We start from the raw sequence: 72,089 nt of genomic DNA, 5'->3' as shown, positions 1-72,089 counted from the left end.
TTATTTCAATTTTTCAATTTTGTATATATTTTTTTTCGACGCTACTTTGTATAAATTAAAATAATATTTCCAGTTTAATGGCTCTATGTAAAATTATATCAATTGTATGTATATGCTATATACTCTTCGAGTACTTGCAGACTACTTTTTATATTAGATATACAATACTCTTAATGTTCTAGATTTTTTAATAATTTTAATTTTTGTGACTGTATTACTGATGTATTTTTTTTTCGCCATAAACATGAAATTTCCCGGAAGGCTCGCGTGTCCCGGATTTCGATGGGCTGAGCCGCACCTCAGGCGTTTGCAGTTTTCTCTTTTTTTTTTTTTTATTTTTTATTTATTTTACATCCATCAATGCTTTTTTTCTCTTTCTTTATAACTTGTATATTTTTAACATAGTCGGTCTTTGTTGTTACGACTAGAGTTCTGTCTATACTGAAACTTTATATATAATAGCATATTTATTATTTACAGCATATAAAAAACATAGGGTGAGATTTGTCTGCACGAGAGTTCCTTGAATCTTGCGCCATGTCTCGATTAAAAAATGAATTCTATTCGAATAATAAAAAAAAAAAAACATCTCAAAAGTTTTTCTATATTTTAAATAATAATCAATAATAACTCTTTCATTAGTGATAAAAATAATCCGAATAACAAAAAAGAAATAAGATCTTTAATTAATTATATTGATGAACAAAAATACATTTTACACAACCCAATTTACAATATGTTTAACCATATTTTCTTCTCCACAATTCTCAAATTTTTTTTACATATACTATAATTCAAAGACTATATTTTATTATTTTTTTACCGTTCACACAAGTACTATCAACTTAAAATTACTTCGTGCATATACAGGGTCTGAGTATTGTTATATTGCCGAGCTGGCGAAGCCATAAACTTTGCTTTTTTTTTTTTTTTATTTTTCGTGCTACACAAATATCCAAATTACTAAATACTTAATTATTTCGAACATGGACTCTATTTGGTCGCATCTCAATCATAATTTCTTCTGATCTGTAAAGCCCTATCAAAAAAATCTCAACAATCAACAAATAAATAAATAAATAAATAAACTGTCCAGATTAATTAATGGGGATTAATTTTATCGTAAATAAAAACCGTTGTCAAAATCAAAGACAATTATCTTAAACCAACTTACACACATGCATTTGAATTGAAAAAATTTATTGTTCAAGTTAATGTTGTAACTAATTATTATTTATAACAAGCAGCTCAGTATTCCTTATAAAAAATATATATACTGTTGTAAACGTGTGTTTAATCAACAAAGCCATATCAGTTTGAAAATAAAAAAAAAAAAAAAAGTAACGCTTAAGGAGCGTGAAGGGTTTGACAATGGACTATAACGAAACTCTCGGTGTGGTCGCTGCAAAAGTTGAACTAACGAGCAAGTGTATACATATACATATCGTCGACAGTATTAAACAGAGATCACAAAGATAGGATGGCGCTATAAATGGTTTTAGCACCCAATAAAAATGTGTAAATATTTGATGCAAAAAAATAAAGTACCTGCGTCCATTTGTCCTATAGAAAAAATAAAGAAACAAGAATAGAATCGACGAGTGGTAATGATGAGGAACAAAAAATAAAAAAACAAACTTAACGAGTAAAAATGAGAAACCAAGAGTTGAATGGTGAGAAATAAAAAGAGACCAAACGATAAGGCGGCAAAGTTGTAGAGTGGCTTTGTAGTTTGCCCCGCTCGTCTAACCTCGTTTGTAAAACAAGCCGACAGGTACAAGAACGAGACAGAAACCCGCGTCGTTGCTTGGTTATAATTGCTTCCGAGGCAACGGGAATGACTTCAATGATACAAGAGAGAACATCTCCAATAGATCCTCCCGCTCCACCCTTCGCTGTACCAAAGACCATACGTCCCACTGCCTAAATCATTTTTTTTTTATTAAGTTTCATTTCCAATATTTTTTATAATATTCTTTTTCCGGTCATCATTCAAATCTGTCGTTTCTCACCTTCAGTCTACTCATTCCAATAAAAACTTAATATTATTCATTTCCATTTCCTTTAATTTCAACCTCATTCATAAAGTAGAAAAAAAAAATTAATTTTGTATATTATATATAAATTTTTTTTTACATATATTTATATATGAACTTATTTTGATTAATGTTGATGATATAACCTGTAGATGAAAAAATTATTAGCTGTATTAAAAAAAAAAAAAAAAAAATTATCTGAAATAGTATTATAATAATAAAATGACAAATAAATAAAAAATTAATTTATTTTAGTGGAAAAAAAAATATATTGATCAATAAAATTACAACAATAATCCAAATACTTTTGATTTTATTTATCAATATTTTGTTTTTTTTGTTCTCAATTGAATTTTGATAAAATATCCGTCAACTGTATATGGCATCATTATAGTATTTTTATACCCTCTCATATAGTTCATTAATTTATTATGTTATTTGTTATTAAACTGTTATGACAAAGAAAGGAAATTTTTGTGAAAAACAAAACAAACGTCAAGCACATACATAGTATTTTTGTTTTCAGGACAATTTATTTATTTATTGTTTTTTTTTTCCTGTTCAAACAATATGAAAAAAATTAAGAAAAATACTATGTAGATGATAATTTTAATAATCAAAATATATAATCTCAATCAAAACATGAGCTTGTCATTTGTCAAAGAAAATTATCCATGGATGTCAGAAAATAGGTAGCTTGAAAAGAAAAAAAAAATCAGAAAAATTGAGTTTGATCTCATGTGTATATAGGTATATGATGAGAAAAGAATGAGAAATTTTTCGGTATCTATGCATATATATATATTTTCATAAATATACCTAAGTCAATTTCGAAAACAAAACCAAAAAAAAAAAAAAAAAATCTTAAAGAACTATAGATTTTTTATTTTTACGGTCATATACCCATTACCTTTGTGCTCTTTTTTCTAACATCATTGACGGTATACCTTTTTTTTTTTCGTAGATCTATACACGCGTAAGGCGCCAGGCGCCACGTCTTCACGCCTATTCGGCTGGTTTCTTTTTAAGTTATCCCTTTACTTTAGCTTACATGTATCTTTTTCAAATATACCCTCAATACGCCCAGTTCCATAAAAAATTCAAATAAAAATCATTCACGGATTTCAAAACTCAATTCAAATTATCATTTGGTATTTTACATTTAATTATATCACGTTAAATTTTATTTATTTATTTTTATTAGTTTTTATGCATCGGGAGGACAATGCTTTTTTTATTTTTATATACCAATTTAACCCAACAATGCTAATAATTTAATACCATTTTGTTTTGTAAAAATAAAATTAATGAAAAGATGTGGATAATAAATTTTTTTTATGTGGTGTTTTTGAATTTTATATGTATACAAAATGTTGTATGGAAAAAATGGTGTTTTTGTATGGGTATATTGATACCTAATAACTTGAAATAATGTTGTCGAGTCATTCACAAACAATTTGTTCATACCTTGACAGAAATCCCTTGAGACGATTGAGATATTGACTAAATACCGTGATAATTTCAATCAACACCCTGGTGTCTTGTTTGTAGACAAACTATTGAACGAAAAATCATTGACATTGTCATTTGAAAAAGAGTTGTAGATTCATGGAATTTTAAGAAAAAGTAATAATTATTTTGTAATTGTATAGGGGTGTTCTACTCGAGTTTAGGATGAAAAAAAAAATAAAAAAGTCAATCTGTGAACGTAAGAAAATTATTAGTTTGTAATTATAATATAAAAAAATAAAAATTTTATAATTAAAAAAGAGATGAGTCCAAATTGTTTGTATATTAATATATTTTATAACGAAATTTCAACAATAAAAATTTATAATTTGTCTATGAAAAATATTGAAATTTATTTATATAACAAATTTATTATTTTCTTTTGTATAATATAAAGCTAGAAATAAATATTCACCGTTATTTAAAAGTAATAAAGTCATCTTCAGTATATAGAATGTTAAAAAAAATTTATAAAAACACACAGTAGTCGATAGTTGTGATTCGACGCCCAAACTATATACTCTTAGTTGGATGAAAGAGCAATTCTTTTCTTTCGTTTGATATCTATGAGAATGAAGAAATGCTGCATATATGTGAAAAAAAAAAAGAAATAAATAAGAGGGCGTCTTATCGAATGAGTCATTACTTCGAATGACTCCGCTATATGACTGCTACTCACTGAATTCTCAATGCAACATCTTTCTTTCTGTATTCACATTCAATTTTTTCATAATTTTCATTTCTTTTTCTCAAGTTTTTTTCTTTTATTCTTACCCTGTCTATCAATCCATTTACCACGCCGACCATTCAGCATTCTGTCGATCTGTCGAGTCAAGTGAATACAAATTTTATGCTCTAATCTCGCTTCGTCTTTCAATCATACATTTCATTAAATCATGCATTCAATGATTGCAGTTCATTTAAAATGAAATCAGTTGTAAATTATTAATATAAATGATAAAGAGAATTTTGTTTTTATGATAAATGAAAAAATTTAAAGTTATATTAAAAACAAAATAACAAAGCTCTTTATTGATTTCCTTGGTAGAAATTAATTTTGACTTTTGTCCTTCAATCTTAATCCAATTTTGGTCTCGAATTGAAAAGTCAATTTTCTATTATAAAAAGAAGAACTGTAATGCCGGTTCTTCGTTGTGTGATTGGTTGTCTCTCGGGTCCCTATAGATTATATTCTTTCTATCTCTTTTTATTTTAATTGAAAAAATGAATTTATTCATTTGTCTCTTCGTCTGTTTTTTTCTCATATATTTTTTTTTTTGTCGATTTTATAAATTTTGCGGTTAGCAACGGTTGCTGTAGGGTCAAACATTCTCTCTCTCTTTTTTTTAACAAGCCGACAACGGCGCAAGACGTGTGGGGCTTGGAAAATTTGAAGCAATACGTATGGGGTTTAAAAAATTAAAGAAATACGTATGAGGCTTAGAAAATTCAAAGCAATACGTATGGGGCTTGGAAAATTTAAAGCAATACGTATGGGGTTTAAAAAATTAAAGAAATACGTATAGTGCTTAGAAAATTTGAAGCAATACGTACGGGGTTTAAAAAATTAAAGCAATACGTATGAGGCTTACAAAATCCAAAACAATACGTATGGAGCTTAGAACATTTAGAGCAATAAAAAAGAACAATGTTCTAATAGCTAACTTCATGTGACGCCGCTTTATTCGTGAATCTATTGGCTGATGCTGTCGACACATTTATTTTCATTCGCTCACACGCACATACACGTTATACGTTCGATACATTCAATAAATCGATATATTTAAAAAAGTGGCTAGTGGCTACGTTAATTTAATATGCAATTCAATGGTTATAAATACTATTGAGTAAACTGTGAAAAAAATAATAGGCAAATACCTTGCCTCATTGTCATAGATGCAATAATGTCAAAAATATTTAATTTATTTATGAAATATTTTCAATAAAAGTAACATTGGAGCATATTATGAAAACATTAACCGGATGCAACAATTAAATCAATGTCAAGTGTTATTGTTATTGTGTTGTTGCATTCGGTGTTAACTTGTTGTTCCAACTATATTAATACATCAATAACAGCATATACAACATTAAAATGGTCAAAACTTAATTGAAAATATTATTAAATCAAACACATTGCCATCAGTTGATAAAAAATTAAGATAGGTTATAATTTGTCGAAAAACATGAATGAGATAGTAATAAATATTTACAGATCCCATCTAATTAGCCCAAGTTTGATGGAATTAGAATAAGCTGTTATACTTATTCTATTGGAGTTTTTTTGGAGAATATTAGAGTGAAGTTAATTTTCTTTGGGAGTTAATGGTTTAATTATAATATTAATTAATTAAGATTTAGGGGTGCAGGCAGCCTGAACTTTTTTATTTTTCATTTTATTTAGTCTTTTTTTTTGCAATCGATAGATAATTTTTTGGAGAATCATCATATGCAAAAAAATCCCATTGATATAGTTCTTCAATTTATTATTAAAAAATATTATAACTTTTAAATTATTGCTATGAGCTGATTAATCATTTTGGTCCATTGCGCATCTCTACCCACAAATCCCATACATTGATAAAGTGACAGCATTATTTTTATGATTACTCCAAGTTACTCCGAAATATTTATTTATGATAAAAAAGTTCTTGAACATAAATTTATTGTTTTCTAATTTAACCTTTAAAAACCAGGAGTATGATAGAGATTAGAGTGCATGGAGGAAAAATTTGGAGTAGGGATGCTCAATGGACCAAAATGATTAATCAGCACATCGCAACAATTTAAAAGTTATAATATTTTTTAATAATAAATTGAAGAACTATCAATGGGATTTTTTTGCATATGATGATTCTCCAAAAAATTATCTATCGATTGCAAAAAAAAAGCCTAAATAAAATGAAATATAAAAAAGTTCAGGCTGCCTGCACCGCTAAATCTTAATTAATTAATATTAATTAAACTATTAATTCCCAAAGAAAATTAACTTCATTCCAATATTCTCCAAAAAAACTCCAATAGAATGAGTATAACAGATTATTCTAATTCCATCAAACTTAGGCTAATTAGATGGGATCATATTTACACACATAAATTGAGTAAAATCGAGCCAAAATAATGGTCGAATTGCATTGACTAATTTGATAATCGCATTGAATAACACCATCAGCACTGATAATACAATTTGGAACAAAAAAAGCTTGGCATTCACATAATAGTTTTTTTTTAAAAACGATTAATAGAAAGTCAAAGGTTGAGTGCCCGAAGGGCGCGATCTACACGTCATTTTCTGATTTTCCTTTAACATCACATGTTAATCAACATTACAATAATTAAAATTATCTATTGAAATAGAACTTTATCGATATTAATGATTTAAGTAAAAGATAAAAAACTGTTACTCATTAAGAATTAATATTAACGAAATTGATATAAAATATTTGCACTGAATACCGGTAATATCCATTATATTTTTTTTTTGTTTATTTATTTTTATATATATGTACAGATAAATAAAAAAAGCCATAAGCCATAACGGACTTAAAGTATATATAAATACATACCCAGGTAGAAATTTGACTTCGAGTTGCGACATTCAATGTGCATGTGCACTAAACTAAATCTGATGCAGTCTTGTGGTTCTCTCATAACAGGGAGAATGAAAAATAACATTGTTGACGTTATAAAATATATAAATTTATTGTAATCAAATTTAAGGACTGTTTATACAAGTAAGTACTGATTTTTATTCTTATATTACTTTTGAGTATATTCTCGTGATGATGGTTTAGTTATTGTTTTATTTTGATAGTATAAATGAATAGATTGATATTTTATAATACACTGAGAGAAATTTTAACTAAAAATTAAAATCATGGTTGGATAGAAATTACTATAGTACTTTGTAAATTTTGTTTTAATTCTGGGACTGGCCGCGAGAGTCGGAATTCTACAATAAAATTATGTAAAATGTGTAAAATGTCAAAAAATTGTTGGGTTACTTCAAGCCTCTATACATCGTTATCTATTGCAGATGGACATAGGGTTGAGTGAAGTTTATTATTGAAAATTCAATTCTAAACAATTTATAAAGAATTACTTTTTTTGATTAATCTCTTAGATAATGAGTTATGAGTTAATTAAAATAAAGACATACATGTTTTGTGAAAACAATAAAAATTATTATATGGTTGAATAAAAAATACTGCACAATTTAATAAATAGTCTTATATATATAATCAAAATTATCATGTAGACATATAAAAGTTAGCATAGACTTAAATATTTTTTACTATATAGCTTTGTAAAAATTCTGTTTGTGGGACGAAATAACACAAAAATGGCCGACCGATTGAACAAATGATTGAAGTGTCATGTAATTTCAAGCATTTCTACAGCCTTATCTGTTGAAGCTAGGTATGGGGTTAAGCGAGGTTTATTGTTGGTTATTTATTTCTAAACAATTTATCAAGAATAACTTTTTTCTATTTAACAATTAGTTTTCGAGTTTTGAGCGTGTAAACAGAAAAGAAAAAATGTTGCCGGGAATTGATTGCTATTCTCCGTGAATCTAGCTCAAACTGCCCAACTTAACACAAAAAATGCCCAACTTTTAAATAAAATTTGTAATAAAATTTAGTGAATTCTAAAACCGGTAGTGGGTAAATTCTCAGTCTGCTAGATTTTACTTGTGAGTGTCGTGAATTTAGTCATTTTTTTAAACAGAAATTACAACCCTAGCGAAAATGCCGACAGTCGGTTTGTGCACTGATCTCATACAAAACCGACACAAAACCGACACACGACTATAAGAATTTCTGAGTCACAAAAATAAATAATAAGAAGCATTTAAATAAAATGCCAAAAATTTCTAAATAATATTCTTATAATTTAAGACACATTGTATTTTTTAAATAATTTTTATTGAAAATCAATTTGTTTATGTATTAAAAATGGGTTAACTGTCCAATATACACGACTGTGAGATTTACAATTTCATATTCGACACAATTCCGACACACGACTGTGAGTTAAATCCGACACAATTCCGACAAAATCCGACAGAGTATAATTTTATTTTGTTATTTTTCAATAGATAAAATCATTTTATTGATAAAAATTTTTGTTCAATAATGAATTTATAATATTTTAATAATTATAGACATATTAGATTTTTTTAAAATTGATCATTTTATTAGAAAATTATTATTTTTTAGTTTTTTTATGAGGTTGAGGAAGGTTTTTATCAAATACTTTTTTTTTGAAAATAATACATTTAATCAGGTTCCCATGTGTTTCCCACTCGAATTTTTTATCTAATATGACTAAAGTTATTAAAATATTATAACTTTATTATTGAACATAAATTTTTATCAATAAAATGGTTTTTTATATTGAAAAATACAAAATAAAAATATACTGTCATACGTCTGTCGGATTTGTGTCGGAATTGTGTCGGATTTACAATTCTCACAGTCGTGTGTCGGAATTGTGTCGGAATTGTGTGAGAATTGTAAAATCTCACAGTCGTGTATAGATGATTCTGACAGCTAACCTCACTTTTAATACATAAACATGAATTGAGTTTTTTCAATAAAAAATTATTTAAAAAAAATTTTAATGTGTCTTTAATTATAAGAATATTATTTAGAAATTTTTGGACATAATATTTTATTTTTTAAATGCTTCTTATTATTTATTTTTGTGACTCAGAAATTCTTATAGTCGTGTGTCGGTTTTGTGTCGGTTTTGTATGAGATCAGTGCACAAACCGACTGTCGGATTGGTGTCGGATCGGTGTCGCCATTTTCGCTAGGGAATAAAATTGTGTAAATTTTATGGCTTAGTAGTGTATATAGTCAATGGCCAGATTTTTTACATAATTTTATTGTAAAAATTATCTATCAATATACGAATAATTCTTATAAATGACGGGGGAACGCAGTTTTTACTATTTATTTTGTATTTTTTTCTTTTACGTTTGTAATTCTTAGTTAATATTTCTCTCAGTGTAATTATAACCTCAATCTTATTAAAGGAAAATGAACAATTTAATTAATGGAGTCAATAATCATCAGGAATTGATATTTCAAGCCGAAGAAAATATGAACAACTTTTAAAAAGTATATAAACTTATTTGTTGAAGTTTAAACAACATGCAAATGGCATATAAGGGAATTATCACTAGCTATCAAAGTAAGACAATATAAAATTAATTGTGAGATTGTAATAAAAATTTTTAGTTTTTCTTTTTATCAACTTCTATTTGTTTTTGTTTTTTAGCCTTGGGAGAAGCCTACTGGCAGCTGTTTTCCAAATCGAATAGCACTGAGTGTTCAACAAAAGTTCGTGATACTGTTGATAACGATGATAAAATAGTAGCTTGAAGTCCCATCAAGAAGAAAATAAAAGTACCACAAAAATATATTATAGCAGCAAAAAAAGAAACCTAACGACTATGATAGGTTAGTAATGGCATTATTATAATTCATATTTATTTTTTTGAACAAAATATATAAATATTTATATTTGTTTTTAGTAGTCCAAAAAAAAACCCAACCAGGCTTTTGGAATCCAACATTCTCACAATCATTATCATCATCTAATGAAAATTAATGTGTTTAATGTATTTTTAAATTGAATAAAAAAAATGTTTTGTTATTAATTTTATTATTATCATTATTATTATTATTATTATTATGAAATTTACCCCCTAATCTCACCTAACCAAACCTGACTTGTCTATATCGCATGCGACTCAAAACATCATTACACTGCGGGCTCGCCACGAGCTTTTTGCGTTCTTTTTTGCGATACTGCTGCGACATTGTATATCGCGCACAAACATTGCAGCTATATCGTTGCGAGGTCAAATTTCTACCTGGGTATCCAATTATTATATTAAAAAACATATACGACAAAACGTAACTATGTATTCCCAAACATAAGACATCGACATTCAGGTTAAATAAAAGCGACCGCGCAAGCGGGTGCTCAGTCTCGTTATGGAAAATTCTACGAGGTCTATGACTTTACACGGAGAGAAATCCGCAGCAAATAATGCTGTAGAGTATCGAACAAATTTTTGGAAGTCTTGAGTTAATGGTATACTTTACGCCAGAAATTACTGTAGTGTACAGCAGGTTTTCCCGCCAAATGACACGAATATTTATTGGAATTCAAGTGTGTTCCTAACCTCTTCTAAAAAAGTTTATTTTTTTTATTTTATTCATGAATCTAAATAAAAATGCGTTGAAACACATGAAAATTGTAAAATGGTTTATTTTTTAAAAATTAATAAACACGTTATATTTTTATTTTGATGTTTAAACAATAAGGTTTTATTTAATTTTTTGTGTTGTTTTTTTGTTTTGTTTTGATTAAAATTACTGTAGTGTAGTAGGAAATTCTAGTCGATCCTGGTGGCCTCCCCACTCAACTTCTCAATTTCCAGTAGACTACAGTAAAATTTGTTTGATACTCTACAGCATTGTTTGCTACGAATTTCGCTCCGTGTACTTGAGACCAAGATTATACCAGAGAAGATTTCTATACTCATTTCAATACTTAAAACTTCATACCATATACTTTTGTCCATCGACATTGCGAGTGGATAACCCCTCGGTTTGAATTTCTATATATCTAATAAGATTTCTACCTCTACTAAATTTTCATACGCACACAAATAAAAAATAATTGAACCACAAATAAAAAAAAATTATTATTATCAACAAATGGATACAAATGATGATGTTATTGTCATCATCAAAGAGTTCAACTGTCCATCACAAAAACATGGTTCATGAAACAAAACATTAAGTAAAGTGATGAGTAAATAATTTACATATTTACTATACAGTGTATAAATTCACGAAATGCCGATTGAAATAAATCTATAGAAGATTTAATGTTTGACAGTAAATTGAAAGATTGGCGTGGTAATATAAATGTGAAGTAGGGTGTTAACGACACGAGGCAAATATATATATATATATATTATATATATAACCATAACAACAAGTTGACTGGTCGAATAATGCCCAACCGATCAAAATATAATGAGAATATACTCAGGCAGCCGCGATTCACTCATCGACAAGACCATATACATATACCACGAATTGATGTAGCATCCGACTTCATTGCATGCTACAAATTGCCTCAAATATTTTACGCAATTGGCATGATAACCACTTTACGTGATTATGTACGCTCGTTGCTCGTGCGATCTACCGTTGTACCACTTTTTTTATCTATACATGTTATATATAATATACAAAAAATTGTACTTTATTGTCTCTTTTGTCCCTTATATATCTTCACTTGTTTATTTCATATTTAAATTATGATTTTATTATAGTTGAATTAGATGTTGAACGCATCATATTTATTTTTTATGTAAAGTACGTCATTAAATGACAATTTCCCAGTCATATGAGCATTTAATTTCTCCCCATCAAAATTATTATGATAGTTTTTTTTTGATTTGTCTATAAAATATTAGAAAAGGTATAGTCTATAGTTTATGGAGCTGCTAGAGATTTTTTTGATAAAAATTTCTATCAATATAAAACATTCCAAAAGAGAGAATTAATCAAATTTTTTTTTGAGTCACCAGAACAAATGGTTTTGTTGTTGCATTTATCAGCAGAATGGATATACTGCACAATTGAAATTATTAAGCGAGGCAAGGGGTTATTCATGGCTAGATTGAGTGACACCATGACTACGAAATGTATAGTCAAAAAACACAAGTACTACACTTACTAAACCTAATACCTTATACATATATGTCGTTATAACGACAATGACTATACACTATTTACTACATTTTAGCTACAAAGTTTGTTAATATTATCAATTGTAATATATTGATAATAATAACTGTACTATAAGAGATTGACCTTTTGTATTTATTTACTTAACAACTAACGTTTAGGTTGAAAATTTAAAATGTGGATAATATTGAGGGGGTTTTGTTTATATATTCACAAATTTTTAGAATTTTCTAGCTTTGCGTTTGTTGTTAAATAAATAAATAACAAAAAAAATATGCGTCTGCGGACGTTCTATCGGCTTTTTATTTAATGACTCGTTTTGCATGTGGCCTAGATTGTGACCTCATAATTTTCTTCAGTGTAACACACACACTACAAATGACTACACCTAACACCTTCACTATACATGCTACTACACCATGACTTCACTAAGAGTGACACCATGACTATACACTAATGTATACACTAATGAATATAGCCTCTCAAAGCATAATATAATGAGACAACCAGATAAGTATAAAGTATCGTATTGAGTACTTGAATTATTTTATAATTACAACAATTTAATGTTACTAGCTGTATCAAGAGAAAAACATGATGTTGTGAATTGTGATGTGTATCCTTCTGGGTGCATTTACGATGCACATACACATGAACATTCAATCAATATTTTGACGTTATGTTGTGTGGCTCTTAGCTGGAGCACATTCATTTTTAATCTAGTGATGTCATAACAATCAAAAGAAAATTGAACGTTTATTAACGTTCTTTATTTTTATGCGAGTGTTGATTTTTTCACTAGTCAGCTAGATCTGGAATCAAAGACTAGATTTAAGTTATTCATTGACAGATTAGAATATTTTTCTGATCATTAATCTGTCATCTGATGTAGCCCCAACCTGATCACCCAACGTAGGCTTACATAGATGTGCACATGTATACATGTATCAACAATCAAAAAAACGTGTTAACATCTCGATAATTTTCAGAACATACAATTTGTTTTCGCTGTTGTTGATAGTCAGCAATAAACAATAACAGAATTAAAGGATCTGTTTGTACAATTTTCATCGTGATTAGTACACAGTAAAAAAAAAAAATGTAAAATTTAACATTTTTTGGATGTCAAAATCGGTCGACACTTTTTTAAATGTTAAATTCAACATTTTTTTAAGTGTTAAATTTTAACACTTAAAAAATGTTAAAAAATTAACATTTAAAAAAGTGTTAAAAATTAACATTCGAAAAAATGTTAAAATTTAACATTTAAAAAAGTGTAGACCGATTTTGACATCCCAAAAAATGTTAAAAATTTTACATTTAAAAAAATGTAAATTGTCTTGAAGAAAAAAAGCATATGAATATGATTATGTTTCAAATTATTTATTTCAATCTTTTCTTAATTATAAAATTACAAACAATCACACAAAATATTAATAATAATATTTATATTCACAAAATAAATTTATTTGTAGTAAAATGGATATATAATATAAAAAAAAAATTGACACAAACGAGCAAAATCATAGGTTAGGTATGACACATTGGTAATAAAAAGTAAATAATTATTTATTTCGAATGGATATGATCTCGATAAAACAAAAAAAAGATGAACTGAAGAATAACTTATGTTTTGTAACTTCTTTAATTATATTATTTATTTTTATAATATGTATTAAACTTATTTCTGTAACACTAAGTTTTATTTGGCGTCGTTCACTGGTAGAAGCGAGGGAAAATAATTAACGCAACTCGCAAGACCTAGCGGTCATCTCTCAACTAATTTTTAACATTCGAAAAATGTCAAATCCAAAATTTAACATTTTTTTAAGTGTTAATTGTATGTGTAAAATAAATTGACATTTTTTTAAATGTCAAATTTACATTTTTTCTAATTTTTACATTTTTTTAGATGTTAAAGATGAAAAAATGTTAAATTTCCATTTAACACTTAAAAAAATGTTAAAAATTTGACATTTTTATTTTAACATTTACATTTTTTTTACATTTTACATTTTTTTTTTTACTGTGTAAGTTAATGGAAATCTGATTGAAATTGTGTTGATACATAAAAATATCAAGTATCTTGGTTCAAATTTAAAGCAAAATATTTATGAATGAGGAGTTAATACGCCACCCACTGAGCAAGCTGGAGTTGCCTACCAAATGTAGTTGGTGGTGCCCTCTTGTCTTCAAGCATCAAACATATTTGCTTCTTTCATTGATAACAAAGAGAACTATAGCATATAAGGTACGCATTAGACCTCAATGATAACTTATCGTCTGATTTTTAAAATATATCGAATAAGAAGATTCTCCAAGCTGCAAAAATTAATGACAATTTTCGACAATAGAGCATTGTAAGTATATAGAAAAAATGACATCAAATTATCGTTAGATTTGTACCTGGAAAATATATTTTATTTATTATGTTTCAATCGAAATTTTAACTTTTTGTTTTTATATTCTGAAAATTGTTTATTTATTTATTTTGTTTTGTAAAGAAATAACTAGTCACATTGTGGGTATACTTTAAGTTCATGAGGCCCTTTGGCATTGTTCCCCATTATTATCATAACGACTTCCACGTTCGTATAATATTTTACCTCTGTCTTTATTTCGTTTGCGCGCGAACGAATTGGCGCCAAGGAAAAGCTCAATTCTCTCCACCCATACACTTTGGCTACATGATGCTTGTATAATTTTGCGCCGTGACAACCCGAGGGTGCAACCTTCTCCCATTCTGGCAAAGCCTTGTGTAAACCGACCACGATGTTTAACACCTAGAAACACGTTAGATTATCAATTCGCTCACGCGCAGTTCTTTAGATAAATATAAAGAGCCTCAAGAGCCGCTTAAAAAGCAATTGTTTCTATTTTTTTTAACCTTCTTTTCTTAAACTTATTTCATCGCATTATACGAATAATCAAATTTTATTTGAAAACAATAATACATTTCAATAATAACAGATTTCAAAGATAAAAATAAAATATTAAGTATCCTGATCTCTTTCAACACTTTTATAAATCTGAATAATCAAAATTTTTTTTATTATTTTATTTTGCGAATTATTTATTATATAATTTTACTAATATCGACAAAACTGTCAATATATTTTATCAATTTTTATTTTTAATAACAATACATATTTCCCGACACCTTAATACTATTTATTTTTAATTTAAATTTTGATAAAGTTGCTTTTAATCCTCCATTCAAGGCTCTGCCATCTGGTTTGAATTCATACTCATTCTTTTGTCTCTTCGCCAGATTTCATTATCAATACTGAAATATATAAAGAAAAATATTTAAAATAAAAATATGATTAATTGAGCGATTATATTACTTACTCATCTGGTAAGCTGCCATATCTATCGTTTGTATAAGATGCAAGAGTACGCCACAGCTCTGGTGGCCCTTCAATAGCAAGTGGAAAATTTCCCCAAGCACTTGTCTCTGAACCTGAAATAAAGTTGAAGCTTACATTAAATATATATATATAAAAAAATCAAACTCTGCAGTTAGAAAAAGAATAAAATGTCAAAAAAATTAAATAGTAAAATTTTAATGTCCATGAATGTTAAATTAATATTTGTTAAAGATTTTAAGTTTATATTTTTATATTTATTTTGTTTAAATAGAAAAATAAATTTTAAAATAAGAATACAGATGGAAAAAAAAAAAATGTTAATTTAGTATATTATTTAATTTAATTTTGGAATTAACAACTAAAAAAACTTTGTTTAAACTTTAATAGAAAATTAACATGTTAAAAATTTTTTGAGCATCGATTTTTTAACACTTTTAAATTGATAAATTTTAATATTATATGCTAGCTGTTGGGTCGATGATTAAACTAATTATTGAAGCATATAAACAGGTATCTCACTTTCTGGAGATTTGTAGTTAATCATCCGTTTGTGAATTTCATTATAATTTTCTCTGCTCCCGTTGGGTCCTGCTTCTTTGTTAGTCTAAAGAATAAAAAATAAAATATTTGAATAAAAGCATGTATATAAAAGTAATTTTGATTGATTCAATAAAGCTAAAATTATTATACTGGAGAATATGTGTCACGTCTACTAACTCTCGTAGGATACTTAGCAGTTTTCAAGAAATATTCATTCAATTTATCATCACTTCTTCCAACACGTGGCATATTTTTTGCAATTTTAAGAAAAAATGCTGGCACTTCATCAGCGGCCACATAACTTCCAGCAATTATTAAAATTAAAACAGCCATGCAAGTAGCTAAAATAAAAAAACAAAACATATGAGATTCAAGATTAATTTTTAAATAACGTCGATGTTGAAAAATACATAAATTTATATCCAAAATAATATTAACTTACCAATCGAAACATGATAAGAAAAAAAATTCAAACACTTGAATTTTGACATTTCACTGAGACTGACTTGATCTCACAAATAAAAAACAAATTAATATTGTTTCAAAAAAATATTAAAGAAATTTAAACAATTCTGAAATAAAAAATAAGTTAAAATGAAAAAAAAAAAATATTAAATTATTATTGTTAATCTTAAAAATATTACAATGACATAAATTTTTTCTTTATATTTTTGAATAAATGAGCTTTAGATGTTTCAATCATCGATACTAATATTTTACTGAGCTTGGTAAAAGATTTATCTGGACTTTTATTTCACGTAAGTATTAAAAAAACAAATATAATATTTGAGTGTTTATTTTTCGCCCCCGTGATACAAATATCTATTTTGCGTGGACTTGACGCATCTAACATCACGAACAATCGATAAAGAATAAAAATAAGTGATAAATAATAATAACAGCTTTTAATAGAATTCGGAATAATATGAATTTAAATAAAACCAAAATACTTTTTTTCTATGTACTGAAAAATACTTTCTTTTTTTTTAGAAGAAAAACAAAAATAGATAAATTACCTCTTCAATGTACGATAGCTGAATTAAAATTGTAGTTAGTTGACAAAGTTTTTTGTGTATTTATACACGGTTTAAGTCAATTAAGGATTCCAATCAAGTTTGATTACTTAATTAGAACAAGAAGAAATTTTTTGCGTGTTAACACAATATTGTCTGCAGGTTTGATAGCCATCTACTCATCACCGATATCATCGATACAAATTACCACCCTGATGCAGGTAGCAGAAACAAGCTGTACGTGTTTTTCATATTGACTTATTTATTTTTTTCACTCTATTTTTATTTTTTTCATTATAATATTACTTGAATAATTTATAATGTTTTTTTAATCAAATATTAACGAAAATAAAAAACAAATAAACAAATTATTTTCGAGATGAAAAACTTCAATCTGTTTGATTACTGGTGGGTGTTTGGAAATCAGTGTCATCATTATCAAAACAAATAATGATAATGAAAAAAAAATTGATTGATTTTTTACAAGAAAATATGATAAATTAATTTACCAGAATTATTCTCGAGCAATTCAGTTCAAGATCCACTTGTTAAAATTGTCAGTACTTCTCATCATTATATCTCATTTTTTAAATTTACCAATTCATTTATTATTGCAGCTAGTTCTACTCTAACTATTAAGTTTTTATTTCAAAATTTATTGAGCTTCAATTAACCTACTACACGTGGCTTGCAATTATAATCTCTTTTCTTTGTTTAATTCCAAATATTTCAATTAAATTAACTGTAATAAATACATTAATTAATTAATCAATAATAAATCATTAAAAAAAAAAAATAACAACAATACCAAAAAAATAAAACAAAATTTAATAGATTATTATTATATTTAAATATTATTAATTTTTTTATTTCGAGTATTGTTACATATTATTTGAGTTACATAGTTTTATTGAAAATTTTCATAGAATAAAAGTTTAGTTATCAAGAATGTGGTATATTGTTTATAATGATGTTTTTATTTGTAGTCTAGAATCACAGCTGTCGATAAGTAATCTCTAGTTGGAGTCTTGATGTAAAAGCCAGGCATTGCAGGTCTCGCTTGCCATTTCACACATTGAACTCATGGCTCGGTTCATAACTTCTGAATCTACAATATCGATGGCAAGATTTGTTAAATCTTGTTCTTTAATAAATGAAAATATAATATAAAACTATTAATAAAAAAAAAACGGTTATTATTATTATCATACCAGTCATGGTGCCTGAACGTTTTCCAAAAATACTTCCATTGAAAGGTGGTTTACGATAGCCTCCTTCAACACTCAAACATGCCACTAAGGCAATGATGAAAATTGCAAGTCCAACACGTACGAAAGACATTCTGAATTTGGAGTATTCTTTCGTTTTTTTAACTGCAACAAAATTAATAATAACAAGACGATGGAAAAAACACTTTTAATACATTTAATCGAAAATTTAAATTTGTAAAATTTTACCGAAACTAAAAATGACTAAGCTTGTATGATTGTTGAGGAAATAATGCAAAGCTCAACTGAAAATTTCGAGCTTTTATAGTAAACAAGAATATAATTTGATTGATTGAAATGCCAAATGCAAATCTTGTGAACATTATGTACACTCATGATATTTTAAATTAAAGCAATAAAATTCTCGTCAAAAAATTATTTGTGGAAATGAAAAAAATATAAATTGTTATTCAATAATTTTATTTTTTTAATGTTTTACCTTTAATGAGATGTCTTATTCTAGACTTCACGAAAGTTGACTGTGATGTTCTTTAGAAAAATCAAGCTTTTATAGGATATTTTTTTCCTATGCCATGCGCTGAAAATCTATCTAATAAACTGAATGACACCGAGGTGAAAAAAGCAATTTGGCCATCGTAATTAAATTATGATTTATTTTATATGGTCACTTGGGAAATTTCACTTTAATTAATTTAGCTAAGGATGAATCAAGGCTTGTATTATTAAAGAAAAAAATATTCGTAGCCTCTCAAGAATTGTTCAGCTTATAATTTCGTTAAAAATAAATTAGAAAAAAATATTCATCATTGAACTAATGAAGGAAAAAAATATACTGATTCAATCTAAAGAATATATTGTTCACATTATTTTGTTGATCAGAACATCTAAAAAATGATAATCAAGAGCGCTGAAATTTATGATTTAAAATGAAAGGCGTCATGCCACTCTGGTATAGTAATTAATCTATAGGATAGCTTCATTCAGAGAAAAAAAAGCATGGAAAGGATAAGTTTCAGCTTCATGTCAATCCGTAATCCTAATAATGGAAAAAATAATGACGTAACTATTGCGACAGTCACATGATTTAAGAGTGTATGTACCTCTAAAAATGGAAATAAACGACAAACAATGCACATGTATAATGGAATTAGATTTATTAAAAACTATTGGAAATCCAAAAAACAATATAATTCATGAACAATAAACAGACTTGAAAACAAAAAAAAAAATTATGTTCATCGCTGTGGACTGATATACGTATAAAATAATTACAATCCTGATGTGGGATGTTTGAAAAAATGTTCTTGATGTTTTTCATCATCGACTGTGGAATGGACGTCAGTGTACTCAGGTAGACTCCAAGCTTTCTTATTGACAGAAACATTGGATGATATATTAAAGAGATACAGATTTTTAATATCAGAATTTTTGAATGCATTATATTCGATTCTTCTAATTTTGTTGTGTGACAAATGAAAGAAATCGCATTTAAGACCATCAAAGGTATCTTTTGGGATCATTGTTATTTGATTAAATTCCAAGTTTACAAATTTAAGATTATCCATTGATTTGAATGCCCCGGCTTGAATAGTACTTAGCTGTGTATTTTTTATCGTAAATTTTTCAAGTTGTGAAATGCAAGTCATTGAATTTTCTTGTAGCTCTTTAAGCGGACCCTTTGTATAACGAATGTCAGTCAACGAATATGGTATTTTGGATGAAAATTTATTTTGACAAATACCCACAGAACGATTCCCGACGATTTCAATAGTTTTTAAATTTGAAAGAGGTACTAATACTTGACTCAGGTATTGGATACTTTCTTCTACTTCGATTTTAAGAAATTTGAGAGATGATAAACTCTCAAATAATTGAGCTTGAAGTATAATTGGTCCAACGTCTAATTCCAAATTTTCTAATTCTGTCAAGCCTACAAATGATTCAGGATAAATCATAAATGCATTGTCTGTTTTATGAACTATTAACGTTTTCAGATATGTTCTGACATTTGAATCTTTGAATGCATTTCTACCAATTGATGATATTCTATATAGTCTAGTTATTTCAAGTTTCTTTATATCCGTTGAAATCAACGGCCACACGCCATAATAAAAAGCAGTAAAGTCATAACGATTTGTCATTAAATTCACCGATGTCAAAGTGTTGATTTTTTGGCAAATTGTAAATGGTACATCATTAAAACAATCTGTTTGGATAGTAGATACATCAACGTTCCATGCCACAGTATTTTTGACAATTGAGGGTCTGGATGCAATAACACGTCGAGCGCTCGAAAGTCAAGAAAATGCTATGTTGCTGTGGGTGGAAATTAAGAAAAATTAAAATTGAAAAATTAAAAAAAAAAAAATACAGTCGTCGATAAAATTAAAAAATACATGTTTTTCTCCAAATAAACTTTATGATAGTTTGTTTACGAGATAAAACGAAATTTTTTTGAAAAATACTTTTTAATCATATAACTCGAGACAACTTCTTTAAAAGTAATAAATCGACCTGAAATTTTCATTATATTGCTACCGATTGCAACAGTATAATAAAAAAATCATTTATTCATATTGTTTAATTTTTATATGATTATTCAATGTCGAGGAAAAATTCATTTGTCTAACTTTGAATGAAAAAGAGTCGGAGAAATTTAAAATTGAGTAACTTGTCAGTGGCAATATTGTTGAGCAGGTATAGAAGTTACAAATTTTCAGATATTTTAATAATTATTTACTAGTTATTAATTTAACAACAAATTGCGAGCTGCCGTTAGGCTATGTATGCGTGATCGTCAGCCCCTCTCTCGCGGAACGCGTATGTTGGCGCGTTTGTATATCCATATAAATACAAACAGTATACGCGCAATTTGTTGTTAAATTAATAACTCAGTAAATAATTAAAAAAAATATCTGAAAATTTGTAAAAAACTTCTTGATATACTGCTCAACAATATTGCCACTGACAAGTTACTCAATTTTTAAATTTCTCCGACTCTTTTTTCATTCAAAGTTAGACACATTGAATTCTTCCTTGACATGAAATAATCATATATTAAACAATATGAATAAATGAGTTTTTTTATTATACTGTTGCAATCGGTAGCTTATAATGAAGCTACAGTCAAAATTTCAGGTCGATTTATTACTTTTTAAAGAAGTTGTCTCGAGTTATATGATTAAAAAAAAGTATTTTTTTCAAAAAAAAAAATTTCGTTTTATTTTTACGTAAACTACATCATATAAAAAGTTTATTTGGAGAAAAACATGTATTTTTTAATTTTATCGACGACTGTATTTTTTTTTTTTTAATTTTTCAATTTTAATTTTTCTTAATTTCCACCCACAGCAACATAGCATTTTCTTGACTTTCGAGCGCTCGACGTGTTATTGCATCCAGACCCTCAATTTGATTGTTATTATATACATATAGTATTTGGGGTTCAACGTTAGCGAATGCAGAATTTTCAATGAATGATATTTTATTATTTGATAAATCCAAGTGTTTACATTTAACACCATAGAATGTATACTCGTTGATAAATATCAACTCATTGTAGCTCAAATCAAGAACAGATAATGTCTTATTTTCTAAAGCTTTGTTCTCAATCATATTGATTTTATTGTGACTTAGTATGAGTGAATTCAAATTTATCAATATCTTAAAAACATTTCTATCAATACGGATTATTTGATTCGATGATAAGTTCAACGATTTGATATTTCCAAGTCCGTTGAATGAGTTCGAGAACAATATTTTAAGTTTGCCATTGGTTTGGCCGAAATGTTCGAGTTTTTTCAAGCAAGATAATGCCATTGCTGGTAGATCCGTAAATGTGCTCTTTTCGTATTGAAGATTTCTCAATCCAAAATTGACAGAACTACATATCCCATCACAAATATCAATCGTATCATAATTGACAAGCAACAGATTTTTCAAGTTGACAAGATTTGAGAATGATTCACATAAGTATTTATGGGGATTAATCAATGGAATCTCGAGAGATGTCAATGATTCAAGATGATGAAAAACAGGCGAATTTAAATGAATTGGTTTGGTTTTAATTTTCAGAACTTCAAGGTTACGCAATCCTGCAAAAGACGACTTGCTCATACTTAATTCCTTTACTGTAGAATTGATTATCAAAGTTGAAATTGAGAGATTATTAAATACATTCTCTTCGATCAAGCGTATCTCGTTGTCTCTGATTTCAAGTGTTGGCGGTTGCCAATATCCAATAAAACTCGTGACTGAATTGAGGGTTTTATTCTGTGTTTTGCAAAGTTCAAAATAACCACTTTCACTTAAATAACATGAGTATGATTTTTTCAAGTGAAAGGATTCATCCCATTTTGTCAAATGTCGGCTATTATTATAGCTCTCAAAAATATCAAAATTTGTAAAATCGATATAGACCATTGTCGCAGTATAATGAATTCCCCATTTTAAATAATTTAAGTTGAATATTTGGTTTTTCATGAGAAAAATTTTATCAACACGTGAGTTATTAAATGCTCCATCGACAATAGCAACAATTCCACTTTGTGTCAAATCAATAACTTCACATCGAAAGTTTTGAAAAACTCCTCCCTCAATGATTTCTATTAAATTGTAACTCAAGTTTAGTAACATTAAATTATTGTTTGAAGATTTAAATGCACCATCATCGACTCTACTAATTGAATTATTACTCAAATCAATAATTTTCAAACTTTTAACATTGAACACATTTGAAGGTATGTGAGTTAATTTATCATTTGATCTTATTGAAACTGTTTCTAATTTTTCCAAGCCATTTAGTGAACCAGGTTCAAGAAACGTCAGATCACTATTAGTGATTGTAAGATTTCGAAGATTTCTCAAACATTCAAATGATTTATGAGTCAATGTTTTGAAAGAACCACCCGTATATTGAAGTTGAGATATGTTAACAGAAATATTTTTCCTCGTTGAATAACAAATATCTGTATTTTGATTATTCATAAGTTCCAATTTATCCAAATTTGAATGTTGATACAATACTTTATTAAGATGTCGTGCTGTGTCATTGGCTAATTGTATTTTCAGATATGTCAAATTGTTTAGTCCATAAAAACTATAAGGATCCAGCAGGACTGAGGCTGAATTAATCTCAAGTCTTTCAATATGTTGTAACCTTGAAAAGAAACTTGGTTCAATGTACAATAATTTATCAGCCAAATCAAGTTGGATCGTTTCAATTGATGAAAATGATATATTTTTGAATGCATCATTTATAAACGCGTTAGCTTTTTTATTTGTTATGTGGAGTTCACTTGGATACTTTTTAATGATTGAATCTTTATCATTGAAATTTGTCCAATTATTTGACTTACAAAAAATATCGCTTGCCGTACCAGGTTTTGTATGACACCGAGTTGTTTTTGAATTTACAAATGATAAATAAATCATTATCAACTTGGATATTATCAATAAACTTCTAATAGTATACATTGTAGATGAATACTCAAGAAACTGTAATTTAAATTTGTTATGCGCTTGTTTTTATATGAAGATGCAAGTAATCACATTCGGCAATAATTTATTATTTTTCTATATCTCGTGTCAGTCACTCTTGGCGTGATACCAATACTAATATTAAAAGTAAAACTTCCACCTGTCTTCTAATTACGTAATGAAATTATTTGAATAATTGCTGTTGAAATTTTCTTATCATTATTCTTAATTAACCCAATTTTTTTCATATCACTGATACAGTTTATAAAACCTTAAAAAATAATTCATGACACAGTTAATAAAATTATTTCGTTTTTTTACACAAAAATGTTAGCCTTCACAATTGTTCTCAATTTTGTGAGTCTGTAAAAAGCTAACAATTTACCTCATAAATAATTTCATGTTGTCTTTGTATTAACTGATAGGTATGCCAACGGCCAATGAAAATACTGTCACACATCGTATGAAAAAAAATAAAATAAAAAATATAAGCCATAGTAGAATAATTTTAATTTTTATCAACCGTTAATAAATGATATATTTGACTTGTTCTCGATAGGTTTAAAAACTTATGTATTTCAGTAATAGCCAAATAATTTGAAGTACTGGACCCCTGAAAAATACATGAAGGCAAATACGCAGCAAATAATGATGTAGATGTTTTCAGTATACCAGAGAAAAAATGACTGTAGTGTATAAGTTGTGTAGCCCCGACTGGAGTGAACGTTCACAATTTGGACTATGCCACAGCATCACTACCAAAATTTTAACTTTTCTTTCATTAAAAAGTATACTAAAAGTTCGTATAAGAAAAATTACTGTAGTAAAAGCTTACTGGGGTAAGGTTCTTCAATGACTTTAGCCATGATTTTTATTACAGCATTCCGGTGCCCCTCAAAGGGATATTATAGTTCCAAACCCTACATGGGAATGTAATCAACATGAGTAGGTTTGAGCCATGTCTTTTGGCAATGACTACGATACAGCATTCAATGTTTAAAAAAGCGAAATAAATTTAATAAGTCTCCCAGATACCCCTTATCATATTGTGTCAATATGAACATAATGGAATCACTGTTAATTTGCAAAAAAAATTTACGTAATTGAGATATAAAAATTTGTCATGCGATACATACGCAGAAGAATATATAAAAAATCTATGTCAATTCTCTTTAAGAACAAAGACCTTCAAATTTGTGTACACAGTAGTAGTTCAATTGTAAATATATTTACTATCGAAAATAATTTGCCAATAAATATTTGCCTACGTAAATATTAAAATATGACGAAATATATATGTTTAGACTGTATCCACAGTGTTTAATAAGGGTAGATCCGAGGGACCACTCATGCCCTGATTTAGTGACACCACGACAGCAAGGGTAGTCGAAATGTCGTTGAAATGGCTGTAACTATAGGGATGTGCGATACTTTTAAAAATATTCGGTATCGATAAATCGGATATTTTTTTTTTCAGATATCGCTTATCCGATATATCGGGTTGAAAAGTACTCGGTATATCGAATATCGAGTACTTTTAAAATAAAAAAAAAAAAAAGACCAATGTTTAATGTGTCTTTATTGTAGTGCTTTATCAAATGTTAATTTTTCATCAATATACAACATAATATGTATCAGGGGACTCGGCAGAGTCTCGTCTCAATTTTACCCCAGCGCGAGAGTTGTTCGTATATAATAGTTTTAAGTCAGCGGTCTGTGAAGTCACTATTTTTAATTTCTGTTTTATCTCCTTAATTAATGTTAGAAAAAAAAAAACTAAAAACTCTTGAATCATGACGAAGTGTTCTAATTTTTAGAAGTGAGGTTCTTGGTTTATAACCAAATAGGTCTTGGATTATAACAAAATGTTCTTGACTTTAGAAGTGAGCTTCTTGGTTTAAGACGTATTTGTTATAATCCAAAAAAAATATTGAACAAATAAAAAAAAAAAATTCTTGTACATAAATAAATTAAAGAGAAAAAAAAAATTATGTTAACAATCATTTGTTTGATTGTTTTGTGTTACTATTCAATCTTTATTGATCCAATTTTTTTGGTTTTTGTATCACAAAATTTTATCTGAGAATAGACTTGAATCCCTGACACTAAACGCTACCTAAATCTAACTATTCTAATTCCGACGCTTTACCGACTGCTGAATAAAAAAGAAAAAAAAAATTAGGCACTTTTTAATTTTTCTATATTTTTCCATTTTTTTATATGGCATTACTACGATATCCGTAGCGATAAAATGTTACAACTGAAATTAGAACGTCTTTTCGAAAGAAAAATAATGGCCGCGACAGAATTCCGATATCCCGAATACTTTTCGAAATATCGAGGGTCCAAGATATCGAATTTTTTTTTTTTGTTATTTTTTTTATAAATAAATGGTATATAAAAAAATTATCTTTAAGGACGATTTTTATAGTATTTTTTACGAGGAATAATATGGTCTAAACAGCGATATCGTATCTTTAATATTTTTCGAGATATTGAACTTTAAGGCAGTATGTAAATCCCAAAGTAGGATAATTCTTTGGGTTCAAAGAGGCACCCTTGTAACCATAGCCTAAAAAAATAATAAGTGCCCTCAATGTCTAAAATTTGTATACTTTACTGACGCGTCTTTAGAAGTATGAGTGAGGGCGCCTCGTATTTACACACACTAATACTACTTCATCAGATTTTCAATGGTTCGCCTGGTACTTTTTGACTGTTTTTGACCCTAAATTTTCGTCTTAAATAATTAATAACTTTTAAAATTCGTGGTAGAAATCGATGACTTTTTTTTATTATTTTTTGTAATTAAAAGAAGTATAAGCTGTAATAAAATAAAGGTTTTCTGTGAGAGCGTTTTTTCAATAGAAGTGAAAACGTGCGGATGCTTCCTATGCTTGTGTGTTAAAGTGTTAAATTGTTGTCAACTTTGACCCTAATTATCCCGGTCAAATCGTGGTAGAAAATTACAAAAAAAATTTGTTAAAATAGATCTTTATTTCATTAAAAAAATGGGCCTACTTTGATCAAAATCTGTGAGAGGGATTTTTTTTTCAATATTTTGACATACCGCCCTAAAGGTAAAAAATATCGAAATTTTTTACTAATTTTTTATTATTTTGCGATTTTTTACTATAAATAAATTTAAAAAAAAATAAATTTATTAATGATTTTAGTAGTATTTTTTACGAGGAAAACAATGGTGGAAATAGAAACTCAATATCTCTGATCGTTTTTGAAATATTTATTATTGAAAATTCAAAATATCGATATTATTTATAAAATAACGAGTTGTCACCAGAAAAAACTAGATTTCATAGTTATATTTGGACTTGGATAAAAAAAAAAAATGATTAGTTGCTACATTTTTTACGTAGCTACATCTTTTTCTTTAGCTAGATATTTTGCTTAGCTGAATATTTTACTTAGCTAAATATTTTATGTAGTCTCAATTATAGCTAAACACACAATATCTACATAATTCCACCAGCTTAAGTTTTATACTTAGGTAAATATTTTACTTAGCTAAATATTTTACTTAGCTACATCTTCTACTTAGCTACATATCTTTTCCTTAGCTACATCTTTTCCTTAGCTAGATATTTCACGTAGTCTCAATTATAGCCAAACACACAATACCTACATAATTCCACCAGCTTAATTTTTTTACTTAGCTAAATATTTTACTTAGCTACATATTTTACTTAGCTATAAATATTTTACTTAGATACATCTTTTACTTAGCTACATATCTTTTCCTCAGCTAAATATTCCACTTAGCTATCTATTTTACATAGTCTTAATTATAGCAATACCTACATAATTCCACCAGCTTAATTTTTCACTCAGCTAAATATTTTACTTTGTCTGAATTATAGCCAAATACACAATATCCACATAATTTTACCAGCTTAATCTTTTTCTTATCTGTCTCACTTAGCTCGTCATTTTTTTCACTAGAAAAAACTAGATTTTATAGTTATATATTTTATATAATAAGTTACACCCATAAATTATAGATATCGCCTCTTCCTTTTTATTTTCAATTTTTAATGTCTTCTCTCCAAATCGTTTTATTTACCGATGATTCCGATCGCCACTGTATCTCGTTAATAAACCAATGAAATAAAAAATAAATTTGCGTAAAAGCATTTTCCAATCGAAGACAATGACAACCACCCCTTGGTTTGTTTTTTTTTTTTTTCTCCAACCATTTGTTTGATTGTTTTGTGTTAACTATTCGAACTTTATTGGTTCAATTTTTTTTACGGAGGCTATAGGAGCCGAAAGGCTCAGCTGCAGTATTGGATTTATCCCGCCCCCCCAAAAAAACGTTTATAACTTTTTAACTAATTGTCGTAAAGACTTTGGATTTGGCTTAAAAGAAGCGGCTTTAGGAATTCTATCGCTCCTAATGAGAAAAAACATTATCTATTCGGCCATTTTTGTTTTTTCCAAAAAATAATATTTTTTTTTTAGGGAATGTTAATTTTCTATTGTTTTTGCTCTGCATCTGGACCCCCCCCCCCCTCACGAAAATGTTCCAAGTCCCTTAATCTAAATACGATAAATATGAAAAATATCATTAAATATAAAGGAAAATATAGAAAAATCACTGAATATAACGAAAAAAACGATATATATGGGAAAATATCTGTAAATATAAAGAAAAAAGCGCTGAATATAGAGAAAACTCCGATACTTATGGGAAAATATCATGGAAATATCATGGAAATATCAAGGAAAACTTACTGAATATAAAGAAAAATACGATAAATATAGAAAATATCAGTAAATATGAAGGAAAAATCACTGAATATGAAGAAAAATACGATATTGTAACCGATTTTCTGACCTGCGCGGCGAGAACTATCGGCCAAGGTTAGCAACGAGGATTTCTTACCATCCTCCTCAAAATCACCGGGGGGAGCCATGTTGGTTATCTCGGAAGCCAACAACCGTGGGAGTCACGAGAACTAATTCGGGAGCCTAACTCAGTCTTAGAAATGGTAGAGGGGCGCGGTCCACCTGATTGGATTATGAAATACGTAACCAAACCTGAGGGAACTATCGTGAACCAAGTATAGTGTATTACATACGCCTATATTACATTGCGACTATACTATAGTAAAATACCTACGTCACAAGTATCGTAGGTGTGGGAGCAAATAGTCTACATGTGAGATATGTATTTTGTATAGGGAACCATACAGCGATCCATCCGTGACCAGGTCTTACACATACGTTGCCATTGCAATAATAATATATCTCAATATTATTATTATTGTTATTATTTACAGCGATCCATTCGTGAACTCACACATACACATTTATGTGCGATGAATATAATAATAATTATTATTATAATAAGAGAACCATATAGAGTGATCATAAGTATTAGTCCATCATTGGAAATTCAGACAGAGTTTCACCAGGACTTAACGTCTGATACCTAGGGAGCCTTTACGAGAGATCCAAACGATGTCGAGAGAACCAGTAGTGAACCAAGAGAGCCAGTCAAGAGAAGAGAAGTGATCAGTTCGAGAGCCAGACAAGTTGTGTCGTCTCACGACGACGTTCAGTGCTTAGCTGCTGTGAGCTTTAACCCCACTCAGTAGCACTCTCCTACCTATCGCCCCCGGACATGCGCAGCACGCTTTCCTAGCCCGCAGTTCGATAGGTTTACGATCGGGCTTCGTACGCAGCCTTCGGTGAGTTCGTCTCTTCGACGGAGGAGTGGAGCCATCGCCGCGATAAGGTTTATGTGTCAAGACATCTTATAAACATCGAATAGGCGCCCCATTGATGTCATGTATAATAGTCTTGACCCTACACAGAGCCTTGCACTAGTGATCCTTTATTTATTAATAACCAACTCCCATTGGTTATTAATACGTAACGTTAACAAATAAATAATCCATGTCTATTCTGATGATTATTTATTTCGAGAACCCACGAAATAATAAATTTCGTTACAATATATATGGAAAAATATCAGTCAATATAAAGTAGAAAAAAATAAGAAAATATCGAAGAAAAACCAGTGAATATGAAGAAAACAACGATAAATATGGGAAAATATCAGGATCCTAAATGAAATTTTTCGCCTCTGAACTCTATCTAAGTCTCTGGCCAGTATTTAAATCCTCTCTATCACTCTCTAGCAATATCTGAAGAATCTCTCACTATGACAATTGAGAGAGACGAATCATCTCTGAACAAGAGATAGATACTTTAAAAAAAACAGCATCTCTGTTCCAGAGACGAATCGTCTCTGAACGAGAGATAGGTACTTTAAAAAAAAGTAGCATCTCTATTTCAGAGACAAATCATCTCTGTAATAGATTTCTCTCTCGTTCAGAGGCTTGAAAATTTTATCTTGGGGAAATATAAAGAAATAAACCGATAAATATGGAAAAATATCAGTAAATATAAAGAAAAAAGCGCTGAATATTAGTGATGCCGCGATACGATACGATACGATATGAGGCCTCGTATCGTTCGTATCGAATTTTTTAAGGGCCATATCGTCTCGTATCGTATCGTCAAGTGGTCATATCGTCTCCATATCGTATCGTATCGTCATATCGACGATATTGTATAAAAAAATTCAGTTTTTGTTGTACTTTCTCGAAATTTTATATATTTTTTTTCTTAGTACAGAACCGCCTGTATACCCAAGTGGAAAAAAAAATATATTTATTGGAAATATAAAATAAATTTATTTTATATCTTCTAAATCTTTTCTAAATTTTTTCTAAATTCAATTTTAGTAAGTCCAAAACTGTAAGTCCTTCAGATAATCAGATTTAATTTATATTTCCATTAAATATATTTTTTCTACTTGATTATTTTTTTTATGACTTTTACCATGTGTATACTTCGGCATCTGGATTTTTAAAAATGTTTTTAATGATGATCAATATATTTTTGAGGAAATACAAAGTTTTCAAAGAGTAGAATTGAGAAACTTCGGTGGAGTCTCAGGGTCAAGGCGTGCAAATTGGTTTTCCGGCAGGAAAGCCCATTAAAATATTTTCAAACAATGCTGTCTTATCTTTTTTTCATATATTTTTGTATACTGTAGTTGTGAATACCCTGCTGTTTAAACACGGTTTCTGTTTTTTTTTTTCCTTGAAAAATTATTTTGTCAACAAATAAAACTCTGAAATGTTGCAGATACAGATGATTTTTATTTTTTTTCTAACGGTTTTTTGGAGGTCATTTTCTTGAATAAACTCTCCCGTCAATGTCTCATTTTTTTTTTCTTTAACCTTTCGACATGAGTTATTGGGTTGTTTTACATTCAAGACCTCTTAATATTAATTTTTAAACTATTCTAGATTTATAAATTTTTTTTAAATTATAGGCGAAGTGTTGTTTTTTTAATGAAATGGTTTTTTTTTCTTTAAAAAAAGTGAAAAAAAATCCTCCGTTTAGTTCTTTGAATTTATTTTATTTAATAATTTAAATTTATAATTTTTAATGAAATTTTTTAAATATTATGAAAAAATTAATGTCATATCGTCGATATAGACTGTTCCGTCGGAAAGAGAGGTAAGTGAGAAGAGAGAGAGAAAGAAAAAGATAAAATTTATTTGAGAAAAAATAAGTTGAAAATGTAAAATAAAATAAAAAATAAAACATCCAACACATGGAGCTAGCGTGTCTAATCCTCTGACGGCACGAGCCGATGCCGACTAATCCCTCAAACTGACAACGTTTGCCATTAGAAAAATGTTGCAGTTTGAGGACAATGAGGATTAGGCCGCTGACCTCGAAGACCACCCAGTCTTTCGAGGAATACCATAGAATACATGTAAAAACATTTTGGAAGTTTTGTCGGGTCCAAGCGACGCTTGGTTATACAAGCGTCGTTTGGCCTTCTAGAATTTTCCAGAATTTTCCTTACTAAGGCCCAGAAGCAGGTTAGCGTCCTGGACTTTTTTTCTAGCGTCAGTTGCATTTGCAATCCCGTAGCCTACGGAACTCTCTCTTGTCACTTGCTCTTACAAAAAATCAACTTAAATAAATTCAAGTTAATAAATAAATTTAAACTAATTTGATAAACAAGTTAAATAACAATCTAAATTTTTAAATAATAATTTTAAATGATGATAATTAAAATTAAACGAAAACAAAGACAAAAAATTATTGTGTTGATTATTTAAATATATATCCTAAATTCAAGACCAGATATAAATCCCTTAACGGGCAATATATCCAACATGGACGATATATCGGATATATCGTCTTGACCATATCGTATCGTATCGAGTTTGACGATATGATATGAAACCCCATATCGTATCGGATATCGTCACCTCCATATCGTATCGTATCGTATCGTCATATCGTCATATCGCGGCATCACTACTGAATATAGAGAAAACTCTGATACTTATGGAAAAATATCATGGAAATATCAGTAAATTTCCTTTTTATTTTTATGTCACCAATGTTTGGTTATTATATGCTGTTTTTAATTTGAATGGAATGGATTCTGATTATTCTCCACATTATTATATCTTAGGTCACATATATTGTATTATTTTCTTCTTTTAAACTTGTCATTTCATTTTTATTTTTTTTTTGTGATTTATTTGATAACTTCTCTTAGATTTCTATTCGCATATTAAGAGGGGGTAACATAATTGAGGGTCCGGATGCAATAACCGGCCGCACGCTCGAAGCCCAAGAAAACACGACGTTGCTCTGGGTGAAAAATCAAACATGAAATATTGAAAAAAAAAAAATACCAGCATTTGTAAAATTAAAAATACATATTTTCCTTCAAATAAATTTTTTGTTATGATTATTAGTTAACGAGCTAAAAATTAAAAACAAATTTTTTTTTTTTGAAAAATATACTTTTTTTTCAATATATAACTTGTGATAACTTTCTTAAAACTGAATAAATCAACTTGAAAATTTGACAATAGCTTTATAATAATCTATCGATGCCAACAGCATTATCAAAAAAATTATTTATTCATATTGTTTATTTTTTTTTATTTATTGATTGATGTCCACGGAAAAATTCAATTTGTCTAACTTAAAACGATAAAAGAGTCGGAGAAATTTTAAAATTGATTAACTTGGCAGCGACAATATTGTGTAGTAGTATATCAAGAAGTTTTATCCAAATTTTCAGGTATTCCTATTAATTATTTACTGAGTTATTAATTTAACAACAAATTGCAAGCCGCCGTTAAAGCTATATATGCTTGATCGTTACCCCCTCTCTTGTAAACGTGCATGCTCGCGCGTTTGTATTTTCTTAAAAATACAAACGATTGACGCGCAATTTGTTGTTAAATTAATACTTTAGTAAACAATTGATAAAAATACCTGAAAGCTTGGATAAAACTTCTTGATATACTACTACGCAATATTTTCACTGACAACCCGAGTGGAAATTGAATCTAGCTTGGCCGGATCCTGATCTGAATCGGATCCAGTATGACTAAGGTAATCCGGATCCGGGTTTCTTGACCCTTTTCGGATCCGTTATGGCTAAGGCTAACCGGATCCGGCTTTTCTTACTCTTTCCTGATCCGAATCGGATCCAGATTGCCGGACTTTAATCGGACCTTATTTTTTTTTTCAAAGTTATCTCCGGGTTCAGTCAGGTTTGGCTAAGGCTAACCGGATCCGGCTTTCATTACTCTTTTCTGATTCGAATCGGATCCAGATTGCCGGACTTTAATCGGACCTTATTTTTTTTTTCAAAGTTATCTCCGGGTTCAGTCAGGTTTGGCTAAGGCTAACCGGATCCGGCTTTCCTTACTCTTTCCTGATCCGAATCGGATCCAGATTGCCGGACTTTAATTGAAGTTTGTTTTTTTTTTAAAGTTAACCTCCAGATTCGGTCAGGTTTGGCTAAGGTAAGCCGGATCCGGTTTCCCTGATTTGAAACGGATCCAACTTAGAAGTATTTAAAAAAACAATTAATTTCAGAATGTCATTTTATTTTTTGATAATAATAAATACATTGTTGCATATATATAGTATTAATCATATCAAGTTTTTCTATTGTAATTTTGGAATAACTTTCTACACTTGTGAAGGACTTTTGATTTCATAGATTCCATGTATGCCACCGTGGTCAATAGGATAGAGTTGCCGACTTTAAACAGAATAGCCCAGAGATCAATCCCCGCAAAATCCGGAATTTTAGTTTAGTTTAGGTTGAATTTTCTAACCTAAAAAAAAAAGATAGAGAATACTTCAAACTTCGCCATTTTGAACTTTTTTTAAATTTTTTTTTTTTTTTTTCGTATTCAACTTTCTGAACGCTACAACTTTTCTAATTATCAATTTTTAATTTGAACCATATTTTCTGAGGAAAATCCATCAACAGACAAAATTGGGCCGAAAAAAAAAATGATTTTATCGAAAAATTTTTCAAATAAAAAGTGTTAGTTTTGATGTAAGAAACATTTTGGTACAAAAAAAAACTACAGTATCGATTTAAAAAAACTATGTTTATACCTGAAACTCCGCCATTTTGAATTTTTTGATTTTTTTTTTGATTTTTTTAAGTCCTCCTCTAAACCCTACAACTTTTACTTAAATCATTTTCCAATTCATGCCATATTTTTCGAGAAAAATCCATTATCCAATTCAACATAGAAAATAGTGAAAAAATTTGGGACACAAATTTTTAAAATTATTATAATCACGTATTGCTGGTAAATGATTGATTTGCGCGAGGGAAAGGAGGGGGGAGGGGCTAGTCAAAACGTCATGGTTTGAGTTTCGGCAAATATGGTAACGACTAATTGGTTGAAATGTAATAAAAAAATTTTTAATTTATTGCAGGAAAATGAATGTCAAAAATAAGACAAACGGATTAAAATAGAAATACTGTAGTTACTAGAACTGTGTTGACCTAAAGAATAATAATAGACAAAAATGTGCAATTATGACTAAAATGGGTTTATTGACGCAGAGACAAATTAATTAGAGTAAAAAAAAAAAAATGAAAAATAAGAAAAAAAAAGCTGTATCAAAAGAGAAGCTTTATTTATTAACGATTACTAAATATCCGGAAAAAATCAGGAAAGGAAGTTGCTTACATGTTAATTTCGTTAGCTAAATTAATTCTTTATAAATTAACATGTGGCAACATCCTTTTCTTAGCTACCATTTTTCCTATGACTTTTTGGACGCACCGGAATTGGACGTAGGTAAATTCAGATTGAACCTCCTGCCCCCCCCCCCCCCGTGGTGGATGAACAATAGATATGAATTTGTTAAACAAAGAAATTATGAAGAGGCTGTTGCTATACCAGAACATTTACGTACACCTCGTGAGCCTGAAATAGATTATCCTGGAAACATACACAGTGTGGATGAAACTGATGTTTGAAATAAAAATTGTAAAAAATAAAAATTTGAGAAAATAAAAATTTAATTTATATTTAAAAAAAAAAAAAAAAAAGTCTTGGAATTTATTTCCATAGGTTAAGAATAGTATTATATATTTTTATTTTATATTTAAGTTTTGTTTTCAACCAAAAAAAAGATTTTAAGAAAAGTTCTATACACCATGTCTGAAACTGACCCAACTATGTAACTATAAAAACCTCTCACTCCCACGCATTGCTTTCTCCATAAGACGTTTTTCTATCCGAGTCCTTATGTTATTCCTTACTCCAGACGTTACCTATGCATTTTTACTACGCGCCCTTATTCATTCATCCTATACCATACAACCCCATGCATCCTATACTATATACATTCACACACATACCTCTCTCTCACTCCTATGCTATTTTATTTTTACCCCATGCATCCTATGCGGGCCCATGCACAACACACACGAGGGGGAAAGGAGGGGGAACCAAATTCCCGGAATTCGCCCAGAAGAGTCACCTTCTACTAATGTTCCATCACAGAAAATATGTTTCGATTCTGATAACATACGCAAATTACGAGTCGTCGAAAAGCCAATTATGTTAATCGTTGCGTCATTGGTCAGTAAAAAGTTTTCGTCTTCATTAGTACGCATAGGGAAACTGTCGATGGCTTTATGGAATTCTTTAATATTCGTTTTGGAAAGGTAGAGAGTCGCATATTTCTAATATTTCTTTTAATTAAGTCTATGTCATTACTATCTATTAATTGAGAAGGATTAGGTTTACGAAGTTCGGTGTGAATAAGCTTTGAGGGACGAACTGATATATTGTCGAGGGCTTTTTGTTTCAGGTCATTATACAGCTTTTGTCTATCAAGTTTTTGAGTACCGTCATTGTCGTGTGCGTCATGTATTGAATTTGAGGCCGTAATTCCGCCATCTTGGTCAACTCGAATAAAGGTTTTACAACGACTATTGACCGAACATACCGAACGCTCTTGACCCGTAACTAGCTTACTTGAAAATCTAAATTTAAAACCGTCAATAACAATTAACTTCTTACCTCTTTCACTTGTCATTATCTTGTGTTGAATCGACATTTTTACTGATTTTCTAAAAATACAAAAAATACTAAACACTAAAAGTACGTGTGTTTCGGCAAAGCTCTGGTGCTGAAGACGGAAAATGGCCCCTCAGCGCCAGAGCTTCGCAAATCCGCCATAATTATTAAAATACAGTTAATTAATATATAATTCATATTAATGTTAAGAGGAAATTATATATATATATATATAAATAAATAAAGTATTTTTTTTTCAAAGTTTTTTGCAATTTTTTTTTTTTGTTACTAAGTTTTTTTTTTGAAAAAATATCCTGTTTTTTTTTTTTTCAAAAAATATCCTAATTTTTTTTTTTTGAAAAAATATTCTGTTTTTTTTTTTTTTTTTTTGAAAAACTATTCTAAGTCCCTTATTTTACTTTTATTTGACTTGGCAAAATCAGCCAAAACGAGAGAGCTAAAACTGAATCTGCCGAAGAGCAGTAGAATGGCATAATCTAAGATAGGGCGTGACACTCGCCGCTGGGTGCCAAGAATCTGAATTTACCGATTGCCAATTCAAAATCAGCATGTGCATCTGATGGGCAAAAATTCAAGTCAAGTTTTTTACATTCTTCTACAAAGTATTTAAAAGCAAGTTCATACGATTCCTGAGTTTTATTTGGTAACAAAAAAAAGCTAATGGAATATAAATATTATTATGAAGGCCATGGATCGTGAACAATTGTAAAAAAAGTTTCGGACAACTATAGAATGTTCCATCACAGAAAATATGTTTCGATTCTGATAACATACGCAAATTACGAGTCGTCGAAAAGCCAATTATGTTAATCGTTGCGTCATTGGTCAGTAAAAAGTTTTCGTCTTCATTAGTACGCATAGGGAAACTATCGATGGCTTTATGGAATTCTTTAATATTCGTTTTGGAAAGGTAGAGAGTCGCATATTTCTAATATTTCTTTTAATTAAGTCTATGTCATTACTATCTATTAATTGAGAAGGATTAGGTTTACGAAGTTCGGTGTGAATAAGCTTTGAGGGACGAACTGATATATTGTCGAGGGCTTTTTGTTTCAGGTCATTATACAGTTTTTGTCTATCAAGTTTTTGAGTACCGTCATTGTCGTGTGCGTCATGTATTAAATTTGAGGCCGTAATTCCGCCATCTTGGTCAACTCGAATAAAGGTTTTACAACGACTATTGACCGAACATACCGAACGCTCTTGACCCGTAACTAGCTTACTTGAAAATCTAAATTTAAAACCGTCAATAACAATTAACTTCTTACCTCTTGCACTTGTCATTATCTTGTGTTGAATTGACATTTTGACTGATTTTCTAAAAATACAAAAAATACTAAACACTAAAAGTACGTGTGTTTCGGCAAAGCTCTGGCGCTGAAGACGGAAAATGGCCCCTCAGCGCCAGAGCTTCGCAAATCCGCCATAATTATTAAAATACAGTTAATTAATATATAATTCATATTAATGTTAAGAGGAAATTATATATATATATATATAAATAAATAAAGTATTTTTTTTTCAAAGTTTTCTGCAATTTTTTTTTTTTTGTTACTAAGTTTTTTTTTTGAAAAAATATCCTGTTTTTTTTTTTTTAAAAAATATCCTAATTTTTTTTTTTTGAAAAAATATTCTGTTTTTTTTTTAAAATATTCTAAGTCCCTTATTTTACTTTTATTTGACTTGGCAAAACTAGCCAAAACGAGAGAGCTAAAACTGAATCTGCCGAAGAGCAGTAGAATGGCATAATCTAAGATAGGGCGTGACACTCGCCGCTGGGTGCCAAGAATCCGAATTTACCGATTGCCATAATTTGAAATTAGTTAATATTTTTTATTTTCCCGAGCTAAAAAATCTCAGTCTTAAAAATGTCGAAGTCTTAAAACAGTCTTTATTTGTCCAACTAGGAAGACTTTGGAAGACTTCCAATTTAAGACCTCAGGCTTACGAAGTCTTCCATTGAAAGATTTCGTAAGCCTGAGGTCTTTCAGAGGAAGTCTTCCATTTCAAGACCGTAGGCTTCCGAAGTCTTCCATTTTTTTATTTTTTTTTTATTTTGAGCCGTAAAAAAAGCAAAAAATAAAAACCTACGAAGGAACGATCATAGGTCTCTCGTGTGAAAGTCGGATAGGCTGACTACTCAGCCATTTGTTCAATTGATATTCATAGAGATTATTTACCTTATAAACTTTTGACTTCTAATTTTTGTTATTTGAATCAATTTTATATTATAAATATCTGAATAAATATTTAAAGTAAAATTTAATTTAGATCTATTAAAATTAGAAGAACTTGATTTTTTTTTCTTAAAAAAAATATATAAATTTTAAAAAATTATGTAATAAAATGAATTAGGTGATAAGAGCAATATGTTAATACGAATTAGCGAGATATAGTCGTTTTTATAGATATAAATTAATTAGAAACTTGATAACTTTATATCGGGTAGTTTGAAATTTTTCTAAGTTCCTTAATTTTTGTTAAAATAAATTTACAAGTCTTTAATTTCAAGACCGCAGGCTTTCGAAGTCGTTTTTCTTTAAAATTTATTTTATTTTAATTTAATTTGAGGGTGGACCCGAAAATAAATCCCGCTGTGATATGAAAAATTTTTAGAAAACCTGGAGGCTTCCAAAAACTACGGCAGCTTTGGAAATTATCAAAAAAAATTGTAATTTTATGTGAAAGACTTCGGAAGACTAATAAAGCGCGTTTTAAGACTTGGAAGACAGTTTAAGTTCATTCAAGGCATTAATTATTGCTTCAGTATTTTGATAAACGCCATGAGGTAAAAATATCGTAATACCCCCCGACTGTGTTACATCAACACCTATACAACCTTCTTGAAGGTAGACATGTAAAAAACCGATAGGTATATTTATATCACAGAGACCAACAACCCACTCGCCCTCCAAATTGATTTCACGTGGTAGTTGTATACTAAATTCTGATGCATTATTATTAGGATAAAATTCAGTACTTTTGTTACTAACAAGTGTGAGGTAAAAATTTCTGTCATTATTCATTGTAGATTACTTGCAGGAATCCAGCTATCAAATTTCGATGGCCAATCCAGCCAGTGTACAAAATATTCTTTTCGCTTGCCTTTACCACGTGTTTTTAGAATTTAGAATAGAAGGACGTCGGAGGTAACTTGATGAAACTTAGAAAAAATAAGGAGCCTCGTGGTCTAGTGGTCAAGGCGTTTGCCCGGAAAGCAAAAGACCCGGGTTCGATTCCCGGCGGGGGAACTTCGATATTTTTTCTAAGTTTCTGGTTTTTTTCAAAAAAATGAATTGACGCATAGAAGGACGTCGGAGGTAACTTGATGAAACTTAGAAAAAATAAGAAGCCTCGTGGTCTAGTGGTCAAGGCGTTTGCCCGGAAAGCAAAAGACCCGGGTTCGATTCCCGGCGGGGGAACTTCGATATTTTTTCTAAGTTTCTGGTTTTTTTTTTTTTTCAAAAAAATGAATTGACGCATAGAAGGACGTCGGAGGTAACTTGATGAAACTTAGAAAAAATAAGAAGCCTCGTGGTCTAGTGGTCAAGGCGTTTGCCCGGAAAGCAAAAGACCCGGGTTCGATTCCCGGCGGGGGAACTTCGATATTTTTTCTAAGTTTCTGGTTTTTTTTTCATTTAATAATTTTAATTTTAATTTAATAATTTTCTTTTTAGATGCCCAACTTATTTTTGAAATTAATTGTCTCAAAATTTTCTTATATTTTTTTAGCTTCCTTTTTTCCTTATCTTTTATTGGTAAAACCCCTTTCAAATAATTCAAAATGATTTCACAAATACAATGAATAAATTTAGAATCACTGTGTTGAAGTATTGCTCGACGCTGTTTTGGATTAGCATGAACAAGTGATGTTAATAATATTGTATTTTTCCGATCAAATGGTATTCTCAAAGGCACCCGCTTTGGTGTGTTGTCAGACATTATAGATGTACAACTGGTAAATTTAAAGATGGATCACTATTATTTATATCACGTACTTGTTTTGGGACATACACATAATTTACAGGGTCACTAGGAAAAATACATGTTCTAATACGAATGTTTTCAGGTGTTGACTGATTCAAATCAATTAATAAGTAACCATGTGGCGCTGATGTAGCATCTAAATAAGCTTCTTGAATAAATTTTGTATTCAATGGGGATATTTGTCTAGCAAGATGAGAAATTTGAGCTTTGTCACGAGGATTTTTGAAAACAACAATATAATTTGTATTCAAAGAAATTTCCCTATAAAATTTTCCCCCATGGAATAAATTTTGTGATAATAATAATACACTTAAATTACGGTGATGTGAACCCTTGGTAAATATATCTAATACAGATGAACCACTACTACTTTCACGCATTAAATCATCCATTATGATTAACTTTTTTTTTTTAATATCATTAAAATCTTTCATGTCTGGTAACCCTTCTTGAAATTCAACATTTTTATATTCAGTATACACAGGTTGCCATTCGGCGTCATATAGAATAATACGGTCAAATTCAGTATCACATAATCCCGATAATTCTTTTAAGAAACGTTTAGTCCAAACACTTTTACCAGCCCCTGACGGTCCTGAAATAATAATTTTAAATGGATGTGTCATTTGCCAAGCCATGATGATAACTGAAAAAAAATTTGGTGTGGGTGTATATTCAATAAAAACATTAAGCAATTCATTTTTATTCAAGATTTATTCATATAACATATTTAGCACGTTTATTTACAGTATTATTACATGTATCAGTCGTTAAGTCCCTAGGTCTTTTTTTACTGGTATTATACAGGCTAGTATTATACTCAGTAGTTAAGCCCCCATGTCTTTTTTTACCGCTATTATACATAGTATTATAACCATACGGTAATGTATTATTCATGTTACCCGTAAATTTCCGTTTCGGTCCGGTAACACGTACAATTTTCGATTCTGATATTGTATGTACATCATGTTCTTTAGTTCTACGTATTGAGTCACAAGTTACAATAATTTTGTCGTTTTCACCATCAGTTAAAGTCTTAATACTATCATAATTGACTAATTTTTAAGCATTAACGTCAAGGCGCACACCTTTTAATTTACATACTTTACTTATTGTACCATCAGGTTTTTCAGCAATATAACTATAAAATTTAGGGCCCCCAGAAATAAAAGTTTTTATGTAACCACCATCAAGCTCATCAGTGAGATCACCTAAATAATTACCTAATGGCAGTTTATCATTTTCATTCTCAGAAATAAAAACTATAGAGTCAGTATCAACATACAATACTCGTGACTGAACTTTATCAAGATATTTGTATAATTCTAAGCGCGCATGCGCAGTCGTGAATGCGTCTAGAACTGGATTAGTTGAGCTATCAGTTCTATCACAACTTTCAACATATTTCCAATTGACAAATAGTGTATCATCATCGATAATAGTTATGCAAGAAACTTTAATATTGGCGATTTTAATAATTTTATTAAAATCTTGAATATTTTGAATAATACTGTACATATCCGAAATATTATCCATTGCTAGCCTACCCCAAAGCGAATTCAAGTTATTTTTACTAACTTGACGTAAACCAGGATTTTTTTCAATTTTCGTAGGATCTAAATCAATTCCCTCTACTTTACTATAATTATCTATGTATGCTTGTTTTGATGCGTCATCAACGCACTCTACAGGCCAACCACTAGCCTCTTGTTTTATTTTTAAAAATTTATTTATATAACCTGTAAATAGACCACCAGTTCTAGTTTTCGGGTCATATTGAGTTGTTTTATCCCAATGCCATATTTCTTTTTATTTGCCCTTTCTCCCGCTACCCTCCAGATACCAATGAGTACTCGTTCTGATTCATTATGTACAATTTTCAATGTACATTTGTACATCTGGCAAACCGGTGGCAAAACTCGACATTTAATTAATCCTATCACCTTACTTATGTTATTATCTGGACAAAGCTCACGTATATCATCCAGAACAAAAACTTTAGGGTGACCTAGCGGGTAAATATTTTTCTTCAAGACACTAGGATAAAGTGATGTGACGTCCACGTAGTATATCTTTTGAGAACCAGTAACAGTATGTGAGACACAAAAATTTTCAGTTCGCCCACCAAATAAAGCATCACGAGGCAATATTGCTTCTTTATAAAAATTATTATCAATTGTTTTCAAGAAATTCTTCAAATCTACGTTGTTTTGACACATTTTTTTAAAATCACATTCCCAAATAATAATCAATTCATAACCTTCTTTTTTAAAATATGCATTTATGTACTCAGTATTCTCACGCCTCGTTCTAAGCGTTGTATTATCCCCTAAATCTGCATCCACATCTTTGATCAATTCAAAACAATCACAACCATGATAGTAACAACCTAAAAAAGAGTATATGGTTTTGCCATCTTCTGAAATGCCATCGACCAGATAGGGTCCTACTCTACGCTCACGCCCTCTACCAGCATGAATTATTTTAATCCCTTGAGAATGTTCAAGCCATAGTAGCCATTGTATAGCTATGGTAGATTGCATGTCACCTAACCTATATCCATTCTTGGGAATCAGTGCTACCTCATTCTCTTTTAAATAATTTCTACGATAAATTAATAAACTAGTCGATGCAGCAGTTAAGGCTTCGGTGAATGGGCAAACATTCCCTACTTGCATCATTAATTTTCTATATGTAATACACGCCTTCTTAAGTAATTCTACATCAGATTTACAATAAATTGCCATTTCTTGTTTAAAATCAAATGGTGGACCTTGAAGTCGTTCATTATACCATTTATCAAATTCTTGTTGTTTTTCAATAGTCAGCGCGCGCACACCAAAGTCTTCTTTAGGCGGTAAAGGACCAATATAATTTTGATTTTCTGGTTTATTAAAAAAGAGAGGAAAAAAACCCTTAGTCAATTCTTTGATTCCAAAAGCTTTTGGTAGAGCACTTAATGGCATGAAAAAATAATTCAGCGAGTCTATAAATTTGACATTATCGAAAGATATTAATGTAAGTCTAGTTCCTTTAACAATTGTTTGAATATTTGTTATAGGCACTCTTTTAATTATTTCACGTAAGACAAATTGAGCATCATAGCCCCCGCCATTATGTGCTATACAAATTAATTTTGAGTATCTTGATTTTGACTTTAGAACTAAATCAACAAATTTTTCCATGGCATCATCACCCTGATGTGTAAATTCGTGCGTCTCACTACAATGACAATTTTCTGTACCGTCTGACTCCGAACAAATTTCACAAACTATTTGCGCACAAAAATAATTGACGATATGCATTTTTAATTGTTTATTATTTTTATATGATCTCAGCTCAGACCGTGTTTCAAAATCAAAAAATAAAAATCCGTTAACTTTTTTTTCTTTACGGGCACTCTGCTTTATCGGCCGTGGCTTCATATAACACAGATGGTTTGGTTGTTTATGGTCTTGTTAGGGCGCACAATAATAATAACCACACAAATGTTCACTGTCACGGACGTAGACTTTACGACAAATATTACATTTTTTAATTCGATTACAAACTGAAAAATTTTTTGAATACGAGTCTGGTTGTAAATGTTTTTCATAACACTGTTCACTATAAAATACTCGATTACATATCAAACATTTTTTAAAATCATCATCATTACTGTTATTGATTTTACATGCCGGGAAATTTAAGCACTTGTCACATTTTGTCCAACATTGTTTATGATATTCATTTTTTGTAAACCCCATACGACACCAATCACACCAGAATTTTATATTTGTAGCCATAAATACATGCATATATTTTATAGGTGCGAAATGTTTGTCATCAGGATAATACACAATATTCAAAATTTTCATATTTTCACGTGAAACACCACGATTGAGTGAAGTTTTTTTACCATCAAAAAAAATTGTATGACTATCATTAATATCGAAATTCCAGATAACTAATGCGGCAGATTCAGTAACTAAATAATTTTGAAATAAAATTATTTCATTGATCCCACAGCCACACACTAATGTTAGCTTTTTGACAAAGTTCGAGACCCAGCTTTTTACCAGCAACTATAGTTCTTTTCTTTTTTTTTATTGATAAACACGTTACAATAGAACGTGGCAAACATAAATATAGATTATCGTGGTTCAGTTCCAGAGCACCACGAGCCTTTTGTATCACTTGGTGTGGGACACTACCACCAGTCGTTGATTTTAATACAACCAAGTCAATAGTAAATAGATCGTTGGCTTGCACTGGATCATTACTTTGACAAATGCTACTTACAATCTCCCATGAACGTTCAAATGTAAAATTATTGGCGGGTGTCAAGTGAGTATGTGCCTCAGAGTTCATAGAAGGGGTTTTGAAACTGAGAATAACTCGATCACGCGCATCATTTGAATAATTTCTGATCAGCTTGTATACTTCTGCAAATGCTTCTTCAATCCATGTTTCAACTACAGTATTTTTCGGTATTTCTTTCACTTTAAAATTTATTAAATGTTTATTTAAATTATATTTTGCCACAAATGTCTGTGTTTCATCAACAATATCTATACGCTGAAAATTATTATCACTACCACCACCTGTTTGTAAAATTTCACTTAAATGATGTTGTTGTAATGGCGATTGCATGATTTGATTTATTATATCCATATCGATAAAATTATCGTCAGCAGCATCCAAAAGAGGTTGTTGTTGTAAAACTTCAGATTCTTGTGGTACACGTAAATGCTGATCCAAATGCTCTTGTTGTAACCGTGGATCTATAATATTGTTCGTTAAACTACCATCGAGTAGACTATCAATAAAAAACTCACACTCTGCACTGTTATCAACTCCAACATCATCATCTAAAACACGCTCCATTTTTTAGCAACAACTTGAAAAAAAAATCTTCACACTACAGTGGTCACCGCAAAACTGATTTTTTTTTTTCTAAATTCACCTGTTTCGTAAAATATTTTACCCGTCAAAATTGAAAATTTTTCTGGCCCTCTAGTGTGAAAAAAATATAACAAAAGAAATAACGATTTTTTTTTTTTTTTTCTAAACAAAATTATATTTGATAGCTGTAAAAAGAAAACAAAAAATATGATGGGTAACCTGAAAAGTTTTTAACAATAACAAATATATCTGTAAAAAGAAGACAAAAGGAAAAAGGTATACAAAATTTTTATTTATTTATTTATTTATTAATTTTTTTTTTTTTTGCGATACAATAATACCTGTAAAAAAAGACATACAAACAATTTATTTATTTATTTATTTTTTTATTATTATTATTATTATTATCTATTAATTGGGCACAGCCTTCACAATGACCAAATTCATTTACAATTGGTTTTCCACAGCAGAGATCACATTTAGTTTTGTTTAGTGATTCTTCGAGCTCACGGATTTGGTTTTGTAAACATTTTATTTTATCATCTACAAGTTGTTGTCGTTTTTCAAAAATTGGATTGGGTATTGGTGATGGTTGTGGGATATGTGGTTGTTCACCCATCTGCCATTTTTCATGACAGCCTTTACAAAATTGGTGGTATGGTGTGGCTGCTTTATTTGGGCATTGATACCCCTCACAGTCAACGCAAAAATCAGAAGTATCTACAGGATCATTTTTAAGTTTCTCGACACGGGGCTTTGAAGACCCTGCTTCAGCCCGATATTTATTTTTTTTATCATACTCCTCAGCAACATTATTTTCGTTCATAATCGGGGGTGCTCCCGATGACGATGATGACGACCCCGATGACGATGATGACGACCCCGATGACGATGATGATGATGACCCCGATGACGATGATGATGACGAAGACGTTGACGATTGGCTCAATATAACCACGTCATCTACCATTCAAAAAATATATATGATTAATATTATTATCATTTTTTTTTTTTTATATTTTAATATTTTATTTATTTATTTATAAAATATTTACCTTCATCATCTACGGTTATTATTTTTTTGCCGTGTTTCCCGGATCGAATAGGTAATACTGGATCCTCTTTTTCAGTATTGTCATCTTTACTGTGTTCTGTAATAAAAAATATATTTTATTATTATTATTATTATTACCATAAAATTTTTTCTATTTATTTATTTTATAAAATATTTACCTTTTTGTTTTTTAGAATTCATTGTAATTCGTTTAGTTGGTGGTAATATTTTCACCGACGTAATTGCAGGTTTTTTAATTTCTGAATACGTTATTTCTTTAAGTCCATTTTCTTCAAGAGCACTTTGTTCTAGATCTGTAACATAAAATTATTATTATCATTATTATTATTTTATAACATTCTATAACGCGTAAAAATATTATGAACAAAAAATATTTCACCTGCAAAAAACTTAGCCAACTCCTCATCAACTGGTTCATTTTCTTGTATCTCCAACTGTGTAATGGCAAACAGTTCCGCCGCTGTTGGATATTTTCGGGCTGTGTTAGCCATGTCATTTTTTTTTTCAACAGGTACATTTTCCCGTTCAGTCTCATCAACCGGGATTTCATTGTTTATCACAATTTCGTCAACGGGCATTTCAATGTCTATAAAAAGTATTGAAAAATTATTTATGGAAAATTTATTTGTTGAAAAAAGTATTAAAAATTTTTTTTTTATTGAAAATTTATTTGTTGAAAAAAAAGTATTGAAAATTTATTTATGGAAAATTTATTTGTTGAAAAAAAAGTATTAAAAAAAATTTTTTTATTGAAAATTTATTTGTTGAAAAAAAGTATTGAAAATTTTTTTTTTTATTGAAAATTTATTTTATTTATTAGTTAAGAAAAAAGTATCATTGAAAATTTATTTACCTAAAAAAAGTATCACATCCTCATCAGCCTTCTCAAAATCCTTCACCACATCTTCACACTGTATAGAACTTTTTTTATGTGTAACACTTTTTTCACTTTTATCATGAACTCGTTGTATAATCTTTTTGAACTGTATTTCTAACTCTGGATATTTTTCTATATCTTCTATATCTGTCGGGTTACCGAGTAATTTATATCGAATAAAATCATGGAGTTCCCTATCTTTTTTAGGAAATTTTTTAAAAAATCCCGGGATCCAATCACCGCGGGCAATCACAGTACACTTTAAATTTTTCAGCTCACTCAACAGTTCAGGATTCTTATAAATTTCATGTATCCATTTTTTATCATGGATATCTCCTACTTTTTTTTTTTTACAACTAAACTCAACTTCGTTTGTTTCAAGTGCGCGTTTCATTTTTTATTTTAGTTAAGATGTGACTGAGTGGACCCGGAAAACACAACTGACACTTGTCGTGAAAATTTTCAGGGATGATAGTCAAAATAATTTTAGTCAGGCCCATTTTCCCACCATCATAAATACTTATCATTTCTAATTGGTCCATTTTTGCTAAGATGTTGCCAATAGAAAATCAGAAAATCAAAAAAAAAAATAACAGGTGTATCTTAAAATTTTTAGAAATTTGTCGGTAAAACTTACTTAAATACAAAAAAATAACCCACTGTTTTTATGACTCTTTTCCACGTACAAAAATCTGTAAATACCCATCGCAAGTCGCTCGTAAAATTAGATAATAAACAGCAGGAACATTTAGAAAAAGTCTATCGAAAAAAAATTAACCCTCGGTATGGAAATCTGAAAAACATGCAACTCGTAAAAATAAAATAACAAAAGAAACATTTAAAACTACAAAAAATTTTTTAGAAAATCAGTTCATAAAAAATCCTATACAACATCTTGAAATAAAAACTTACCTTTTTTAAAGGGAAATCTGAAAAACATGAAAGTCGTAAAAATAAAATAACCAAAAGCAACATTTTAAACTTCAGAAAAATTTATGTCGTTCGTAAACTAAATTAACAGTGGGATGATTTTTTCTATTCTACCCTTATACGATTTGAATACGAAACTAAAAACTATATTAAAAAAAACTACTTTTATCTATGTTTTCTTGAAACTCTATTCTTTTTCCCTACTATAAAACTAAACACATGTATTTCAAAACTAACCCCGAAAAACTATACTAAAAAAACTAAACAGAAAAACTATATTAAAAAAACTACTTTTATTTATGTTTTCTTGAAACTCTATTCTTTTTTCCTACTATAAAACTAAACACCTGTATTTCCAAACTAAAGCAAAAAAAAACTATACGAAAAAAACTCTACTGAAAATTCTATACTAAAAAAACTACTTTTATTTATGTTTTCTTGAAAGTCTATTCTTTTTTCCTACTATAAAACTAAACACCTGTATTTCCAAACTAAAGCAAAAAAAAAAAACTATACGAAAAAAACTCTACTGAAAATTCTATACTAAAAATACTAACCCAAAAAACTATACTAAAAAAAACAACTGAAAACTCTATGCTAAAAAAACTATCTACCTGTACGATTTTCTTATTCTATACTACGCTTACCTATGCTCTATTCTTATTCTATTTCTATACTACGCTTGGCCTATGCTCTATATGTACTTCACCGTTGCCCCGTGACGTCACCCATGCATTTTTACTACGCGCCCTTATTCATTCATCCTATACCATACAACCCCATGCATCCTATACTATATACATTCACACACATACCTCTCTCTCACACACATACCTCTCTCTCACTCCTATGCTATTTTATTTTTACCCCATGCATCCTATGCGGGCCCATGCACAACACAAAAAAAGGGAAAAGGAGGGGGAACCAAATTCCCGGAATTCGCCCAGAAGAGCCACCTTCTACTAACATTCTATAGTTGTCCGAAACTTTTTTTACAATTGTTCACGATCCATGGCCTTCATAATAATATTTATATTCCATTAGCTTTTTTTTGTTACCAAATAAAACTCAGGAATCGTATGAACTTGCTTTTAAATACTTTGTAGAAGAATGTAAAAAACTTGACTTGAATTTTTGCCCAACAGATGCACATGCTGATTTTGAATTCGCGATACATGATGCAATCATTAAAATTTTCCCAACAACAAGAAATCGTGGGTGTCGATTCCATTTAGGACAAAATTGGTGGAGAAAAGTTCAAGAGTACGGTTTAACATTGCTTTACAAGGATTATAATTCAGAAATGCGTATTTTTTTAAGAAGTTTATCGGGTTTGCCTTTTTTGCCTCCATGACAAGTCGGTGATAGTTTTGCGTTCGATTTTATTTCTAATAAACCTGTAGATAAAAGACTTGACAAATTCCGAGACTACATTTTTGAAAATTACATAAGTGAAGACTCAAAATTTCCTCCTGAAATTTGGTCTGAATATTCATATTCCAGTCCCCGGACAACGAATAGTTGTGAATCATTTCATTCTAGATTTAATGCTAAGTTTAATTCTTTAAAACCCAATATTTATCAATTTATTGATATGCAGTGTGATATATATATTAAAATGCGTAGTACAGGTACTAAATCTAAAAGCACTCTTGAAAAAGAAACATTTAGAAACATCATTTTTGTGCGAACACAAATGACCCTATGGGAAAATAAAATGATTGATAGACATCAATTCGTTTTGAACGTCTCCTCTAAATTTAATCCCGCTTATTTAAACAAAAAAAAAAAACATAGTTTAGTTATATTTTGAGATTGACTCTTAAAATACTTGTTATTTAATTATATTTTTTAGTTATAGTTATTGACATATATATTATATAAATTATATTACATATATATATATTCAAAAAATCAACGTAAAGTACGTTTTATTTAGTTATATTTTTTATTTGATTAATTTTTTTTATTTCAGGAAGTTCATGTACATACACATATATAATATATAAATATATAAATAAATATATATATTAATAATACCAATTAATATTATATATTTATCTATCATTTCATATATATATATATATATATTATATATATACATACAATATTTTTAAACATGCCAGTCCTAAGCCTGGATAAAATGCGAAGGGAGATATTTTTTTTCTAAGTTTTTTAAAAAATTATTCGAAGTTTTTTTTTTTTGAAAAAATATTCTAAGTCCCTTATTTTACTTTTATTTGACTTGGCAAAACTAGCCAAAACTGAGAGAGTTGAATCTGAAAACCGAAGAGCCGTAGAATGGCATAATCCGTGACCCTCGCCGGGGGGGGGGGGGGGCAGGAGGTTCAATCTGAATTTATCTACGTCCCAAATTATAAAATAAATCAGTCGGTAGCGTAGTTTGGGTCGATATTGAAGATATCATTGCCATAATATCCACAATTTTTCCTCCCTTTACCCAAATGCAAAAATCGGTCTCTGCGCATGAAAAAAACCTTCAGTTAGGGAAAAATATAAGCCCAGAAAGAAATACACGTAGTGCTATATCCCTGCTATATACATTTTAGTAATGACATTCAAGTGACGTTTCAAAGCTGTTGTTTATTGGGATTTTGGAGATGGTTTAATGTTCAATTTAGTAAAGATTAACACACAGTTCAAATGTCACAATAAATGTTTAATAATAATATATGTTTGCAATTGTTCACACCTTAATATTATTGTTTTTCTCTTAAATATTTGAATATTTATTAATATTAATTTTACTTGACAAAAACGTGGTCTTGCATCATTTCTTTCAGACAAGAGGGTGGGCTCACACACACCAATGCTTTTGGTGACTCGATTATAGTTGCAACAATGTTACCAACTTAAAGTCAACCAACAAGAAATTATCCTAGCAATGTAGGAACATTTTTCCATACATAAAATAATTAAACTCAACACTCCTCCTTAATTATTTTATCACGAAGCTGTTGAAATATTTTCCAAGTCAAAGGCTTGGTCAAGATGTCAGTCAGTTGATCAGAACTTCTGACATGATTCAGCTCAACTGTCTTGCCAATATGCTGTTGAACAAATTTTCTTGAAATGTCAATGTGTTTCTTGCCGTTGGTGATCTTTCCTTCATGAGTATTTTTAAGCATATGTATAGCAGACTGATTGTCGACGTATAATGTTGTTGGTTCATTTGAATTTATAAAACCAAGTTCACTGCCAATACGTCTTATCCAAGATATATCATCAATCGATGAAACAGCAGCACGATATTCTTCCTCGGCAGATGATGTTGCAACAAGACGTTGCTTTTGAGTATACCAGACAATTGGACCTCCTCTGATGATGATTACACCACTTGTTGACTGACGTGTAATTGTGTCTCCTCCATAATCAGAGTCAGTATAAGCAACTAATTTATCATCTCGATTGAACAAAATACCATGGTTGATTGTACCATGCAAATATTGAAATACACGTTTAACCATCTTCCAGTGACTAGTTTTAGGATTATTGCAAAAACGACTTAAATAGCTGACAGCAAAGCTAATATCAGGACAAGACACTGTAGCCAAATACAGCAAGCTTCCTATAGCTTCTCGATATGGTGTTGATTTATCAAGTGGTTTGTCGTTGATTAAATTTTGTTCATTAGTAAACATTCCACGTTCCATAGGTGTGGAAACAGAATTTACAAAATTAAAATTAAAACGTTGTATGATTTTTGTTGTGTATTGTGGTTGATTCACAAATATACCACTTTCATCATTCATTATTTGCATGCTCAAATATGACAATTTACCAGCATGTGCAGCATCAAATGTAACTTCAAATTTACGATTTAATCTTTCCAATACTTCAGTCATGTGTTCACTATTTTTACCAGCAATCAATCCATCATCAACAAATAATGCAAGTATCATACTTTTGTCTTGGTTGTAATAAATACAAGGATCATCATCAGTATTTTCTAGACCAAGTACTTTTAAGAATTTTGTGATTTTGTCATTCCAGTTTTTAGGAGCTTGCTTCAAGCCGTATAAACTTTTATTTAGCTTGCACACACGACTCGTGTTGTCATGAAAACCTTCTGGTTGATACATAAATATTTCTTCATGCAAATCACCATGCAAAAATGCAGTCTTAACATCAAAAGTCATCAGTTTCATATAGTTTGATGCAGCAAGACTGAGTATTAGACGAATTGACACATAACGAGCAACTGGATTAAAAGTATTATTATAGTCTATTCCTTTTTTTTGTTCAAAGCCTCTGGCAACGAGTCTTGCTTTGTGTCTGAATTGACACATAACGAGCAACTGGACTAAAAGTATCATTATAGTCTATTCCTTCTTTTTGTTCAAAGCCTCTGGCAACGAGTCTTGCTTTGTATCTTGCTTCTGACGTAATATCCAACGACAAGTCAAAGGATTGATGCCATCTGGTGGTTTGACTAAATCCCAAGTTTTCATTTTGATGAGTGAGTCAAACTCCTCAGTCATGGCCTTAGCCCATTTTTCATCTTTTAATGCCTCTGACACAGATATATCTTCAACTTCTCCGATCATAGCTGTATTTGTTTCTTTTCCAAAAAAACTTTCAAGTAGATAATCACTAAATTTTGCAGGTTGTTTTGAAGTGCGACGATCACGTAAGTTCTGACGAGTTGAATTTTCTTCCTTTGTTGGCTGACTCATAATTTTATTTTCATGTTGAAGTTTGTCTGACGACTCAGGCTCGTCTTCTGGACTTTCATAATTTGAACTTTCTGATTCAGATTCATTTGAATTCCCTTCTACATGATCTTCATATTTAGTGTCCAATGTAACTTCAAAATTTGTTGTGTTGTCATTTTTCTCATCAAAAATAACATTCACTGAGCTTATTACATCTCTTTTATCGGGTAGATAAACTCTGTAGCAAGGAGAATCCACATCATAACCAACAAATGTTCTTTCCTGTGATTTCTTTTCAGTCTTAAGACGTTTATGATCATAAATCAAAACGTAACAGTCTGATCCAAACGATCTCAATTTTGTAATATCAATTTTTCTTCCGAACCAAAGTTCAGCTGGACTTTTTCCTTTTAATGAACTGGTACCAGTTTGATTAATAGTAAATACAGCATAGTTTACTGCTTCAGCCCACAAATTTTCATTTAAATCAAGTGCATGTATGACTGATCTAGCTGATTCTACAATCGTACGCATTTCTCGCTCAATTCTTCCGTTTTGTTGAGGTGTATAAACATTTGATTTCGTGTTAAATACACCAAGTTCATCTAGCAATCTTTTTGTGTCAACATTTTTAATTTCGGTACCATGATCAGACCTTAAACACTTGACTTTTCTGTCAAATTGATTTTCAACCATTTTTATAAAAACATCAAGTTTACCAGCTGTTTCATCCTTTGTCTTCAAGAAATAAGCAGTTCGAAAATGTGAATAGTCGTCTTTTAATAACAGGAAATATTTTGCTCCTCCCAACGACTTCATATTCATTTCACACAAGTCTACATGAATCATGTCCAAAACATTTTCAGCAACTTTTGAATTTATTGGATGATGAACACGATGTTGTTTTTCATATACACATCCAGCACACACATAGTCGATCCAGTCATCAATGTATTTTATATTATGTTTATTTAAAATATCTCTGACATATTTAACATTCTGATGAGCAAGTCTTTCGTGCCATGTTTTAATTGAAACATTTACAAAACATTTTTCAGTTGATTCCTGGCGAAACATCATAAATAAATTTTTATCACGTCTTGCAATTGCAACAGTCATTTCTTCATTTGGTGTTTTAAATATTGATGCAGTTGAATCAGCTGTTTGTATGTATCCTTTGTCTAGTATTTGAGTAACAGAAAAGAGGTTGAATGTGATTTTTGGTACATATAAAACATTTTTCAATACAATTTTGTACCACTCATTTCCATTAAAGGCTTCCAGTTCAATGTCACCAGCTCAATACCCTCTAATCTTGTTGCATCACCAATTAAAACCATGGATGGTCTTTCAAAGCTAATGTAATTTTTCAACCAGTCTCTTCGTGGAGTCATATGTTGTGTAGCAGCACAGTCTTGATACCATAAATCATTGCAATTGTGTTTTAAGTTTATTTGATCAATATTAGCTGTCGATAAACCAACTGTAATAAGTGCTCGTCGATTTGTATTTCTTAATTCTTCATTTGTATACTTAACATTAGTATTATTTGAATTTTCTTTTGGACAATCTTTGGCAAAATGCCCTTTTTGATTGCACTTGTTACACGAGTAATTCTTTCTACAATAATCTAAATATTTAGCACTGTTTCTTGACGTGTCCTTTTACACCACATTTAAAACATTCAACTGATGAGCTTCCAGACGAGTGTGATCTTGAAAATTTGGTTGCTTGCTTTGACATAAAGGCATTTTGAGCGAATGACTCATCAGACTCTTTGGTTTCAGTTAATCTGTCATCTTCTAATCTCAGACGTTCCATCATGGTTGTAAGACTTTTATCAGCACCACTGACATTGTCCCAGGCAGTACGAGAATGATGCAATTTTTGTGGTAAAACTCCTAGTATTCTTGTCATGATCCAACTGTCTTTCATCTCTTCACCTTCAGCAGCTAATTCTTTAGCATATTGTTGAATTTTTATGCAGTTTTCAATGGCTGATTCGTTACTATCATATTTGAAATTAAAAAATTGTCTTTGCAAACCTTCAACAGTAAGATCTGACCTTTTGCCATACAGTGTTTCTAATTTATTCAACATTTGATATGCAGTTGAACAATTTGCAATTTTCATAGCAATGTTGGACATTCAGTCCAATGAGAGTTTGTGCTTCCAGATCTTGTTTGGTCCATGCTTGAACTTCAGGAGTCATTTCGATACCTTCAGGTTTTAATTGAATTCCAGTTGCCACTGGGAACAGACCTTTTGATTTTAGAGTTAAATTTAATTTAAATTTCCATGAAACATAATTTACATTGCCTTGTGAGTTTTCAGACAGCGTTTCCAGGTGTGATTTGACGGTATCCATGACTATGGCTGACTTGACGACTTGACCTCGATAATTATGCGTTAACAAGGCGTTGACTAATTTACACCTGGGTTTTAAAATTTCTGGCAAGTAACTGACATAAACTGACTACAAGTCTCTCACTGGTTTTTATTTTACATAAGCAGTTGTTTAAACGACTCTGGGCCCATAACCTGTTGTTTATTGGGATTTTGGAGATGGTTTAATGTTCAATTTAGTAAAGATAAACACACAGTTTAAATGTCACAATAAATGTTTAATAATAACATATGTTTGCAATTGTTTACACCTTAATATTATTGTTTTTCTCTTAAATATTTGAATATTTATTAATATTAATTTTACTTGACAAAAACGTGGTCTTGCATCATTCCTTTCAGACAAGAGGGTGAGCTCACACACACCAATGCTTTTGGTGACTCGATTATAGTTGCAACAATGTTACCAACTTAAAGTCAACCAACAAGAAATTAACCTAGCAATATAGGAACATTTTTCCATACATAAAATAATTAAACTCAACAAAAGCCAATATAGTCGTTTTTCAATCCAAAATTAATAGTCCTACATATCCCATCACAAATATCAATTGTATTATAATTCACTAGCAACAGATTTCCCAGGCTGACAAGATTAGAGAATGATTCACATAAGTATTTATGGGGATTGATCAATGGTATCTCGAGAGATATCATTGATTCAAGATGATGAAAGACGGACTAATTCAAAAAATCTCGTTCGGTTTTAGTTTTCAGAACTCCAAGATTAATCAATCCTGCAAAAGACGAATTTCTTATGATAGATTCTTTTTCGTAGAATTGGTTATTAATTTTGAATATAGATATTAATTGTGTTCTCTTCAATCGTCGCTTATTTCAAGTATTGGTAGTTGCCAATATCCAATAAGATTTGTGACTTAAGGTTGTTTTTAAATCGCATGACCGGGCGACGTTTCGGGTTCACAGCGGTACTTACAAACGTATGTTAAATAAAAAAATTATAGCGCCTCCTCATGCCTAAAATTTTTTCACTTTACTGATGCGTCATGAGTAGTGTGAGTGTTGCCGGCTTATATTTACAGACACTAATACTACTCTAGCAATAAACATTTAGGGGGAAGTTCCAAAACCGTACATTTCTTGTAAGAGAAGGATAAAAGAAGAGATGGAAGATTGAGCCAGAAGAGATAGAGAGAAGGATAGAGCTAGAAGAATAAAACCGAACGGCGGTATTGGAACGTACCCCAAATTTTCAATGTAATTCAGCCGGCTGAAACTCGTAAATTTAAAAAGTAATTAGCCAATATCTTTTAAACGGCACTGAGGAAATGGATAATTTTTTTTTCATTGATTTCGTATTTGTAAAGTGTACAAATCTGTAGAAAAAAATCAAAATTTAAATTAAGAGTTTTAAAAGTACAAGCGCAAACGTACCTATACTCCCTATGCTTGCGTGTTAAAGTTGTCAACTTTGACACTAATTATCTGGATTTTGACGCAGAGGAAAATTACGAAAAAATTCCACCAAATAGATAATTATTTCATTTAAACATTAAAAAAAAAAAATCGAAAATTAAATTACGGGAATTTCATTTGAAAACAACCTTAATTGAGAGTTTTATTCTGTTTTTTGCAAAGTTCAAAATAACCATACTCACTCCAATCACATGAGTATGATTTTTTTAAACGACTAGCATTATCTGATATCATCTGATATTTTAGAAAAAAACCAGAAACTTAGAAAAAATAAAGAAGTTCCCTCGCCGGGAATCGAACCCGGGTCTTTTGCTTACCGGGCAAACGCCTTGACCTCTAGACCACAGGGCTTCTTATTTTTTCTGAGTTTCATCAAGTTAACTCCGACGTCCTTCTATTTGTAAATTCATTTTTTGAAATAAAAAAAAAAAAAGTCACGGCTGTAAAGTCTTCTATTAGAGGCTCTAGCGCTCGTCGAGATCTTTAATTTAAGCCTAATTCGAATAATCTAGCTTAATCATTATGAAAGCTATGAGCGGTATTTATAAAACATATAGTGAAAACAATACTATAGTGGGACGTTTCGCGTCTATCCCACCTCCGTAAAAGGTATTCAAATTGTATATCAATCCTTTCTCAACAAATTTGTATCGCGCGCGCATAAAGTCATCCATTTTTGTGGCGAGATGGCGAGCTTTTGATTGGTTGATTCACAGTGGCCAAACCAGGCTGCGCACTGCCATACCTGTAGTACTTCTACCATGTATAAGACTGACAGTTACGTTGATTCATCGATGCAACAATCAATCTTTAATGTGTTAACCTAAAAAGTACACTGCGAGAAATTTTAATTAAAAATTAAAATCATGTTTGAATAGAAATTACTATACTGACTTCTAATTTTGTTTTATTTCTGGGGCTGGCCGCGAAGAATGATATTTTACAATAAAATTATCTAAAATGTCACACAATATGGCCGTTCGAGTGAAACATTGTTATGTTATTACGAGAGTCTCTACATCGTTATCTATTGCAGATAGACATAAGACTAAGCAAAGTTTATTATTGAAAATTCAATTCTAAACAATTTATAAACAATTACTTTTTTTGATTCATATCTTAGATTATGAGTTACGAGTTAATTAAAATAAAGAACATGCATGTTTTGAGGAAACAATAAAAAAAATATTATATGTTCCACTAAAAAATACTGCACCATTAAATAAATATTCCGATGTATACCATGGAGGTGAATAAGGAGTGTAAGCTTTGCTTTTTTACTGAAGCCGACATTTCGGAGTAAATGAGGGCGCTGGTATCGGACTCGAACGACAGTATCACGTGTAATCTTTTGTTTACTGCATGCACCTGAATGGTCCAAGAAGATATTTAAACATAATTGTACAGGCTAGAGTGAATAAGAATATTTTGTTCTATCTCTCTTTTTGGTCAAGGGTCGATGTCAGCGCTGCAGCTGGTAGTTTTTTGAACTGACTTACTCCGAAATTTAGGCTTCAGTGACAGCCTATGCTTTAACACAGTAAAAAAGCAAAGCTTACACTCCTTACCCGGGAAAAACGGTTTGTATACAACCATATACAATCATATACAACCATATATGATTGTATACAAACTCATACAGTTGTATATCGCCATTTTCTGTATACAAATTTATAAAGTTGTATACAGTTGTATATAACCATATATGGAATTTATAGATCAAATTCAAGAATGGTTGTATACAAACATAGATAGTTGTATACAAACATAGATAATTGTATACAAGTTTATATGCCGTGACTTTCAAAATTTTATTAATATCATAAAAAAAAAAAAATTATAATTATTTAAACAATTTAATTTCTTTGTTTATATATTCGATGATTTATTTGACCGAAAAAATTACACCATAAATACTTGACTTTACCGGGACTTGAACACGGTATCTTCTAGTTGAAACTCCAGAGCCTTACTTACCTAACCACGGCAGCTACAATTGAAAATTAGGAAAATTTGTTCTACTTAAATATTCATTATAATCATAGCAATCCAAGGATCAACTAACACTCGGCCGATATATGAATTTCATTTGTTTCGTATACCCCGGAATGTATTGTCATAATTTATGAAAAAAATTTTTTATCCCTGAAATTTTCGTTTCGTAAAAAAAATAAGTAGCTGTTATATATAATTAAAAAAACACCCTTCCAATATTAAATACATAATAGCGGTTCTTAATATATTTTTATATACATGGAAAGAATGAAAAAAAATCAGTCTTAGTGACCCGAATAAAAATCGATGAATGGCAAGTCATAGGTTGGTCAGTCTTCAATGTGCTACTGAGTTGTAAAATTGTATATAATTTTTAAAATGTCCATATATGTTTGTATATAACCATATATAATTGTATACAAGATAAATAAAGTAAGCTACCAAGTTGTATAGTTGTATATGATTTTATAAATTTATATATAAACATATATAAATATATGCAGTTGTATATGTCCATATATGTTTGTATATAACCATATATGATTGTATACAAGATTAATAAACTAAGCTACCAAGTTGTATGGTTGTATATGATTGTATATAGTTGTATATGGTTGTATATAGTTGTATATGGTTGTATATAGTTGTATATGGTTGTATATGGTTGTATATAGTTGTATATGGTTGTATATGGTTGTATATGGTTGTATATGATTGTATATAGTTGTACATAGTTGTATATGATTGTATATAGTTGTATATGGTTGTATATGGTTGTATACAAACCGTTTTTCCCGGGTATTCACCTCCATGATATATACTTATAAAAGTTAGTACAGACTTCAGGAGGTTATGCAGCTAACACTCTTTTATTTTCAAATATAATAAGAATGTTCTGAAATTTTGTACACAGTTAGATCTTTTTATCCTGAATACAACGGTATAATTATTTTCTTATGTTGATCGGTTAAATTTTTTGTAATTAATTATTGAAAATAATATTTAACATTGGCTCTTATGGAGATTTCAACCATTTTTTTCGGATAGAAAAAATGATGAAAAAGTCTTGAAAAAAATCACACATATACTAGAAACCGAGTTTTATTAATTGCGCGAAAAATTTTCATATGTTGATCGGTCAATTGATGAGAAATTAATTATAAACATTACAAAAATTAGATGTGGCAACGTATGGCATGTTCAAACACACATACACACTCGCAGTCCTATATATTGTATACGGAGCGCAGGTACTTTTCACTTTATTTTTTTACAGTGTAGCCAGATTTCAGTTTTGTCTTGACGTCAGAACCGCCTCGCAACACCCGCAATGAATTTGTACTCCTTAAATAATTTTTACTATATAGCTTTATAAAAATTCTGGTGGAAATAACACAAAGATGGCCGACTGAGTAAACAAACGATTCAATTGTCCTGTGATTTCAAGCCTTTCTACACCCTTATCTGTTGAAGATAGGTATGGGGTTCGGCGAGGTTTATTATTGGCAATTCATTTCTAAACAATTTATCAGGAATAACTTTTTTCTATTTATCAATTAGTTTTCGAGTTTTGAGTGTGTGAACAGAAAATAAAAAATGTTGCCGGGAATTGATAGCTATTCTCCGTGAATCTAGCACAAACTGCCGAACTTAGCACAAAAAACGTCTAACTTTTAAATATAATTATTTATAATAAAATATAGTATTTATTATTATTTATAGTATATTTTCAGTCTGCTAGAATTTACACGTGAATATCGTGAATTTAGTCATTTTTTTCAAAGAGAAATTACAATGTAAATTTTATGACTTAGTATTGTATATAATCAATGCCAGAGTTGCCAGATGCTCGGGCAGTGAAAGAGCCACCGAGTGGCGCTGAAGGGGCCAACAAGGGCCATTTTTAAAATCTAAGGAGCCATAAAAAGAGCCAAAATTCAAATTTCAAAAGACATTTACATTTAAACATAAAGACGAAATTTTTTTTATGTTACAAGGGCAATGGGAATAATGTGTGAATTTCCAAAGCGTAAGAGGGGTAGTGCGCTTTTTGGAAATTCACACATTATTACCACTGTCCCTAGTAACATAAAATATGGTTCGTTACATGTTCCCAATCAGAGAGCCCGCTCACAACTCATTTGGAGGGGAATCACTCGCCAAGGCTCGTGCTTGCCCCTCCAAATTCGTTGAGAGCACACTCTCTGAGTGGGCACTTGTAACGAAATATACTATTTTCGGTTTTTTTTTCATTATAATTAATAACATTCTTTAATATATTTATTACATTACATGTGAGCTAATTTGTTAATCTTTTTTTATAATAAAAAAATTTTAATATTAATATAGAATATATATAACCTATTTTTTCAACTTTTATTAATATATTGTCCATCAACATCTTATAAAAAATCAGAACTTTCCAGCAGCTTCATATTATCACCAAGTGTTTTTACTACTGTTGGTGATGATTTTGTATCATATAATTGTTTATTAAAACGAGTGAACATGTCCGCTGTTGGCTCATATTTTCTGCAGCACTGTCTCAAATTGGGGCCAGTTTTGTAGTCCATAGTTAAGTTAACATTGTATAATATAGTATAGGGAAGAGACACGTTAGACTATACCAAAAAACTGTAACTATGGACTACAAAACCGGCACTTACAGGTGTACTTTAAAACCGGCCCCTAATGTTTACATTCGTGTCGTACTTTTTATACTTCAATTAAAAAAAAAAAATTCATATATATATATATATATTGTATCGACTACCGGTCAAGGAGCCACATGACCCCTTGGCGCCAACTAGAAAAGAGAAGGCCAAAACCCGGGTAGGAAGTGACGACGGGCACAAGCCTGGGACAAGCCTGATTACCCGGCTCTCGGGCCTGTGTCAGGCCTGTGACACAAGCCTGTGTCAAGTCTGGAATGTTCACGATGTATTTACTGGTGTCGGACTAGTGTATCAGGCTTGGCACAGGCTTGTGTTCCCAGGCTTGACACAGTCTTGTGTTCCCAGACTTGACACCGGCTTGTAAAAGAAATTATAAAAAAATATAAATAAACAATTATTATTAATTTATTAATTTGACATTATTATCTTTTACACGATACAATTTGAATTAACGATGATTATATGAACGAAAATAAACGGCGTAACGGGGGATTGATCCTAGGTCTCTCACGTGGAACTCCAATGCTCTATCAAGTCGACCACGAGGGATTCATGAAAGAGTCAGTCAAAATTTTTTATATGAATGAATTTATTCGAGAGTCAATATACAGTCCTTGTAAAAGCCTGGCACGATAGTCAAAACCTAATAATTTTTATTTAAAATGTCTATTTACAATTTATAGATCTAATTAATTAATTTTTTTTTTTTAATTGATATGCACAAGTCAAGTCCCGTGTGAGGCTTGGTAAAACGGGCTTGACACAAGGCTCGTGTGAGGCCGGGGAAAACAAAAAAAACAGGCTTGACACCGGCTTGGACTATTGAGGCCTGTGTGAGGCCGGTTGAAAACAACGGGGACAGTCTTGTGTCAAGCCTGTGTTAACAAGGCTCGTGTGAAGCCGGGGAAAACAAAAAACACAGGCTTTACACCGGCTTGAATTATTGAGGCCTGTGTGAGGCCGGTTGAAAACAACGGGGACAGTCTTGTGTCAAGCCTGTGTTAACAAGGCTCGTGTGAGGCCGGGGAAAACAAAAAACACAGGCTTGACACCGGCTTGAATTATTAAGGCCTGTGTGAGGCCGGTTAAAGACAACGGGGACAGTCTTGCGCCAAGCCTGTGCTAACGAGGCTCGTGTGAGGCCGGGGAAAACAAAAAACACAGGCTTGACACCGGCTTGAATTATAAAGGCCTGTGTTTCAATGTCAGAATGTTGGAATGCATCAGCTTCAATTCTTTGAATTATGTTGTGTGACAAATGAAAGAAATTGCAACTTAAACCATCAAAAGTATCTTTATAAATCATTGTTATTTGATTATATGCCAAATTTACGTATTTGAGATTATCCATTGATTTGAATGCACCAGCTTGGATAGTACTCAGCTGAGTATTTGTTATCGTGAATTTTTCAAGTTGTGGAATGCAAGTCATTGAATTTGCTTGCAACTCTGTTAGTGGACTATTTGTATAACGAATGTCAGTTAACGAATGTGGTATTTTGGATGAAAATTTATTTTGACAAATACCCACAGAACGATTTCCAACGATTTCAATAGTTTTTAAATTTGAAAGAGGTGCCAATACCTGACTCAGGTATTGAAAAGTTTCTATTACTTTAATTTTGAAAAATTTAAGAGATGGTAAACTATCGAATGAATGAGCTTGAAGTAAAATTGGTCCGACATCTAATTCCAGGTTTTCTAATTGTGTCAAACCCACAAATGATTCTGGGTAAATCATAAACACATTGTCTGTTTTATGAAAAATGAGCGTTTTTAAATATATTCTGATATTCGAATATTTGAATGCATTTCTACCTATTGCTGATAGTAGTCCAGGTAATTCCAGTACCTCAAAAATGGATAGTACGGGCAAAGGCAGTTACCATTCTCTAAATTGTATTAAGTTTTCGATTCTGTTTACAGATGTTAAAGCTGTATACTTCATGCAAATCGTGAATGGGTATCTATTGAAACAATCTGTTTCTAATTTAGATAGATTAACATTCCACGCATCAATATTATTGAATGTTTTATTATTATGAAATACATACAGTGTTTGAGGGTTTACGTTTGCAAATGCGGAATTTTCAATAGATATTATTTTATTATTTGACAAATCCAAATGTTTACATTTAACACCGTAAAATGTATACTTGTTGATAACTAACAATTCATTGTAGCTCAAATCGAGAATAGATAATGTTTTTTTCTCGAAAGCTTTGTTCTCGATCACGTTAATTTTGTTATGACTAAGTATGAGTGAATCTAAATTAATTAATATCTCAAACACATTTCGATCAATACGGGTTATTTGATTTGATGATAAGTCCAAAGATTGGATATTTTCAAGTCCGTTAAATGAATTCGATAATAATGTTTTGAGTTTGCCATTGGTTTAGCCAAAGTGTTCAAGTTTTTTCAAGCAAGATAATGCCATCGATTGTAGACCTGTGAATGCGATATTTTCGTAATGGACGTTTTTCAATCCAAAATTTATAGCACTACATATTCCATCACAAATATTAATTGTATTATAATTGACAAGTAACAGATTTTTCTCTGAAATGGACAATTTTGATTAATCAAAACAGTGGTCAAATAGAGATTTGAAATCAATGGAACTTGATTTGCTCACGCAATCCTGGGATATTACCTGAAGTTCGGTGTTTCAAAAAGATTACGTTGCTCGATTTTATTATTTCAAGATTGCCAATATATAAGATCGTTGTAAAGGATTGAATGTACAAAGTTTAAAATTTTTTCCTGGAATTTAAAATATATTTTTCCAAAATGGATTGAGTCACATATCGATTTATCCACGAATTGTATCAATGTTGATTCGAAAAAATGAATTCATCATCACCTTGAAATTGTGATCATTTGTTGAATTCACCCAACGAATCATCAAAATGGAATTATCTGGATTTCATCATTGAAAACAACTTCCAGAATCAGTAAAACCGTCATCTGAATTATTGCTTAAATCAATATTTTCCAAACTTTGAACATTGAACACATTCGAAGGTATGTGAGTAAGTTTATTATTTGATGCTATTGAAACTGCTCCTAATTTTTCCAAGCTATTCAATGCACCAGGTTCAAGAAACGTCAGATCACTATTAGTGATTGTAAGATTTCGAAGATTTCTCAAACATTCAAATGACTTATTAGTCAATGTTTTGAAAGAACCACCCGTATATTGAAGTCGAGATATGTTAACAGAAATATTTTTCTTTCTCGAATAACAAATATCGGTATTTTGATTATTCATCAGTTCCAATTTATCCAAATTTGAATGTTGATACAATACTTTATTGAGATGTCGTGCTGTTTCATTAGCCAATTGTATTTTAAGATATGTCAAATTGTCTAGTCCATAAAAACTATAAGGATCCAGCAGGACCGAGGCTGAATTAATCTCAAGTCTTTCAATATGTTGTAACCTTGAAAAGAAACTTGGTTCAATGTACAATAGTTTATCAGCCAAATCAAGTTGGATCGTTTCAATTGATGAAAATGATATATTTTTAAATGCATCATTTATAAACGCGTTAGCTTTTTTATTTGTTATGTGGAGTTTACTTGGATAGTTTTTAATGATTGAATCTTTATCATTGAAATTTGTCCAATTATTTGACTTACAAAAAATATTGCTTGCCGTACCAGGTTTTGTATGACACCGAGATGTTTTTGAATATGCAAATGATAAATAAATCATTATTAACTTGGTTATTGTTAAAAGATCTCTGATACTGTACATTGTAGATGGATTTTTACGGTACACTAATGTAACCGTATCGCCTCACTTGTTTTTATATGAAAATACAACTGATGATATCCTAATAGCTTATTTCTTTCTAGTCTCAAACATCAGTATACTGAATTGAATTTTGGCACCGCTTGAACGATGGGGGTAAATTTTTTGTCTGTTCGTTAATCATGTAATGCAAATATATTCATATAATTCACGTTGAAACATTATCAATCTTCAACTTTATTTAATAATCTTATTTATTTTGTATTTTGCAAAGGCTCAAAAGTTATTTACTGACTATTCAGTAAACAGTTCCCAAATTTTTGCGTCATAATAAAAGCATCACCTCGTGTTTGTTTTCGTGACCCAGGAAAAAGCTGAATATCTAACTTATATTTATGAGGAACTTTATGTTATCTATGTTTATTCTTCTGGGCACATAAACACTGGTGAAATTTAAGTTGATAATTTTTAATTGGAATTCAATTTAATTTGAATTAAAATCAGATTTATTCCTATATTAATCGATTATTTTATATTTTTTCGATCATCCCCAAATGTTGTTGTTCTCCGTTTAATATTTCACATATGTTCTAAATATAGCTGTCACGTTTATTTCATTTCCGAGAATCGAAAAACAAACTCTTATCTTTCAATTCAAGATTCAAATAAACACTGTCTTAAAATATTATTCACTATCATCATATATCTCATATGAATTTAATTTCTATTTTATTTTCCTACAGAAACGCTAATTAAATATCTGATCTACAATGATAATAAAAGTCTTGTTACCATGTCGAAAATGACTGATATTCAAATGTAAGACGCATTAAATTATTATTCTTTGCGAGAGATTACCATTTACGCTCGTTTTATAATGTTTTATGATAACGTCATCGGACTTAACGACGAGTATTTGCTTGTCTTTTTTATTCCAAGGTTGATATCAAAATAAAATTATATTAAATCATTTTATGTCTAAAATTGAATACGGGTCCCTTCATTTACATCGTCGTACATGTATATAATAAAAACGACAAACATTATCGGTTGTCTGGACAATTGTTTGGTCATTGTTTTTTCCCTCACTTACTCTCATATGAATTTATTTCTGTTTGCCTCTTTCTATTTGTTTCGTTAGCAACAAAAAAACGAGAAAAAAAAGTAAGTGAGACATAGGTTGTTTTTTTTTTGCTAACGAAATAAATCGAATAAACAAAAAGTGATCTTCGATAGATTGAATGTCAATAAATTGATTCTTATTTTATAAAACAAGAGCGACCCCGCACTGCTGGCGCGTGGTTGTATATATTATTGTGTATTTTTATTACAACTGTGTTATTCATCAAAATTATAATTTTTATCAATCATTTTTCTTATTTTGAATTTTCATGAATAACCATATATAGATCAAGCTAATAATCAATATTTATTATCGTAATGAACAGAAATATCATTTGATTAATATATGAACAATCATTTTAGTGGCACCGTTGCCCGATCAAAGTATTAAAGTCATGTTACAGCTTTTCATCAAGTTGTATTATTGTATTATTATATTTGATGAAAAAAAAATAATTAGCAGTCGCACGTAGCAACATTACATTTTATACAGTAATAAATATAGTGACGTTTTTGATAAACATAGTAACCAAACTAACTTTCTTTTATTTAAATATTAATTTATTTAATATATTATTTGTATTCATAAATCTATAATACTTTCTTATTAAATGTGAATAACTTACTAAAAAGCTGTAATATGACTTTTGATCTAGAAACGACACAACTCAAATAAATTAATGGTCGAAAATGAACGAACGTAGCAACCACACAACAACACGTAGCAACGCGTTATTTATGAGAAGAAAAGAATAAAATCTTAGTTATAAACAAATGCTAAAAGTTTTTGACCAATCAAATCACGAAAAAAAGTGGTCAAGTGTCCTTTTTATAATAGGAATCAATTGAGAAAATAATTGATTTTTAAAAATGAAAACAAAATAGATCGGCTGTACCTACGAAGAAGAAAATCAATAGAAATACACCTTAATTTACAGCTTTTCTTTTCAAGTTAACTTCATTACAAGTTAGCCTGTAATCGTTTTTCCAAAATTAACATAAAATAGATCAGCTGTAAGCAGAACGAAATCTCAAGGAATGCACCTGTCTTTGACTTACAGCTTTTCTTTTTAAGTTTATTTTATTACAAGTGAGCCTGTAATCGCTATCTGAACATTAATACAGAATAGATCAACTGTAAGCAGACGGAAATCTCAAGGAGTACACCTGTCCTCGACTTACATGTTTTCTTTTTTAGTTTCATTTATTACAAGCTAGCCTACACTGAGAAAATTTTTTCGTTATTTCTAGGGATGATCACGCCAATCTGGGCCAGGATGATATTCTCGTATTTAACTATCGATTTACACTAATTTTTCTGCACGTGGTTCCTACTATTTACGATAAAATACCGTAAAAATTAAGGGATTTATATTTACGAGAATATTATGTAAAAATTTCAAATTATCACGTTACTATTTTATTGCGCATCGAATATTTTACGGTGTATTCACGAGTTATTTTGATTTTTAGGAGGGCTATATAAATAATTTGTGAGTATATTATCAAATATTCCGGTATGACCCCGTAAATATCGAACGTTTTCCAAGAAATTTATAAATACGAAGGAAAACTGGCAATTGCCAAGTTCTCTCCATCTTCCGACAAATAAGCGGATTAAATTTTTTGGGCGAACCAGTTCATCTAAGTTCGCTCCTGTTTGAAAAAAATAAATAATCCGAGTTCGCTCCAATCGTTTCCCCTACCGTTCCCCCTTCACTTTTCATTTCCATCTTTTACTTAGCTAGATTTTGTACTTAGCTGTAATTGTATCCAAATAATCAATGAGTACATTCTTTTACCAGCGAAATTTTTTACTTAGCCGCTAGATCTTTTACTTGGCCATAATTATAGCCATACAATCAATCCCGTGTAGGAATCGCCAAGACTCACAATTTATGATACTTACTAGGTCCGATGAAAATTCTCAAACCTAGTAAAACTCACTGTTTACATGATGAACGTTACATTTCCCAAAACATCCACCAGTACTATAAAACATAGTAAAATCCAGTGTTTTTTTTTTAGTAAAACCTAATATTTTTTCTCTCCGTGTAATATTATCAACATGTATCGCAAGCGTTATCGTGAAAAAGCGCCTAATTTTATTTATTATTATTTTTTTTTTTATCCAGCAAATTATTCAACTTTATACTTCATAATTTTGCCATTTTTTTTACTTTTCACTTTTTTTGATTATTAAAGTTATGATAAAAAAATAAACACCTCATCTAAAATTGAGGCTTTCAGTGACATCAATTGTAAATTTATGTTTTGTTTTTATATATAATTGTTATATATAATTATTATATATAATTTTATATATAAATTATATATTTTTTTTCCGTGTGGGTATTTCAATAATTAACAATTTTTTTTTTTTTTTTGTATTTTTGAAGGTCATTATTAATAAAGACGCAAATTTTCTATTTTTCACAATAATGCGCGATGGCTTAGGGGATAACGCACCGGATTTTAGATTTCAGATTTAATAGGTTTAGGTAGAGTCGTAGGTTCGAATTCCGGTCGGGACAGCAAGAACAGTAAAACAAATATATAACGATATATATAGAAACGAATCATCCCGTAAAATGTAAAAAAATTTTTTTCGTAATAACTGAAATTCATTTTTATTATAACGGTGTACTCCGTAAAAATCACATATTTTAAAGGGATCGATAAAAGTTAAATTTACTATGAGCAAAAATAAAACAACTGAGCCCCCCTCAAAATGCCTTACCCGGGATTATAATAATAAGTACTATTTTTTTATAGTTCTTAAGGATACAAGAATACGTTTTCGTTGTTTTTTGAAAATTTCGATTATTTTAATTGTTATTAATAAATGAATTTTTTGCTAGTGTTAATTGAAAAAAATGATATCTATTGATCTGCTAGAAGGAAATAAATAATTTTTATACAGAATATTGAAAATAAACCGATCTTTTTAAAAAAAATAAAATAATAAATTTAAATCAAAAATTAGCAAAAGTTATTAACAATTTTTATAAACAAATGGAAATTCTACTACTTTCTCCCTCTTTTTTTACATTTTTTCATTTTACCTTTTTTATTCTCCATTTCATGACGCAACTTTTCACGTTAAAAAAACTCATTAACATTAATATTTAAAAAAGTTATCAATATTTTTCTAGTGCGTCGCGCGACAATTAGTAAGAAAAGTACTCCGCGTGAAGCCTTAACGGTGGCTCTCAATTTGTTGTTAAATTAATAACTCAATAGATAATTAATAAAAATACCTAAAAATTTGCATAAAACTTCTTGATATACTGCTCAACAATATTGCCACTGACAAGTTACTCGATTTTAAAATTTCTTCGACTTTTTTTTCATTCGAAGTTAGACAAATTAAATTTTCCATCAGCACAATACAATAAATAAAAAAAGTTAAACAATATAAATAAGTAAGTTTTTTAATATCACTATTGCCATCGCTAGCCTATAATAAAGCTACAGTCAAATTTTCAAGTCAATTTATTAATTTTTAAATAAGTTATCACGAGTTATATGTTTAAAAAAAAAGATTTATATATCACTGAATTTTTTTTTTTTTCAATTTTTCAATTTTAATTTTTCACCGAAACAACGTCGCGTTTTCATGTCTTCGAGCGCTCAACGTGTTATTGCTTCCAGACCCTCAATTGTCGCGCGACGCACTAGAAAAATATTGATAACTTTTTTAAACATTAATGTTAATGAGTTTTTTTAACGTGAAAAGTTGCGTAATGAAATGGAGAATAAAAAAGGTAAAATGAAAAAATGTAAAAAAAGAGGGAGAAAGTAGTAGAATTTCCATTTGTTTATAAAAATTGTTAATAACTTTTGCTAATTTTTGATTTGAATTTATTATTTTATTTTTTTTAAAAAGATCGGTTTATTTTCAATATTTTGTATAAAAATTATTTATTTCCTTCTAGCAGATCAATAGATATCATTTTTTTCAATTAACACTAGCAAAAAATTCATTTATTAATAACAATTAAAATAATCGAAATTTTCAAAAAACAACGAAAACGTATTCTTGTATCCTTAAGAACTATAAAAAAATAGTACTTATTATTATAATCCCGGGTAAGGCATTTTGAGGGGGGCTCAGTTGTTTTATTTTTGCTCTATAACGTGACATTATTTTATTTTTTACATACCACCCCGTAAAAAGTACACTGAAAAAACGTTCCCGCTGCAGGCACGGTACGTTCCTGCTGCCGTAGCAGTAAAGTAGACTGCGAAGCGCTGTACTGCTGTGAGAGCAGTACACCCAACTTGGAATTTCTGTACTGCTCTCACAGCAGTACAGTACTGCTGCTGCAGCCGAACATTTTACTGTCGATGAGTTCAGGCGTATTAGCAGTACAAAGAATAGCTGTATGACACGTAAAGACTCATTCGATAAATTAAATGATGTATATATGTATATTATTAATATTAATTATTAATAAATATAATTATATATTAATATTATTATTGAATATAAATTGATTTTAAAATCTTGTATATTGTAAAAAAATATGTATGAAGAATTTGAAAAAAATTGATTTTATTAGAATATAGAATTGAAAAAAAAAAAATTTACATTTTTAATTTACCGTGTAATAATAATAAGTTTACTTATTGAATAAACGAAGAAATTGCATTAACTATGATGATAACATAAAAATAATATTACACAGTAAATTAAAAATGTAAAAAATTTAATTTTTAACATAAAAAAAAATTTTTAAATTTAACATTGAAAGAAATTTTTAATTGAACATTTAATAAAATGCTAAATTTCAATCCTAACCTATAAGTGATGTCAAAGTCGTGAACCGTATATGACCGCGCATACAGATGCGCGCATTCAGTTGCCACAGCAGTGCTTTGTACTGCTCTCACAGCAGTACAGTTTACAGAGAATATACGGGTGCTTACTGTGGATTTACATGGACATCCTGCTACTGTAGCGGTCTACCATTACCAGTCTAATAGACCGTGCCTGCAGCGGGAACGTTTTTTCAGTGTAGAAAATTTCCTATATAAAAAAGAACAAGGTACTAATAGCTAACTTCATGTGACGCCGCTTTATTCGTGATTCTATTGGCTGACGCTGTCGACACATTTATTTTCATTCGCTCACATACACATACACGTTATACGTTCGATACATTGAATAAATCGATATATTTAAAATAGTGGCTGAGTTAATTTAATATGCAATTCAATGGTTATATAAATACTATTGAGTAAACTGTAAACAAAATAATAGACAAATATCTTGCCTCATTGTCACAGATGCAATAATGTCAAAAATATTTAATTTATTTATGAAATATTTTCAATAAAAGTGCCATTGGAGCATATTATTAAAACATTAACCAGATGCAACAATTAAATCAATGTCAAGTGTCATTGTTATTGTGTTGTTGTATTCGGTGTTAACATGTTGTTCCAACTATATTAATACATCAACAACAGCATATACAACATTAAAATGGTCAAAACTTAATTAAAAATATTATTAAATCAAACACATTGCCATCATGATGGTTTAAAAAATCTCATAGAAACCACGAAAAAGAGTCAAATACACATCAAATGCTCATAGAATAATAATAATATCTATGAGCATTTGATGTGTATTTGACCCTTTTTCGCGGTTTCTATGAGATTTTTTTAACTGGGGCAGTTGATGAAAAATTAAGATAGGTTATAATTTGTCGAAAAACATGAATGAGATAGTAATAAATATTTACAGATCCAATCTAATTAGCCTAAGTTTGATGGAATTAGAATAAGCTGTTATACTTATTCTATTGGAGTTTTTTTTGGAGAATATTAGAGTGAAGTTAATTTTCTTTGGGAGTAA

The 72,089-nt window shown here is 29.9% G+C and overlaps 4 protein-coding genes across 5 annotated transcripts; all 4 read right to left on the bottom strand.

Annotated features, from left to right (window-relative positions):
• Positions 1–14,839: 14,839 nt before the first annotated feature.
• On the bottom strand, positions 14,840–17,275 carry LOC122852054. 2 transcript variants are annotated; one of them, XM_044151615.1, is made up of 6 exons: positions 17,253–17,275; positions 16,679–16,808; positions 16,387–16,577; positions 16,216–16,300; positions 15,677–15,788; positions 14,840–15,611 (listed from the first exon to the last, which is right to left on the bottom strand). In XM_044151615.1, exons 2-6 carry the CDS (start codon positions 16,725–16,727, stop codon positions 15,542–15,544), a joined length of 507 nt encoding a protein of 168 aa, XP_044007550.1. In that variant the 5' UTR covers positions 16,728–16,808; positions 17,253–17,275; the 3' UTR covers positions 14,840–15,541. The 2 variants fall into 2 exon arrangements, with proteins under 2 accessions (XP_044007550.1, XP_044007552.1); XM_044151617.1 differs by having other exon boundaries at positions 14,841–15,611; positions 16,414–16,577.
• Positions 17,276–18,125: 850 nt separating this feature from the next.
• Positions 18,126–19,017, bottom strand: LOC122852053 (SIFamide-related peptide). The gene is made up of 3 exons (XM_044151614.1): positions 18,957–19,017; positions 18,461–18,622; positions 18,126–18,393 (listed from the first exon to the last, which is right to left on the bottom strand). The coding sequence occupies exons 2-3, from the start codon at positions 18,588–18,590 to the stop codon at positions 18,266–18,268; spliced, it is 258 nt and encodes an 85-aa protein (XP_044007549.1). The 5' UTR covers positions 18,591–18,622; positions 18,957–19,017; the 3' UTR covers positions 18,126–18,265.
• A 729-nt stretch (positions 19,018–19,746) lies between these two features.
• On the bottom strand, positions 19,747–41,024 carry LOC122850938 (leucine-rich repeat-containing protein let-4-like). The gene is made up of 3 exons (XM_044149985.1): positions 40,706–41,024; positions 22,777–23,532; positions 19,747–20,456 (listed from the first exon to the last, which is right to left on the bottom strand). The coding sequence occupies exons 1-3, from the start codon at positions 41,022–41,024 to the stop codon at positions 19,747–19,749; spliced, it is 1,785 nt and encodes a 594-aa protein (XP_044005920.1).
• A 15,776-nt stretch (positions 41,025–56,800) lies between these two features.
• LOC122850937 (leucine-rich repeat neuronal protein 1-like) lies at positions 56,801–63,230 on the bottom strand. Its single transcript, XM_044149984.1, has 3 exons — positions 63,212–63,230; positions 62,675–63,069; positions 56,801–56,905 (listed from the first exon to the last, which is right to left on the bottom strand). Exons 1-3 carry the CDS (start codon positions 63,228–63,230, stop codon positions 56,801–56,803), a joined length of 519 nt encoding a protein of 172 aa, XP_044005919.1.
• Between the last annotated feature and the right edge of the window lie 8,859 nt (positions 63,231–72,089).

Source organism: Aphidius gifuensis, linkage group LG3 (genome assembly GCF_014905175.1).
Source record: "Aphidius gifuensis isolate YNYX2018 linkage group LG3, ASM1490517v1, whole genome shotgun sequence".
Classification (NCBI taxonomy): Eukaryota; Metazoa; Arthropoda; class Insecta; order Hymenoptera; family Braconidae; genus Aphidius; species Aphidius gifuensis.
This window is presented reverse-complemented; position numbering and strand designations above follow the sequence as displayed.

Bases quoted from the DNA above. Each gene is read 5' to 3' on its own strand.
- LOC122852054 (XM_044151615.1), bottom strand. From the start codon at position 16,727: ATGTCAAAATTCAAGTGTTTGAATTTTTTTTCTTATCATGTTTCGATT. The intron at 16,301-16,386 runs GTATAATAATTT...TTTATTCTTTAG, and splicing joins GACGTGACACATATTCTCCA to ACTAACAAAGAAGCAGGACC. The intron at 15,789-16,215 runs GTGAGATACCTG...ACTTTATTTCAG, and splicing joins TAACTACAAATCTCCAGAAA to GTTCAGAGACAAGTGCTTGG.
- LOC122852053 (XM_044151614.1), bottom strand. From the start codon at position 18,590: ATGTCTTTCGTACGTGTTGGACTTGCAATTTTCATCATTGCCTTAGTG. The intron at 18,394-18,460 runs GTATGATAATAA...CATTTATTAAAG, and splicing joins ACGTTCAGGCACCATGACTG to AACAAGATTTAACAAATCTT.
- LOC122850938 (XM_044149985.1), bottom strand. From the start codon at position 41,024: ATGGCTTGGCAAATGACACATCCATTTAAAATTATTATTTCAGGACCG. The intron at 23,533-40,705 runs GTAATTTAAGTG...AAATACAATTAG, and splicing joins TACCAAGGGTTCACATCACC to CCAATGACACAGCACGACAT. The intron at 20,457-22,776 runs GTTATTTTGAAC...AAACGTTAATAG, and splicing joins ATGTTATTTAAGTGAAAGTG to TTCATAAAACAGACAATGCA.
- LOC122850937 (XM_044149984.1), bottom strand. The intron at 56,906-62,674 runs GTAAATTTGGCA...CTAAAATATCAG, and splicing joins CAATGGATAATCTCAAATAC to ATGATATCAGATAATGCTAG.